Raw genomic sequence first — 72,089 nt, forward strand, 5'->3', positions numbered from 1 at the left:
ATTATCCTAATTATTGTTATACAGCATTAAATATAAACATACATAGCAATCCGAAAGTAATCAGTCCTTCAATGGAGAGCTAAATTATGGTGGGCACGGATCTTTTCCCGTTTCCGAAGTGGTGTCTGGTGCAGTATGTTTATACTCCACCTCCGGTGTTTCCTCCGGATGATGCAACTTGCACCTTGTAGCGTGTACCCAATCAGGTTTTTCTTTCAATTTGAGAGCTGTTCGAGTTGCAAGCAGCACCAAATATGTTCCTTTCCACCTAGGAGAAAAAGATTCTTTATTTAGCGCTTTCACATAAACTTGATCTCCGGGTTTAAAGGGGTGCATGTTTCCTTCTGTGGGGCGCGTCTGGGCCTGTCTCACTTTCTCATGTATTCTTCCTGCTGTTTCAAACATGGACTGAGCATATTTTAATGATTTTTCATCATTCCAAATTAATGCCACCTTCTCTGGAGTCATGGGTGGGCGTGTGCCTGTTGTCATAAGCTGGCCCATCAAGATCTCATGTGGTGTCAGACCTGTGTTTCTATTTTTCTGATTTCTCAGGGCATACATTACTACTGGCACAGCATCCGACCATTGCAACCCATTTTGCTGGCATACTTTGGTTAGGGCGGCCTTGATTTTCCCATTCAGTCTTTCCACTATTCCTGAGGATTGTGGCTGGTAAGGTATGTGCATTTTCCATTGAAATCCAAGGGCCTCATTTAAGTTTTTAATCTGTTTGCTGGTGAAATGAGTTCCTCTGTCACTGTTTATTCCCATAGGTATTCCAAATCTAGGTATTATTTCTTTTAGCAGATTGCGTACTACTGTTGTGGCATCATCCCTCCTAGTGGGGTATGCCTCTACCCATCTGGAGAACATATCTACTATTACCAGTATATATTTAAATTATTTTACTGCGGGCATATGTACAAAATCTATCTGTAGATTCTCAAAGGGCAGCTCTGGTTGGGGTAGGTGATCAAAATTTGTGGGCGATTTCCCTCTATTGTTCTGCTGACATACTAAACACGTTCTGGCAACTTTTTCAATTGTTCCCGTTATTCCTGGTGCATACCATTGTTGGGAAAATGCATGTGCCATCCCTCCTTTGCCCATGTGAGCCTGTCCATGTGCCAGGCGAGACAGAGGCAAAAACAAGCTTCGTGGGCAAACCACTCGGCCATCAGGATGCATCTATATATCATGATCTTGATAGCAACCAGCCTTACTCCAAGTACGTTTTTCTTTGACTGTTGCTTGACTTTGGGCCTGTCGTAGTAGATCAGCATCAATGCTACTAGGAAGTTCTGCTGGAAAGTTACTAACGGTATTTTTGGCGGCTTGAAGCTGTGGGGCCTGCCTCAGTGCGAACTCTTTAGCCGCACTATCAGCAAACCTATTTCCACACGCGACTTCATCATCTGCCATGGTGTGGGCCTCACATTTTAGTACTGCAATTTTACTTGGCAACTGAATAGCCTCCAACAAATTTAACACCATTTGCGCATGCTTAATAGATTTTCCTGAGGATGTAATAAAACCTCTGTTTTTCCATAATTGTCCAAAATCATGCACTACCCCAAATGCATAACGGGATTCAGTATAGATATTGATGCTTTGATCTTTAGCCAAAATACAGACTCTGGTTAATGCATATAGTTCAGCTGCTTGTGCAGATGTGCCAGGTGGCAACGCTTAAGCTTCCAATAATTCATGAGGAGTCACCACCGCATAACCTGCTAATAGTTCATCATCACTAGGTCGATGCGAAGAACCATCTTTGAAGAGGATCAAGTCAGGATTATCAATAGGATCACTTAGCAAATCTGGCCTGGGTGTAGTGGTGGCTTCAACAGTTAACAAGCAGTCCTGTTCTGGTTCACCTGGATGTTCTGTTGTTATTGGCACAAAGGTCACCGGGTTGACAGCTGGTGATCTCTGGTAGATATAATTAGAGTGTGACAAGAGGATTATCTCATACCCAGTCCTTCTTGCCGCCGTAAAGTGCTGAGTAGCTGCGAATTTAACAATAGCAGCACTGCGTGGGGAACAATTACCACACAAGGGTGATCAAGCACAATAAGGATGCATTTTTCCACTATTGTGGCGGTTGCAGCAACGGCTCGTAAGCAGGCTGGCATGCCTCTCACTACGGCTGGTAAGGCTACAGAGTAATATGCTACAGGCCTTTTTCCTCCACCATGTTCTTGTGCCAATACTTCTGTTGCAAAGCCTTCTCTTTCATTGACGTATAACTGAAAAGGCTTATTATACTTAGGTAGTCCTAACGCGGGAGCACAGACCATAGCTTTTTTAAGATCACTGAATGCCTTATCTCGTTCTGGCGTCCATTCAACTATGGGGGGCTCTGTCTGCAGCGTAGCTGATCATAAGGCCGCATCCATTTCTCTGTAGTCATATATCCATTGTCGACAAAAACCCACCATTCCCAGAAACGACAAAATGTCCTTCTTTGTTCACGGGATCAGCACTTTATCCACTGCTCTTATCCTTTCCAGTCCCAATCTTCGCTGTCCATACTCCAACTGAAAACCCAAATACTGGACAGATGTTTGGCAAAACTGCTACTTCTCAGAGGACACCCTGTGTCCCCTGCTAGCCAGATGCTGGAGCAATTTTATAGTATCATCTTTGCAGTCTGGCGCCGTTCGGGAGGCAACCAAAAGGTCATCTGCGTACTGGATTAAGGTGGACTGATCCGATAACTGACATTCCTCCAAGTCATTTTTAACCGCTGCCACATACACCACAGGACTTTCAGTATACCTCTGTGGCAACGTGGTCCAGGTATATTGCTGATTTTTATAAGTAAAGGCAAACAGATATTGACTGCCCTTATGCAGTGGTATGGAGAAGAAAGCAGAACACAAATCGATAACCGAAAAGGTAGTTGCATCAGCTGGTATAGAGGAGAGGATGCTGTTGGTATCTGGCACCAAGGAAGCAATGGGAATGACTATTTTATTGATCGCCCGGAGATCTTGCACAAAACGCCAGTCATTTGGTCTTCCTACTTTCGGGATGGGCACAATAGGAGTATTGCAGGGGCTCTGTGTTTTGACTAAAACCCCTTGCTGCAGTAAAGAATGTATAACCGCTGCTATTCCTTCCTCGGCCTCTGGGGCCAACCGGTACTGCTTTAGACAGCGCAAAACAGCATCCTTCTGCAGCTGGACCCTATGTTCAGGTGCCGAATGCACCTTTCCCACATGATTCTTGTGCTTTGCCCTTAATTCAGAAGGTACTTTAGTCAATGCCCATGGTAACAATTGTGGGTTTTCCTTAGGGGGCTGCTGTCTTTCAAAAATAGTATCCCATTCTTTTCTTAACCAGCGAATTTTTCCCTCTGTTTCATTAAAGAATTCTATCTCCACCTTTTCAGCTTGGATTGGCAACGTGATGGAATAGACTGGCTTGTGGTGTTGTATTCTTTTTATCATCTCCCCCACTTCCTTCGCCTTAACTGGGGCTCTGACTGCTATATTCAGGTGGGGTTCGGATGTGTGATGCATCCTAAATCTTTCTTTTTGTTCGTGTGTAAGGTGAAACAACATTCCCAGGCCTTTATCTCCAAAGAATAAATAAGGTGAAATCTGCAGCAATTGTGGCTGGTTTAGGTATGAGCAACCCAATTCTTGATAATTGGATGTTTCTTTATGCGTGTACCATGCCGTACAATGGGTCCGTTTCTTTTCTCTACTGGTTTCAATTAGATATTGTAAATACTGCCCCTGAGGATCTTCCAATTCCTGCAAGGATTGGAATACATTTTTTACCAATTGGCCATAAGGATTGCTATTCAGCTGCCAACACTACAAAATGGGGGCTCCTTCTACTTGCTTTTCCTCTATCATTAAATTAATTAGCTGATGAGTTTGTATTTGAGGCAGTTCCATGAACATGCCGTCTCGAGTGCAGTATATAACTGCTCCCAATTTACATAAAGCCTGTCTTCCCAACATAGGGAGAGGGGCGGTCTGAGAAATTATGAGGGTGTCTGTGACGGCTTGCCCGTGCACTTGAATTTCGGTAGGTTTGGAGAGGGGTTCTAACATAGGGATACCGGCTACTCCCATGCTTACAATGTTAAATTGACTGGCGGGTATACACACGGAGGTGGTTACAGAGGACATTGTTGCACCGGTATCGACCAGAAGGTCCAAATGGCTATTTCCTATTTTAACTGTAGCCATAGGCTGTTCTTTCATGGATTTGGACAATCTGATCACAGCCGCCTGTACCACCGCTTCTCCGTGGCACCCCTATGCGGATGGATTAGGGTTACTGAAAGAAATGGAAGTTCCTTCTGCCCCTGGAGCTGGATACCCTCCTTGTTGGGCGTATTCCTGCTGTGGCCTTGTGGGGCATCGGCAATCTCTAGCCCAATGTCCTCTTTTCCCACATTTCCGACATTCATCCTGTGATCTATCTCTCATTTGCCATTGTCCTCTTCCCCTTCCTCTGCCTCTACCATAACCTCCTCTTCGTGCAAATCCTCTTCTATTCTGCTGGAAATATTGTCCCGCTGTTTTTGGCTTTTGCTCTTTCGACTGAGTAAAGAGTCCTTCCCTATCCATATTTACCAGAGCAGTAACTACGTCCACCCAGCGCTGAGTCTGCCAATTTAGATTAATCATTTTAAAGGCTTGAGCTTGAAAGGGTAACATGCAATTTAGCAGTGTTTGTACTGCCAAAGGTCCATTGTCTGCTAACGGAACTCCCGCATGTTCCTCCCACTTGCTTTTAAATCGAGCTACAAAATCAGGAATTGTCTCCTCCTTTCGTTGCAGACATCGAGTAACTTCTCCTATGTCACTAGGCTTCTTGGCTCCTCTCATTATAGCCTCTTTACCTCTATGTTCTAACCAGTGAGCAACAGACTCTTTTCCCTGGCCCAGTTGTGCATCATCTTGTCGCCAATCTCCATTTTCTCCCGGGGGAACAGAAAATCCGTCCCTTAGGGTCGACCATGAGGACCCATACGCACATTTTAGCAGCATTAGCACATCCCCAGGAAGAGGGCTGTAAATGGTACATATTTGTTCTAGCCAATTATGAAAGGCAGTGGGCTTCTTTAAGGGGACTGGTGCCTCGGCTATCATAGCTCTAGCTTCCGCTGGGGACCATGGATTTAACACTGGCACCTCTCCTATCATGACTCGAGGAAGTTGATGGGTAGTAGTGTCAGGTTGTGTTTGTGACCTAGTTGTAGGTCCGTTACGTGAGGTTAGGTCCTGTACATTACTACGAGGCAGTGCAGCAGCTCCTGCTCCGAGTGCCTCTGCTGGAGAAGGAGTTTCAATTACGGGTTCATCTGCGGTTGGGGGTGGATTGTATGGAGGCAGCGCCGGAAATCGTGCCGGTTGCTGTCTTAGAGCAGCCGCTATCATTAGTAAATTATTTAACTCTTCCCCCATCTCAACCGGATCTCCTGCTGGGGTTCGGGGATACATTCCCACAACAGGAGCCTTAGGCAGCACCTCTTCCTTTTTCTCACTACCCTCTGCCTCTTCCTGTTTCCCCTTCTTCTTTGGGGTTGGTGTCTTTTTGCTACTTCCATCCACCTAGCAAAGCACCATAACATATAGGGGGTATCCCACTCAGGATCCCCTCCTTCATTTCTAGTAATTTCTTCCCATTCTTTTATTAAAGGTATTTTAAAACTTCCCCCAAAAGACCAATCTCCACCCGACCATACATACAGATCACTACTAAAAGTTACCGCATACCGATCATCTCCTGTTCCTTTTTTTACATTTTCGGCTGGCGAACCCGGTGGAACGATGGGATCTCCTACCTTTTTTCGATGTTGCACGAGCTTTTTTATTCTGTCATTCGTTCTTTTACATATCTTGATTTTACCATTTGCAGCCTCCTGTTCTAGCTTGCCTCGGGCTCCTTTCTTGGCAGGCTTGGATGAATCAGCTCGACTGCCGTTATTTCCCATCTTCTCCTTACTCCTGTAACTTAGTTTTAAACTTACTGGTTATACAACCGTGGGTTATTTTCTATACACAAAATACAATGAGCGCTCACCGGTTTTTTCCGTGAGTCTCGAAGTCAACCCTTTATTTTCTTTGTACCGACTTAATTCGGTGCCATAGTCTTTTCTCTCTTCTCAGCAGTCTTGCCTCAGCCTGACGGGCTTCTTGGCTCAGCATGAGTCACCGGCCGGATAACTGGGCAACCGTGCGCCCTCCCCCTTTCAGCTGGGACGCGCTAGGTGCTCTCCCCCTTGCAGCTGGGAGGCACCGGGCATTTTCCTTTTATTTTTAGGAGAGTCCCTTTTTAAACTTCCTTTGTCTAATTGGAGCCTAAAGGTGGGCCAAGTGATATATAAGGTCGACGCTATACCCAACTAAGACCTTCTTAGTTCTTTTGGATCCCGTTGTTAGGGACCCTGCCTGACTACGCCAAATTCTGTCGAGGAAATTAATTATTAGATGGAGACTTCGAGGTTCGCTTTAGGAATTTATTACATGATATTACGGAGAGTCTGCAGCAGTCCCTACTGCCCACCAGCACTCTAAATTACTAATGTACAGCGCTCATAGTTATACAGCAAGTTAAACAGCTTCAGGTGATTAGCTTACATTACATTTCAACATAAGGTTTCATAGGTTCCCTTGCTCTCAAGAAACAGATTAACATGTTCACATTTTATCACCAGATGCCCTAAGCCGAAAGGTCAGCTTGACTTCATTATGGCAGTCAGCAGTTCTTTTAGTTTTAACTAGTTTAGTGTCCTTTGTTCAATTAGTAAAGTGGTTAAGTATCCCAGCATGTCTTAATGTTTAATAGGTTTTTCCCACACTGTTGAGGCACAAGCAACGGTGTGGAAAGTTGATGAGGTGCAAGCGTTGTTTCGCGCGGGTGCTTTGATTGCTGGCATTTCAAACAGCCAGAAAACGCACTGGTTCTCTAACCAAGCATCGAACACAGACAACGGTGGTGAAAGCGTTGAATCCTAACCACTAGACCACCAGGAAAGCTATCGGAAACATCCTGCCAGCAAGCAGAACAATGCAGTCTTTTCTTCTTGCTGCTTTGAAATTCATATCACTTTCACGCCAGGCAAACTTTTCGTACAAGATGACATTTTTTATGCGAGATCACATAGGACATGTTCAGGAAACCACAGCATTAAGTGTGGGTAGGCGTCCACCTGAAAACTATTTGCTTCTGCGCTTTTCTCAGAGATACACAGTCAGAGAAAAGCCGTTGGGATATTGAATAATCAGCACCAAATATTAAGGACAATACAGAGGAAATAGTAATGCACTGCTTGAGACAAAGACTCAAACACATACACGAACACAGATGTGTGCTCACTTTGTGTGGGTATGTCTCAGATATCCATATGTTTCATGGAGGCTTGCAGCACAGTTTGAGGCCATTCGGCCAATCGTGCCAGTGCTGTCCGCTTAAAAGTTCAGACGTGCTTTCTCCCGCTGTTATCTGCATTTCCCTGTCCTCTCTCGTTCTGCAGGGCCCCGCACAAAGGACAAACAGAAGGAGAACACTATGCTAACGAGGAATTGATGCAGGAGGTTTTTATGCAGTTCCTCACCGTTTAAAATTATTTTAGGTTCAATTTTTCGCTGTTGATCTTTTCCAAGGAGCGCATTAAGGTGCTGCCCAAAGGTTTAAAATTGGGGATGTTAAAATACCTCCCCGTCGGGGAATTTCACCCCGGTCTCCCGCGTGACAGGCGGGGATACTCACAACTATACTAACGAGGAAGTGAGCAATGTAATGTCTGTCAGAGTAAGAATCGAGCCTCTTACACAGGAACAGGATGCCATTCAGCCCCTCAAAGCTGTTGCACAGGAACAGGAGCAGAACATTCATACCCTTGATCCAGTTGCAAAGGTACAGCTAATATATTATTTATGCTCATATGATGTGTTTGCTGTGAAATGAATTGTTAAAAAAATTAACCTGCCTTGCCCGGGAATAGAACCCAGGTACCCCGCGTGGCAGGTGAGAATTCTACCCCTGAACCACCAATGCACGCCGAGATCGCAGATTCCATTTCCTGTTAGCTACAACTCATTTTTGACTTTTGTTAATACAAGCGGGGACACTGCGTTAACATAAAAAGCAAAATGCAGCAGATACTGCATCTGGAATTGTTGATTAAATGCTGGAAACACTTAGAATGTCCTGAAAGATCTGTGGACAGAGAAATAAAGGGTTAACCTCTCAGGTGCATGAGCTCTCGGCAGAGCTAAGATTTTGCACTTTTCTAGGTCCCGTGGGAGTTTCCTTCCAACGTTGTTTAGCTGCTCAAAAATTACATAATTAAGAAACTAACCTTCCCCAAAAGAATAAATAGGAGCAGGATTGGGCCATTCGGCCCCTCGAGCCCCGCCATTTAATGAGTTCGTGGCTGATGAGAACTTCGACACAACGCAACTTTGCCGCCCTTTTCCCATAACCTTTGACTCCCCTGTAGCTGAAATATATGTCTATCAGACATACAGAACCCGTTTGACGTCATACAGTGTGGCCCGAGGGATAGTGTGGAGAAGCTGGGATTGCTTTCCTCTGGAGGCTAAGAGGAAATTTAATAGAGGCTTGCAAAATTACAATGGGTTTTGATAGAGGAAATAAATACAAACGCTTTCCAATGGCAGGAGGGATGGTAACCAGAGTTGGAATTGTCTTATGCAGCGAATGTTAAGGCCTCATGAATATCAGGATAAGTTATCACGGCCCAGTTACTCTGTCATTCGAGTCTTGCACACGTTGCTAATGTGGCATTTTCCACACTGGCAATGAGTTGACTGATAGCCGTGCTGTGATCACCTAAGTTTGTTCGGGAGATGCAGTCGGCAAAATAATACATGGAAGACGGATAATAACCGTAACTGTTCTGACACTGTGAGGTACACATTGTGGAAAACCACTGTTATTGTTATTCACTGTTGTTGTTGTTGCACACTGTTGTACCTATGCATGCCTCAGCATGTCTCGGCTGGCTCCACCCACAGGCCCAGGTATAAAGGTGATTGACCTGCAGCCCCCTGCCTTCTTGGAACCCAGTCAACCACGAGAGGCATGCTCTTTTCTTTGCTAATAAAAGCCTTTAGTTACTCTCCTAACTCTCCGTCTTTTATGAGTAATTGATAGCGCATCAATTTTATTAGCAAAAACAAAATGTCGACAAACGCTGAACAGCAGGCTGCTGCACCACACGCTGAACAGCAGGCTGCAGCACCAAACGCTGAGCAGCAGGAGCTGCTGCGAGCCCTCAGACCAAATTGCCTGGACCTAGACCCCCAAGAAGCGGGTTCGGCTACCAAATTTGCGCATTGGCTGCGTTGCTTCGAGGCCTACCTGCAAGCCTCAACTGTGGCCCTGGACGAAAACAAGTTGGAAATCCTGGCCTCAAAGTTGAGCCACCAAGTTTATACAATAATCCAAACGCGACGACCTACGCGGTGGCTATCGATCTGCTAAAAGGGCAATACGCACGCCCGGTAAATACGGTCTATTCCAGGCACCTCTTAAGATCCTGCAGACAGCAGCCCGGGGAATCGGTGGAGGCCTTCCTACGGGCACAACGGATACTCGGCCGAGACTGCGATTGCAAAGAAGTATCAGCCGCAGCACACACAGAGGGACTGATCCGAGATGCTTTTGTTGCGGGTCTAAGGTCCGACTACTCCCGGCAGAGACTGTTGGAAAAGGGAGAAATGGACCTGAGAAAGGCAGTGTCCCTCGCGCTCTCGCTCGACGCGGCCCACAGGAATATGGACGCCTTCTCCCCTAACCGCTCCGCAACGTGGATGCCACAACCTTGGGTCATGGGACCGCCACATTCAACTGCTGCTGCGATGTCCAAGGCACAGAAATGTTATTTTTGTGGCCAGGCAAAACACCCCAGAGCACGCTACCCGGCGAGAAACGCTACCTGCTCCGGCTGCGGGAAGAACAGACACTATGTCAGCGCCTGCAAAGGAAAAACCACTAACGCCAGCAGCGCCACGTGCGAACCGAGGGGGCAGCCATCTTGTCCGCCATCTTGGGCTCCCCCAGCCGCGTGGGGATCGGGACCATGGGCGCCGCCATTTTGTTTGCCATCTCGGACGTCTCCAACTTCAACCACGGGGGACCCGGACTCAACCACCACCTCATCTGACGACCACATCGACTCGCTCGACCATACGCTGGCCTCCGTGATGCTGGGCCAATCTCTCCCTCATCAACTGTCCAGGTCCATGATGGACTTTACGGTAAACGGCCGCGCCACTACCTGCCTTTTTGACAGCGGGAGCACGGAAAGCTTTATCCACCCCGACACGGTGCTCAGTTACTCTCTCCCAGTCCTGCCGTCGCGACATCGGATCTCTTTGGCTTCCAAAGCCCAGTCAGCGGATGTCGGTGGCTACTGTGTAGTGACCCTTTCAGTAAGGGGCACAGAATACAAAAATTTTAAACTCCTGGTCCTGCCCCATCTTTGCGCTGCCGTTCTACTGGGGTTGGATTTTCACTGCCACCTTAAGAGTGTCACATTAGCGTACGATGGACCCCTCCCTCCACTCACAGTCTGCAGCCAGCAGCTTTTAAATTGCTCACCAAGCACCATTTGCAGCCTCTCCACCCTGAAAGACCCCCCCTCCTTGTTCGCTAACCTCACCCGCGACTGTAAGCCCATCGCTACCAAAAGCAGGCGTTACAGTGCCGGGGATAGGAGCTTCATTAAATACGAGGTAGCAAGACTCCTGAAGGAAGGGATTATTGAAAGTAGCACCAGCCCATGGCGAGCACAAGTGGTGGTAGTGAAGACTGGCGAAAAACAGCGCCTAGTTATTGACTACAGCCGGACGATCAATCGCTACACCCAGCTAGATGCATACCCACTCCCCCGCATATCTGACATGGTCAATCAGATAGCACAATACCGGGTGTTCTCGACGATTGATCTGAAGTCGGCATACCACCAGCTCCCCATCAGGGCTGAGGACCACCAGTACACAGCTTTTGAAGCTGACGGTCATCTCTACCACTTCCTCAGAGTTCCCTTCGGCGTCACCAACGGGGTTTGAGTCTTCCAACGGGTGATGGAATGGATGGTTGACCAGAACGCGCTCCAGGCCACTTTCCCCTATCTAGACAACGTCACCATCTGCGGCCGCGAGCAGCAGGACCATGATGTTAATCTAGAGAAATTCCTCCGTACGGCCCAGCGGCTGAACCTAACATACAACAACGACAAATGTATGTTTTGTACCAAGCGCCTTGCCATTCTTGGCTGTGTAGTGGAGAACGGAGTCATCGGCCCCGACCCCGACAGGATGCGCCCCCTTATGGAGCTCCCCCTCCCCCACTGCCAAAAAGCACTGAAGAGATGCCTAGGGTTTTTCTCGTACTATGCTCAGTGGGTGCCCAACTATGCGGACAAAGCCAGGCCCCTCATCAAGTCCACCTCCTTCCCCCTGACAGCAGAGGCCTGTGCAGCCTTCACTCTCATAAAAGGAGATATTGCGAAGGCCACAATGCACGCAGTGGATGAGTCCATCCCTTTCCAAGTGGAGAGCGATGCATCCGACTTTGCCCTAGCTGCAACCATTAACCAGGCGGGGAGACCCGTGGCCTTTTTCTCAAGGACCCCCCAGGGACCCGAGATTCGACACTCCTCTGTCGAAAAGGAGGCCCAGGCCATTGTGGAAGCTGTGCGACATTGGAGGCATTACCTGGCCGGAAAACGATTTACCCTGCTCACAGACCAGCGTTCAGTAGCTTTTATGTTTAATAATAAGCAGAGGGGCAAAATCAAGAACGACAAGATCTTGAGGTGGAGAATCGAACTCTCCACCTACAATTACGATATCTTGTACCGGCCCGGGAAACTCAATGAGCCCCCATATGCCCTATCACGTGGTACATTCGCCAACGCGCAGGTCGATAGACTGATGACCCTCCACAATGACCTCTGCCACCCGGGGGTCACCAGGTTTTTCACTTCATCAAATCCCGTAACCTGCCCTACTCCATCGAGGAGGTCAGGACCATGACCAGGAACTGCCAAATCTGTGCCGAGTGCAAACCGCATTTTTATAGGCCAGACAGAGCAAGCCTGATCAAAGCCACGCGCCCCTTTGAAAGGCTGAGCGTCGATTTTATAGGGCACCTCCCCTCCTCCGACCGCAATGTGTACTTCCTCAACATAATTGATGAGTACTCCCGTTTCCCGTTTGCCATCCCTTGCTCAGACTTGACCAGTACCACGGTCATTAAATGTCTGAATGACCTCTTCACATTGTTCGCTTTCCCTAGCTGTATTCATAGCGACAGGGGCTCATCCTTTATGAGCGACGAACTCCGGCAGTACCTGCTCTCGAGAGGTATCGCTACAAGCAGGACCACCAGCTACAACCCCCGGGGGAATGGCCAGGTAGAAAGGAAGAATGCGACGGTCTGGAAGGCATTCCTTTTAAACTTGAAATCTAAGGGCCTTCCGACCTCTCGCTGGCAGGAAGTCCTCCCTGCGGTGCTCCATTCCATTCGGTCACTGCTCTGTACAGCCACCAATGCTACCCCTCACGAGAGAATGTTCTCCTTCCCCAGGAATTCCACATCGGTGATCTCGTTACCGACATGGCTGACTTCTCCAGGACCCGTCCTACTGTGGAAGCACGTGAGGTCCCATAAGATGGACCCCCTGGTCGAGAGGGTGAGCCTCCTCCATGCCAACCCTCAGTATGCTTACGTGGTGTACCCGGACGGGCGGGAGGACACAGTCTGCATACGAGACCTCGCACCTTCGGGTGCCCCTGAAACACTACCATTGCCATCCACCACTACCCACAACCCAACCCCGCTACACGGCATGCCGCAGCCCTAGGACCCGTCATTGACCACCCAACCACTCAATGAGACGCCAGATTCAACGTTGGATGCTGCACCATCACCGCCGCCACCACGACGTTCAGGACAGCATACAAGGCCACCTGATAGACTTACTTACACGAACCTTTAGTACACTTCACCCCGCCGGACTCAATTTTAAACAAGGGGTGAATGTGGTAAACCACCGTTATTGTTATTCACTGTTGTTGTTGTTGTTCCTATGCATGCCTCAACATGTCTCGGCTGGCTCCACCCACAGGCCCAGGTATAAAGGTGATTGACCTGCATCCCCCTGTCTTCTTGGAACCCAGTCAACCACGAGAGGCATGCTTTGTTCTTTGCGAATAAAAGCCTTTAGTTACTCTCCTAACTCTCCGTCTTTTATGAGTAATTGATAGCGCATCACACATAAATGTGGGCATTTAAAGTGTCTTGTTCCCAATGTCATTTCCTGCTGACTTTGAAAGAGCAGGCATTTTACAGAAGGCAAGGAAGCGAATGCTGCACCTCGGTACCGAATGATGCGCTGCTGACTGTTGAGGCAACAGCAGCGATGTGGAAAATTGAAAGGTTGATGAGGTGCAAGCATTGTTTCGCGCGGCTGCTTTGATTGGTGGCATTTCAAACAGCCAGAAAACGCACTGGTTTCTTGGACCGGGAATCGAACCCAGGCCGCGGCGGTAAAAGCGCCGAATCCTAACCACTAGACCACCAGGGAAGCTGCGGGAAGTGTCCTGCCAGCAAGCAGAACAATGCAGTCTTTCCTCCTTGCTGCTTTGAAATTCAGGTCACTTTCACGCCAGGCAAACTTTTCGGACAAGATGACATTTTTTAGGCGAGATCACAAAGGACATGTTCAGCAAACCACAGCATCAAGTGCGTGTAGGGGTCCACCTGAAATCTATTTGCTTTTGTGCTTTTCTCAGTGATACACAGTCAGAGAAAAGCCGTCGGGATATTGAATACTCAGCACCAAAATATCAAGGACAATACAGAGGAAACAGTAATCCACTATGCTAACGACGAATTGATGCAGGAGGTTTTTATACAGTTCCTGACCGTTTAAAATTATTTTAGGTTCAATTTTTCGCTATTGATCTTTTCCAAGGAGCGCTTTAAGGTGCTGCCCAAAGGTTTAAATTGGGGATGTTAAAATTCCTCCCCGTCGGGGAATTTCACCCCGGTCTCCCGCGTGACAGGCGGGGATACTCACACCTATACTAAGGAGGAAGTGAGCAATGTAATGTCTGTCAGAGTACGAATCGAGCCTGTTACACAGAAACAGGATGCTATTGCAGCCCCTCAAAGCTGTTGCACAGGAATAGGAGCAGAACATTCATACCCTTGATCCAGTTGCACAGGTACAGCTAATATATTATTTATGCTCATGTGATGTGTTTGCTATGAAATGAATTGTTAAAAAAATTAGCCTGCATTGGCCGGGAATCGAACCCGGGTCTCCCGCGTGGCAGGCGAGAATTCTACTCCTGAACCACCAATGCACGCCGACTTAATCGTTTCTATTTTCTGGTAGGGACAATTTATTTTTGACTTTTGTTAATACAAGCGGTGACACTGCGTTAACATAAAAAGCAATGTGCTGCAGATGCTGCATCTGGAATTGTTGATTAAATGCTGGAAACACTTCGAAGGTCCTGGAAGATCTGTGGACAGAGAAACATAGGGTTAACCTCTCAGGTGCATGAGCTCTCGGCAGAGATTAGATTTTGCTCTTTTCTAGGTCCCGTGGGAGTTTCCTTCGAACGTTGTTTAGCTGCTCAAAAATTACATAATTAAGAAACTAACCTTCCACAAAAGAATAAATAGGCGCAGGATTGGACCATTCGGCCCCTCGAGCACCGCCATTTAATACGTTCGTGGCTGATGAGATCTTCGACACAACGCAACTTTGCCGCCCGTTCCCCATAACCCTTGACTCCCCTCTAGCTGAAATATATGTCTATCAGACATACAGAACCCGTTTGACGGCTTACAGTGTGGCCCGAGGGACAAGCGACTTCAGTTATGTTGATAGTGTGGAGAAGCTGGGATTGCTTTCCTCTGGAGGCTAAGAGGAAACTTAATAGAGGCTTGCAAAATTACAATGGGTTTTGATAGAGGAAATAAAGACAAACGCTTTCCAATGGCAGGAGGGATGGTAACCAGAGGTAAAATTGTCTTAAGCAGCGAATGTTAAGGCCTCATGAATATCAGGATAAGTTATCACGGCCCAGTTACTCTGTCATTCGAGTCTTGCACACGTTGCTAATGTGGCATTTTTCACACTGGCAATGAGTTGACTGATAGCCGTGCTGTGATCAGCTAAGTTTGTTAGGGAGATGCAGTCGGCAAAATAATACATGGAAGAAGGATAATAACCGCGACTGTTCTGAAACTGTGTGGTACACATAAATGTGGGCATTTAAAGTGTCTTGTTCCCAACGTCATTTCCTGCTGGCTTTGAAACAGCAGGCATTTTATAGAAGGCAAGGAAGCGAATTCTGCACCTCGGTACCGAATGATGCTCTGCTCACTGTTGAGGCAACAGCAGCGGTGTGGAAAATTGAAAGATTGAGAAGGTGCAAGCATTGTTTCGCGGTGGTGCTTTGATTGCTGGCATTTCAAACAGCCACAAAACGCACTAGTTCCACTGACCGGGAATCGAACCGCGGCCGGGGCAGTGAAAGCACCGAATCCTAACCACTAGACCACCAGGGAACCTGTGGAAAGTATCCTGCCAGCAAGCAGAACAATGCAGTCTTTCCTCCTTGCTGCTTTGAAATTCAGGTCACTTTCACGCCAGGCAAACTTTTCGTACAAGATGACATTTTTTAGGCGAGATCACAAAGGACATGTTCAGGAAACCACAGCATCAAGTGCGTGTAGGAGTCCACCTGAAATCTATTTGCTTCTGTGCTTTTCTCAGAGATACACAGTCAGAGAAAAGCCGTCGGGATATTGAATAATCAGCACCTAAATATCAAGGACAATACAGAGGAAACAATAATGCACTGCTTGAGACAAAGACTCAAACACATGCACGAACACAGATGTGTGCTCACTTTGTGTGGGTATGTCTCAGATATGCATATGATTCATGGAGGCGTGCAGTACAGTGTGAGGCCATTCGACCAATCGTGCCAGTGCTGTCCCCTTGAAAGATCAGACGTGCTTTCTCCCGCTGTTATCTGCATTTCCCTGTCCTCTCTCGTTCCGCAGTGCCCCGCACAAAAGACAAACAGAAGGAGAACACTATGCTAACGAGGAATTGATGCAGGAGGTTTTTATACAGTTCCTCACCGTTTAAAATTATTTTAGGTCCAATCTTTCGCTTATGATCTTTTCCAAGGAGCGCTTTAAGGTGCTGCCAAAACGTTTAAAATTGTGGATGTTAAAATTCCTTCCCGTCGGGAAATTTCACCCCGGTCTCCCGCGTGACAGGCGGGGATACTCACAACGAGACTAACGAGGAAGTGAGCAATGCAATGTCTGTCAGAGTAAGAATCGAGCCTGTTACACAGGAACAGGATGCCATTCAGCCCCTCAAAGCTGTTGCACAAGAAGAGGAGCAGAACATTCATACCCTTGATCCAGTTGCACAGGTACAGCTAATAAATTATTTATGCTCATGTGATGTGTTTGCTAAGAAATGAATTGTTAAAAAAATTAGCCTGCATTGGCCGGGAATCGAACCCGGGTCGCCCGCGTGAATTCTACCCCTGAATCACCAATGTACGCCGACTTAATAGATTCTATTTTCTGGTAGCTACAATTTATTTTTGACTTTTGTTAATACAAGCGGGGACACTGCGTTAACATAAAAAGCAATATGCAGCAGATACTGCATCTGGAATTATTGATTAAATGCTGGAAACACTTCGAAGGTCCTGGAAGATCTGTGGACAGAGAAACACAGGGTTAACCTCTCAGGTGCATGAGCTCCCGGCAGAGCTAAGATTTTGCACTTTTCTAGGTCCCGTGGGAGTTTCCTTCCGACGTTGTTTAGCTGCTCAAAAATTACATAATTAAGAAACTAACCTTCCCCAAAAGAATAAATAGGAGCAGGATTGGGCCATTCGGCCCCTCGAGCCCGCCATTTAATAAGTTCGTGGCTGATGAGATATTTGACACAACGCAACTTTGCCGCCCGTTCCCCATAACTTTTGACTCCTCTGTAGCTGAAATATATGTCTATCAGGCACACAAAACCCGTTTGACGTCTTACAGTCTGGCCCGAGGGATAGTGTGGAGAAGCTGGGATTGCTTTCCTCTGGAGGCTAAGAGGAAATGTAATAGAGGCTTGCAAAATTACAATGGGTTTTGATAGAGGAAATAAAGACAAACGCTTTCCAATGGCAGGAGGGATGGTAACCAGAGGTAGAATTGTCTTATGCAGCGAATGTTAAGGCCTCATGAATATCAGGATAAGTTATCACAACCCAGTTACTCTGTCATTCGAGTCTTGCACACGTTGCTAATGTGGCATTTTTCACACTGGCAATGAGTTGACTGATAGCCGTGCTGTGATCAGCTAAGTTTGTTAGGGAGATGCAGTCGGCAAAATAATACATGGAAGGCGGATAATAACCGTGACTGTTCTGACACTGTGAGGTACACATAAATGTGGGCATTTAATGTGTCTTGGTCCCAATGTCATTTCCTGCTGACTTTGAAACAGCAGGCATTTTAAAGAAGGCAAGGAAGTGAATGTTGCACCTCGGTACCGAATGTTGCGCTGCTGACTGTTGAGGCAACAGCAGCGGTGTGGAAAATTGAAAGATTGAGAAGGTGCAAGCATTGTTTCGCGGTGGTGCTTTGATTGCTGGCATTTCAAACAGCCACAAAACGCACTAGTTCCACTGACCGGGAATCGAACCCCGGCCGGGGCAATGAAAGCACCGAATCCTAACCACTAGACCACCAGGGAACCTGTGGAAAGTATCCTGCCAGCAAGCAGAACAATGCAGTCTTTCCTCCTTGCTGCTTTGAAATTCAGGTCACTTTCGCGCCAGGCAAACTTTTCGTACAAGATGACATTTTTTAGGCGAGATCACAAACGACATGTTCAAGAAACCACAGCATCAATTGCGGGTAGGCGTCCACATGAAATCTATTTGCTTCTGTGCTTTTCTCAGTGATACACAGTCAGAGAAAATATCAAGGACAACACAGAGGAAATAGTAATGCACTGCTTGAGACAAAGACTCAATCACATACACGAACACAGATGTGTGCTCACTTTGTGTGGGTATGTCTCAGATATCCATATGATTCATGGAAGCTTGCAGTACAGTGTGAGGCCATTCGGCCAATCGTGACAGTGCTGTCCCCTTGAAAGATCAGACGTGCTTTCTCCCGCTGTTATCTGCATTTCCCTGTCCTCCCTCGTTCCGCAGTGCCCCGCACAAAAGACAACCAGAAGGAGAACACTAGGCTAACGAGGAATTGATGCAGGAGGTTTTTATACAGTTCCTCACCGTTTAAAATTATTTTAGGTTCAATTTTTCGCTGTTGATCTTTTCCAAGGAGCACGTCAAGGTGCTGCCCAAAGGTTTAAAATTGGGGATGTTAAAATTCCTCCCCGTCGGGGAATTTCACCCCGGTCTCCCGCGTGACAGGTGGGGATACTCACAACGACACTAATGAGGAAGTGAGCAATGTAATGTCTGTCAGAGTAAGAATCGAGCCTGTTACACAGGAACAGGATGCCATTCAGCCCCTGAAAACTGATGCACAAGAACAGGAGCAGAACATTCATACCCTTGATCCAGTTGCACAGACACAGCTAATATATTATTTATGCTCAAGTGATGTGTTTGCTATGAAATGAATTGTTTAAAAGGTTAACCTGCATTGGCCGGGAATCGAACCCGGGTCGCCCGCGTGGCAGGCGAGAATTCTACCCCTAAACCACCAATGCACGCCGAGTTAACAAATTCCATTTTCTGGTAGCTACAATTTATTTGTGGCTTTTGTAAATACAAGCGGGGACACTGCGTTAACATAAAAAGCAAAATGCAGCAGATACTGCATCTGGAATTGTTGACTAAATGCTGGAAACACTTCGAAGGTCCTGGAAAATCTGTGGACAGAGAATCACAGGGTTAACCTCTCAGGTGCATGAGCTCACGGCAGAGCTAAGATTTAGCACTTTTCTAGGTGACGTGGGAGTTTCCTTCCAACGTTGTTTAGCTGCTCAAAAATTACATAATTAAGAAACTAACCTTCCCCAAAAGAATAAATAGGAGCAGGATTGGGCCATTCGGCCCCTCGAGCCCCGCCATTTAATAAGTTCGTGGCTGATGAGATCTTCGACACAACGCAACTTTTCCGCCCGCTCCCCATAACCCTTGACTCCCCGACATACGGAACTCGTTTGACGTCTTACAGTGTGGCCCGAGCGACAAGCGGCTTCAGTTATGTTGATGGTGTGGACAAGCTGGAATTGCTTTCCTCTGGAGGCTAAGAGGAAATTTAATAAAGGCTTGCAAAATTACAATGGCTTTATATAGAGGAAATAAAGACAAACGCTTTCCAATGGCAGAAGGGATGGTAACCAGAGGTAGAATTGTCCTATGCAGCGAATGTTAAGGCCTCCTGAATATCAGGATAAGTTATCACGGCCCAGGTACTCTGTCATTCGAGTCTTGCACACGTAGCTAATGTGGCATTTTTCACACTGGCAATGAGTTGACTGATAGCCGTGCTGTGATCAGCTAAGTTTGTTAGGGAGATGCAGTCGGCAAAATAATACATGGAAGGCGGATAACAACCGTGACTGTTCTGACACTGTGAGGGACACATAAATGTGGGCATTTAACGTGTCTTGGTCCCAATGTCATTTCCTGCTGACTTTGAAACAGCAGGCATTTTAAAGAAGGCAAGGAAGTGAATGTTGCACCTCGGTACCGAATTTTGCGCTGCTGACTGTTGAGGCAACAGCAGCGTGGAAAGTTGAAAGGTTGATGAGGTGCAAGCATTGTTTCGCGCTGGTGCTTTGATTGCTGTCATTTCAAACAGCCAGAAAAAGCACTGGTTTTCTGACCGGGAATCGAACCCGGGCCGCGGCGGTGAAAGCGCCGAATCCTAACCACTAGAGCACCAGGGAAGCTGTGGAAAGCATCCTGCCAGCAAGCAGAACAATGCAGTCTTTCCTCCTTGCTGCTTTGAAAATCAGGTCACTTTCACGCCAGGCAAACTTTTCGTACAAGATGACATTTTTTAGGCGAGATCACAAACGACATGTTCAAGAAACCACAGCATCAATTGCGGGTAGGCGTCCACATGAAATCTATTTGCTTCTGTGCTTTTCTCAGTGATACACAGTCAGAGAAAATATCAAGGACAACACAGAGGAAATAGTAATGCACTGCTTGAGACAAAGACTCAATCACATACACGAACACAGATGTGTGCTCACTTTGTGTGGGTATGTCTCAGATATCCATATGATTCATGGAAGCTTGCAGTACAGTGTGAGGCCATTCGGCCAATCGTGACAGTGCTGTCCCCTTGAAAGATCAGACGTGCTTTCTCCCGCTGTTACCTGCATTTCCCTGTCCTCTCTCGTTCCGCAGTGCCCCGCACAAAAGACAACCAGAAGGAGAACACTATGCTAACGAGGAATTGATGCAGGAGGTTTTTATACAGTTCCTCACCGTTTAAAATTACTTTAGGTTCAATTTTTCGCTGTTGATCTTTTCCAAGGAGCACGTTAAAGTGCTGCCCAAAGGTTTAAAATTGGGGATGTTAAAATTCCTCCCCGTCGGGGAATTTCACCCCGGTCTCCCACGTGACAGGTGGGGATACTCACAACTGCACTAACGAGGAAGTGAGCAATGTAATGTCTGTCAGAGTAAGAGTGAGAATCGAGCCTGTTACACAGGAACAGGATGCCATTCAGCCCCTGAAAACTGTTGCACATGAACAGGAGCAGAACATTCATTCCCTTGATCCAGTTGCACAGATACAGCTAATATATTATTTATGCTCAAGTGATGTGTTTGCTATGAAATGAATTGTTTAAAAGGTTAACCTGCATTGGCCGGGAATCGAACCCGGGTCCCTCGCGTGGCAGGCGAGAATTCTACCCCTGAACCACCAATGCACGCCGAGTTAACAAATTCCATTTTCTGGTAGCTACAATTTATTTTTGGCTTTTGTTAATACAAGCGGGGACACTGCGTTCACATAAAAAGCAAAATGCAGCAGATACTGCATCTGGAATTGTTGACTAAATGCTGGAAACACTTCGAAGGTCCTGGAAGATCTGTGGACAGAGAATCACAGGGTTAACCTCTCAGGTGCATGAGCTCATGGCAGAGCTAAGATTTAGCACTTTTCTAGGTGCCGTGGGAGTTTCCTTCCAACGTTGTTAAGCTGCTCAAAAATTACATAATTAAGAAACTAACCTTCCCCAAAAGAATAAATAGGAGCAGGATTGGGCCATTCGGCCCCTCGAGCCCCGCCATTTAATAAGTTCGTGGCTGATGAGATCTTCGACACAACGCATCTTTTCCGCCCGCTCCCCATAACCTTTGACTCCCCGACATACAGAACTCGTTTGACCTCTTACAATGTGGCCCGAGCGACTTCGGTTATGTTGATGGTGTGGACAAGCTGGAATTGCTTTCCTCTGGAGCCTAAGAGGAAATTTAATAAAGGCTTGCAAAATTACAATGGCTTTTGATAGAGTAAATAAAGACAAACGCTTTCCAATGGCAGAAGGGATGGTAACCAGAGGTAGAATTGTCTTATGCAGCGAATGTTAAGGCCTCCTGAATATCAGGATAAGTTATCACGGCCCAGGTACTCTGTCATTCGAGTCTTGCACACGTAGCTAATGTGGCATTTTTCACACTGGCAATGAGTTGACTGATAGCCGTGCTGTGATCAGCTAAGTTTGTTAGGGAGATGCAGTCGGCAAAATAATACATGGAAGGCGGATAATAACCGTGACTGTTCTGACACTGTGAGGTACATATAAATGTGGGCATTTAAGGTGTCTTGGTCCCAATGTCATTTCCTGCTGACTTTGAAACAGCAGGCATTTTAAAGAAGGCAAGGAAGTGAATGTTGCACCTCGGTACCGAATGTTGCGCTGCTGACTGTTGAGGCAACAGCAGCGTGGAAAGTTGAAAGGTTGATGAAGTGCAAGCATTGTTTCGCGCGGGTGCTTTGATTGCTTGCATTTCAAACAGCCAGAAAAAGCACTGGTTCTCTGACCGGGAATCGAACCTTGGCCGCGGCGGTGAAAGCGTCGAATCCTAACCACTAGACCACCAGGGAAGCTATGAAAAACAACCTGCCAGCAAGCAGAACAATGCAGTCTTTCCTCCTTGCTGCTTTGAAATTCAGGTCACTTTCGCGCCAGGCAAACTTTTCGTACAAGATGACATTTTTTAGGCGAGATCACAAACGACATGTTCAAGAAACCATAGCATCAATTGCGGGTAGGCGTCCACATGAAATCTATTTGCTTCTGTGCTTTTCTCAGTGATACACAGTCAGAGAAAAGCCGTCGGGATATTGAATAATCAGCACCAAAATATCAAGGACAACACAGAGGAAATAGTAATGCACTGCTTGAGACAAAGACTCAAACACATACACGAACAGAGATGTGTGCTCACTTTGTGTGGGTATGTCTCAGATATCCATAAGATTCATGGAAGCTTGCAGTTCAGTGTGAGGCCATTCGGCCAATCGTGACAGTGCTGTCCCCTTGAAAGATCAGACGTGCTTTCTCCCGCTGTTATCTGCATTTCCCTGTCCTCTCTCGTTCCGCAGTGCCCCGCACAAAAGACAACCAGAAGGAGAAGACTATGCTAACGAGGAATTGATGCAGGAGGTTTTTATACAGTTCCTCACCGTTTAAAATTATTTTAGGTTCAATTTTTCGCTGTTGATCTTTTGCAAGGAGCACGTTAAGGTGCTGCCCAAAGGTTTAAAATTGGGGATGTTAAAATTCCTCCCCGTCGGGGAATTTCACCCCGGTCTCCCGCGTGACAGGTGGGGATACTCACAACTACACTAACGAGGAAGTGAGCAATGTAATGTCTGTCAGAGTAAGAATCGGGCCTGTTACACAGGAACAGGATGCCATTCAGCCCCTGAAAACTGTTGCACAGGAACAGGAGCAGAACATTCATACCCTTGATCCAGTTGCACAGATACAGCTAATATATTATTTATGCTCAAGTGATGTGTTTGCTATGAAATGAATTGTTTAAAAGGTTAACCTGCATTGGCCGGGAATCGAACCCGGGTCCCCCCGTGGCAGGCGAGAATTCTACCCCTGAACCACCAATGCACGCCGAGTTAACAAATTCCATTTTCTGGTAGCTACAATTTATTTTTGGCTTTTGTTAATACAAGCGGGGACAGTGCGTTAACATAAAAAGCAAAATGCAGCAGATACTGCATCTGGAATTGTTGACTAAATGCTGGAAACACTTCGATGGTCCTGGAAAATCTGTGGACAGAGAATCACAGGGTTAACCTCTCAGGTGCCTGAGCTCACGGCAGAGCTAAGATTTAGCACTTTTCTAGGTGCCGTGGGAGTTTCCTTCCAACGTTGTTTAGCTGCTCAAAAATTACATAATTAAGAAACTAACCTCCCCCAAAAGAATAAATAGGAGCAGGATTGGGCTATTCGGCCCCTCGAGCCCCACCATTTAATAAGTTCGTGGCTGATGAGATCTTCGACACAACGCAACTTTTCCGCCCGCTCCCCATAACCCTTGACTCCCCGACATACAGTACTCGTTTGACGTCTTACAGTGTGGCCCGAGCGACAAGCGACTTCAGTTATGTTGATGGTGTGGACAAGCTGGAATTGCTTTCCTCTGGAGGCTAAGAGGAAATTTAATAAAGGCTTGCAAAACTACAATGGCTTTATATAGAGGAAATAAAGACAAACGCTTTCCAATGGCAGAAGGGATGGTAACCAGAGGTAGAATTGTCTTATGCAGCGAATGTTAAGGCCTCCTGAATATCAGGATAAGTTATCACGTCCCAGGTACTCTGTCATTCGAGTCTTGCACACGTAGCTAATGTGGCATTTTTCACACTGGCAATGAGTTGACTGATAGCCGTGCTGTGATCAGCTAAGTTTGTTAGGGAGATGCAGTCGGCAAAATAATACATGGAAGGCGGATAATAACCGTGACTGTTCTGTACACATAAATATGGGCATTTAAGGTGTCTTGGTCCCAATGTCATTTCCTGCTGACTTTGAAACAGCAGGCATTTTAAAGAAGGCAAGGAAGTGAATGTTGCACCTCGGTACCGAATGTTGCGCTGCTGACTGTTGAGGCAACAGCAGCGTGGAAAGTTGAAAGGTTGATGAGGTGCAAGCATTGTTTCGCGCGAGTGCTTTGATTGCTGGCATTTCAAACAGCCAGAAAAAGCATTGGTTCCCTGACCGGGAATCGAACCCGAGCCGCGGCGGTGAAAGCGCCGAATCCTAACCACTAGACCACCAGGGAAGCTGTAGAAAGCATCCTGCCAGCAAGCAGAACAATGCAGTCTTTCCTCCTTGCTGCTTTGAAATTCAGGTCACTTTCGCGCCAGGCAAACTTTTCGTACAAGATGACATTTTTTAGGCGAGATCACAAACGACATGTTCAAGAAACCACAGCATCAATTGCGGGTAGCCGTCCACATGAAATCTATTTGCTTCTGTGCTTTTCTCAGTGATACAGAGTCAGAGAAAAGCCGTCGGGATATTGAATAATCAGCACCAAAATATCAAGGACAACACAGAGGAAATAGTAATGCACTGCTTGAGACAAAGACTCAAACACGAACACAGATGTGTGCTCACTTTGTGTGGGTATGTCTCAGATATCCATAAGATTCATGGAAGCTTGCAGTACAGTGTGAGGCCATTCGGCCAATCGTGACAGTGCTGTCCCCTTGAAAGATCAGACGTGCTTTCTCCCGCTGTTATCTGCATTTCCCTGTCCTCTCTCGTTCCACAGTGCCCCGCACAAAAGACAACCAGAAGGAGAACACTATGCTAACGAGGAATTGATGCAGGAGGTTTTTATACAGTTCCTCACCGTTTAAAATTATTTTAGGTTCAATTTTTCGCTGTTGATCTTTTCCAAGGAGCACTTTAAGGTGCTGCCCAAAGGTTTAAAATTGGGGATGTTAAAATTCCTCCCCGTCGGGGAATTTCACCCCGGTCTCCCGCGTGACAGGTGGGGATACTCACAACTACACTAACGAGGAAGTGAGCAATGTAATGTCTGTCAGAGTAAGAATCGAGCCTGTTACACAGGAACAGGATGCCATTCAGCCCCTGAAAACTGTTGCACAGGAACAGAACATTCATACCCTTGACCCAGTTGCACAGATACAGCTAATATATTATTTATGCTCAAGTGATGTGTTTGCTATGGAATGAATTGTTTAAAAGGTTAACCTGCATTGGCCGGAAATCGAACCCGGGTCACCCGCGTGGGAGGCGAGAATTCTACCCCTGAACCACCAATGCACGCCGAGTTAACAAATTCCATTTTCTGGTAGCTACAATTTATTTTTGGCTTTTGTTAATACAAGCGGGGACACTGCGTTAACATAAAAAGCAAAATGCAGCAGATACTGCATCTGGAATTGTTGACTAAATGCTGGAAACACTTCGAAGGTCCTGGAAGATCTGTGGACAGAGAATCACAGGGTTAACCTCTCAGGTGCATGAGCTCACGGCTAAATTTAGCACTTTTCTAGGTGCCGTGGGAGTTTCCTTCCAACGTTGTTTAGCTGCTCAAAAATTACATAATTAAGAAACTAACCTCCCCCAAAAGAATAAATAGGAGCAGGATTGGGCCATTCGGCCCCTCGAGCCCCGCCATTTAATAAGTTCGTGGCTGATGAGATCTTCGACACAACGCAACTTTTCCGCCCGCTCCCCATAACCCTTGACTCCCCGACATACAGTACTCGTTTGACGTCTTACAGTGTGGCCCGAGCGACAAGCGACTTCAGTTATGTTGATGGTGTGGACAAGCTGGAATTGCTTTCCTCTGGAGGCTAAGAGGAAATTTAATAAAGGCTTGCAAAATTACAATGGCTTTATATAGAGGAAATAAAGACAAACGCTTTCCAATGGCAGAAGGGATGGTAACCAGAGGTAGAATTGTCTTATGCAGCGAATGTTAAGGCCTCCTGAATATCAGGATAAGTTATCACGGCCAGGTACTCTGTCATTCGAGTCTTGCACACGTAGCTAATGTGGCATTTTTCACACTGGCAATGAGTTGACTGATAGCCGTGCTGTGATCAGCTAAGTTTGTTGGGGAGATGCAGTCGGCAAAATAATACATGGAAGGCGGATAATAACCGTGACTGTTCTGACACTGTGAGGTACACATAAATGTGGGCATTTAAGGTGTCTTGGTCCCAATGTCATTTCCTGCTGACTTTGAAACAGCAGGCATTTTAAAGAAGGCAAGGAAGTGAATGTTGCACCTCGGTACCGAATGTTGCGCTGCTGACTGTTGAGGCAACAGCAGCGTGGAAAGTTGAAAGGTTGATGAGGTGCAAGCATTGTTTCGCGCGGGTGCTTTGATTGCTGGCATTTCAAACAGCCAGAAAAAGCACTGGTTCCACTGACCGGGAATCGAACCCAGGCCGCGGCCGTGAAAGCGCCGAATCCTAACCACTAGACCACCAGGGAAGCTGTGGAAAGCATTCTGCCAGCAAGCAGAACAATGCAGTCTTTCCTCCTTGCTGCTTTGAAATTCAGGTCACTTTCGCGCCAGGCAAACTTTTCGTACAAGATGACATTTTTTAGGCGAGATCACAAACGACATGTTCAAGAAACCACAGCATCAATTGCGGGTAGGCGTCCACATAAAATCTATTTGCTTCTGTGCTTTTCTCAGTGATACACAGTCAGAGAAAAGCCGTCGGGATATTGAATAATCAGCACCAAAATATCAAGGACAACACAGAGGAAATAGTAATGCACTGCTTGAGACAAAGACTCATACACGAACACAGATGTGTGCTCACTTTGTGTGGGTATGTCTCAGATATCCATAAGATTCATGGAAGCTTGCAGTACAGTGTGAGGCCATTCGGCCAATCGTGACAGTGCTGTCCCCTTGAAAGATCAGACGTGCTTTCTCCCGCTGTTATCTGCATTTCCCTGTCCTCTCTCGTTCCGCAGTGCCCCGCACAAAAGACAACCAGAAGGAGAACACTATGCTAACGAGGAATTGATGCAGGAGGTTTTTATACAGTTCCTCACCGTTTAAAATTATTTTAGGTTCAATTTTTCGCTGTTGATCTTTTCCAAGGAGCACGTTAAGGTGCTGCCCAAAGGTTTAAAATTGGGGATGTTAAAATTCCTCCCCGTCGGGGAATTTCACTCCGGTCTCCCGCGTGACAGGTGGGGATACTCACAACTACACTAACGAGGAAGTGAGCAATGTAATGTCTGTCAGAGTAAGAATCGAGCTTGTTACACAGGAACAGGATGCCATTCAGCCCCTGAAAACTGTTGCACAGGAACAGGAGCAGAACATTCATACCCTTGATCCAGTTGCACAGATACAGTTAATATATTATATATGCTCAAGTGATGTGTTTGCTATGAATTGTTTAAAAGGTTAACCTGCATTGGCCGGAAATCGAACCCGGGTCCCCCGCGTGGCAGGCGAGAATTCTACCCCTGAACCACCAATGCACGCCGAGTTAGCAAATTCCATTTTCTGGTAGCTACAATTTATTTTTGGCTTTTGTTAATACAAGCGGGGACACTGCGTTAACATAAAAAGCAAAATGCAGCAGATACTGCATCTGGAATTGTTGACTAAATGCTGGAAACACTTCGAAGGTCCTGGAAGATCTGTGGACAGAGAATCACAGGGTTAACCTCTCAGGTGCATGAGCTCACGGCAGAGCTAAGATTTAGCACTTTTCTAGGTGCCGTGGGAGTTTCCTTCCAACGTTGTTTAGCTGCTCAAAAATTACATAATTAAGAAACTAACCTCCCCCAAAAGAATAAATAGGAGCAGGATTGGGCCATTCGGCCCCTCGAGCCCCGCCATTTAATAAGTTCGTGGCTGATGAGATCTTCGACACAACGCAACTTTTCCGCCCGCTCCCCATAACCCTTGACTCCCCGACATACAGTACTCGTTTGACGTCTTACAGTGTGGCCCGAGCGACAAGCGACTTCAGTTATGTTGATGGTGTGGACAAGCTGGAATTGCTTTCCTCTGGAGGCTAAGAGGAAATTTAATAAAGGCTTGCAAAATTACAATGGCTTTATATAGAGGAAATAAAGACAAACGCTTTCCAATGGCAGAAGGGATGGTAACCAGAGGTAGAATTGTCTTATGCAGCGAATGTTAAGGCCTCCTGAATATCAGGATAAGTTATCACGGCCAGGTACTCTGTCATTCGAGTCTTGCACACGTAGCTAATGTGGCATTTTTCACACTGGCAATGAGTTGACTGATAGCCGTGCTGTGATCAGCTAAGTTTGTTGGGGAGATGCAGTCGGCAAAATAATACATGGAAGGCGGATAATAACCGTGACTGTTCTGACACTGTGAGGTACACATAAATGTGGGCATTTAAGGTGTCTTGGTCCCAATGTCATTTCCTGCTGACTTTGAAACAGCAGGCATTTTAAAGAAGGCAAGGAAGTGAATGTTGCACCTCGGTACCGAATGTTGCGCTGCTGACTGTTGAGGCAACAGCAGCGTGGAAAGTTGAAAGGTTGATGAGGTGCAAGCATTGTTTCGCGCGGGTGCTTTGATTGCTGGCATTTCAAACAGCCAGAAAAAGCACTGGTTCCACTGACCGGGAATCGAACCCAGGCCGCGGCCGTGAAAGCGCCGAATCCTAACCACTAGACCACCAGGGAAGCTGTGGAAAGCATTCTGCCAGCAAGCAGAACAATGCAGTCTTTCCTCCTTGCTGCTTTGAAATTCAGGTCACTTTCGCGCCAGGCAAACTTTTCGTACAAGATGACATTTTTTAGGCGAGATCACAAACGACATGTTCAAGAAACCACAGCATCAATTGCGGGTAGGCGTCCACATAAAATCTATTTGCTTCTGTGCTTTTCTCAGTGATACACAGTCAGAGAAAAGCCGTCGGGATATTGAATAATCAGCACCAAAATATCAAGGACAACACAGAGGAAATAGTAATGCACTGCTTGAGACAAAGACTCATACACGAACACAGATGTGTGCTCACTTTGTGTGGGTATGTCTCAGATATCCATAAGATTCATGGAAGCTTGCAGTACAGTGTGAGGCCATTCGGCCAATCGTGACAGTGCTGTCCCCTTGAAAGATCAGACGTGCTTTCTCCCGCTGTTATCTGCATTTCCCTGTCCTCTCTCGTTCCGCAGTGCCCCGCACAAAAGACAACCAGAAGGAGAACACTATGCTAACGAGGAATTGATGCAGGAGGTTTTTATACAGTTCCTCACCGTTTAAAATTATTTTAGGTTCAATTTTTCGCTGTTGATCTTTTCCAAGGAGCACGTTAAGGTGCTGCCCAAAGGTTTAAAATTGGGGATGTTAAAATTCCTCCCCGTCGGGGAATTTCACTCCGGTCTCCCGCGTGACAGGTGGGGATACTCACAACTACACTAACGAGGAAGTGAGAAATGTAATGTCTGTCAGAGTAAGAATCGAGCTTGTTACACAGGAACAGGATGCCATTCAGCCCCTGAAAACTGTTGCACAGGAACAGGAGCAGAACATTCATACCCTTGATCCAGTTGCACAGATACAGTTAATATATTATATATGCTCAAGTGATGTGTTTGCTATGAATTGTTTAAAAGGTTAACCTGCATTGGCCGGAAATCGAACCCGGGTCCCCCGCGTGGCAGGCGAGAATTCTACCCCTGAACCACCAATGCACGCCGAGTTAGCAAATTCCATTTTCTGGTAGCTACAATTTATTTTTGGCTTTTGTTAATACAAGCGGGGACACTGCGTTAACATAAAAAGCAAAATGCAGCAGATACTGCATCTGGAATTGTTGACTAAATGCTGGAAACACTTCGAAGGTCCTGGAAGATCTGTGGACAGAGAATCACAGGGTTAACCTCTCAGGTGCATGAGCTCACGGCAGAGCTAAGATTTAGCACTTTTCTAGGTGCCGTGGGAGTTTCCTTCCAACGTTGTTTAGCTGCTCAAAAATTACATAATTAAGAAACTAACCTCCCCCAAAAGAATAAATAGGAGCAGGATTGGGCCATTCGGCCCCTCGAGCCCCGCCATTTAATAAGTTCGTGGCTGATGAGATCTTCGACACAACGCAACTTTTCCGCCCGCTCCCCATAACCCTTGACTCCCCGACATACAGTACTCGTTTGACGTCTTACAGTGTGGCCCGAGCGACTTCAGTTATGTTGATGGTGTGGACAAGCTGGAATTGCTTTCCTCTGGAGGCTAAGAGGAAATTTAATAAAGGCTTGCAAAATTACAATGGCTTTATATAGAGGAAATAAAGACAAACGCTTTCCAATGGCAGAAGGGATGGTAACCAGAGGTAGAATTGTTTTATGCAGCGAATGTTAAGGCCTCCTGAATATCAGGATAAGTTATCACGGCCCAGGTACTCTGTCATTCGAGTCTTGCACACGTAGCTAATGTGGCATTTTTCACACTGGCAATGAGTTGACTGATAGCCGTGCTGTGATCAGCTAAGTTTGTTAGGGAGATGCAGTCGGCAAAATAATACATGGAAGGCGGATAATAACCGTGAATGTTCTGACACTGTGAGGTACACATAAATGTGGGCATTTAAGGTGTCTTGGTCCCAATGTCATTTCCTGCTGACTTTGAAACAGCAGGCATTTTAAAGAAGGCAAGGAAGTGAATGTTGCACCTCGGTACCGAATGTTGCGCTGCTGACTGTTGAGGCAACAGCAGCGTGGAAAGTTGAAAGGTTGATGAGGTGCAAGCATTGTTTCGCGCGGGTGCTTTGATTGCTGGCATTTCAAACAGCCAGAAAAAGCACTGGTTCCCTGACCGGGAATCGAACCCGGGCCGCGGCGGTGAAAGCGCCGAATCCTAACCACTAGACCACCAGGGAAGCTGTAGAAAGCATCCTGCCAGCAAGCAGAACAATGCAGTCTTTCCTCCTTGCTGCTTTGAAATTCAGGTCACTTTCGCGCCAGGCAAACTTTTCGTACAAGATGACATTTTTTAGGCGAGATCACAAACGACATGTTCAAGAAACCACAGCATCAATTGCGGGTAGGCGTCCACATGAAATCTATTTGCTTCTGTGCTTTTCTCAGTGATACACAGTCAGAGAAAAGCCGTCGGGATATTGAATAATCAGCACCAAAATATCAAGGACAACACAGAGGAAATAGTAATGCACTGCTTGAGACAAAGACTCAAACACATACACGAACACAGATGTGTGCTCACTTTGTGTGGGTATGTCTCAGATATCCATATGATTCATGGAAGCTTGCAGTACAGTGTGAGGCCATTCGGCCAATCGTGACAGTGCTGTCCCCTTGAAAGATCAGACGTGCTTTCTCCCGCTGTTATCTGCATTTCCCTGTCCTCTCTCGTTCCGCAGTGCCCCGCACAAAAGACAAACAGAAGGAGAACACTATGCTAACGAGGAATTGATGCAGGAGGTTTTTATACAGTTCCTCACCGTTTAAAATTATTTTAGGTTCAATTTTTCGCTGTTGATCTTTTCCAAGGAGCACGTTAAGGTGCTGCACAAAGGTTTAAAATTGGGGATGTTAAAATTTCTCCCCGTCGGGGAATTTCACCCCGGTCTCCCGCGTGACAGGTGGGGATACTCACAACTACACTAATGAGGAAGTGAGCAATGTAATGTCTGTCAGAGTAAGAATCGAGCCTGTTACACAGGAACAGGATGCCATTCAGCCCCTGAAAACTGTTGCACAGGAACAGAACATTCATACACTTTACCCAGTTGCACAGATACAGCTAATATATTATTTATGCTCAAGTGATGTGTTTGCTATGGAATGAATTGTTTAAAAGGTTAACCTGCATTGGCCGGGAATCGAACCCGGGTTCCCCGCGTGGCAGGCGAGAATTCTACCCCTGAAACACCAATGCACGCCGAGTTAACAAATTCCATTTTCTGGTAGCTACAATTTATTTTTGGCTTTTGTTAATACAAGCGGGGACACTGCGTTAACATAAAAAGCAAAATGCAGCAGATACTGCATCTGGAATTGTTGACTAAATGCTGGAAACACTTCGAAGGTCCTGGAAGATCTGTGGACAGAGAATCACAGAGTTAACCTCTCAGGTGCATGAGCTCACGGCTAAGATTTAGCACTTTTCTAGGTGCCGTGGGAGTTTCCTTCCAACGTTGTTTAGCTGCTCAAAAATGACATAATTAAGAAACTAACCTCCCCCAAAAGAATAAATAGGAGCAGGATTGGGCCATTCGGCCCCTCGAGCCCCACCATTTAATAAGTTCGTGGCTGATGAGATCTTCGACACAACGCAACTTTTCCGCCCGCTCCCCATAACCCTTGACTCCCCGACATACAGTACTCGTTTGACGTCTTACAGTGTGGCCCGAGCGACTTCAGTTATGTTGATGGTGTGGACAAGCTGGAATTGCTTTCCTCTGGAGGCTAAGAGGAAATTTAATAAAGGCTTGCAAAATTACAATGGCTTTATATAGAGGAAATAAAGACAAACGCTTTCCAATGGCAGAAGGGATGGTAACCAGAGGTAGAATTGTCTTATGCAGCGAATGTTAAGGCCTCCTGAATATCAGGATAAGTTATCACGGCCCAGGTACTCTGTCATTCGAGTCTTGCACACGTAGCTAATGTGGCATTTTTCACACTGGCAATGAGTTGACTGATAGCCGTGCTGTGATCAGCTAAGTTTGTTAGGGAGATGCAGTCGGCAAAATAATACATGGAAGGCGGATAATAACCGTGACTGTTCTGACACTGTGAGGTACACATAAATGTGGGCATTTAAGGTGTCTTGGACCCAATGTCATTTCCTGCTGACTTTGAAACAGCAGGCATTTTAAAGAAGGCAAGGAAGTGAATGTTGCACCTCGGTACCGAATGTTGCGCTGCTGACTGTTGAGGCAACAGCAGCGTGGAAAGTTGAAAGGTTGATGAGGTGCAAGCATTGTTTCGCGCGGGTGCTTTGATTGCTGGCATTTCAAACAGCCAGAAAAAGCATTGGTTCCCTGACCGGGAATCGAACCCGAGCCGCGGCGGTGAAAGCGCCGAATCCTAACCACTAGACCACCAGGGAAGCTGTAGAAAGCATCCTGCCAGCAAGCAGAACAATGCAGTCTTTCCTCCTTGCTGCTTTGAAATTCAGGTCACTTTCGCGCCAGGCAAACTTTTCGTACAAGATGACATTTTTTAGGCAAGATCACAAACGACATGTTCAAGAAACCACAGCATCAATTGCGGGTAGGCGTCCACATGAAATCTATTTGCTTCTGTGCTTTTCTCAGTGATACACAGTCAGAGAAAAGCCGTCGGGATATTGAATAATCAGCACCAAAATATCAAGGACAACACAGAGGAAATAGTAATGCACTGCTTGAGACAAAGACTCAAACACATACACGAACACAGATGTGTGCTCACTTTGTGTGGGTATGTCTCAGATATCCATATGATTCATGGAAGCTTGCAGTACAGTGTGAGGCCATTCGGCCAATCGTGACAGTGCTGTCCCCTTGAAAGATCAGACGTGCTTTCTCCCGCTGTTATCTGCATTTCCCTGTCCTCTCTCGTTCCGCAGTGCCCCGCACAAAAGACAACCAGAAGGAGAACACTATGCTAACGAGGAATTGATGCAGGAGGTTTTTATACAGTTCCTCACCGTTTAAAATTATTTTAGGTTCAATTTTTCGCTGTTGATCTTTTCCAAGGAGCACGTTAAGGTGCTGCCCAAAGGTTTAAAATTGGGGATGTTAAAATTCCTCCCCGTCGGGGAATTTCACCCCGGTCTCCCGCGTGACAGGTGGGGATACTCACAACTACACTAATGAGGAAGTGAGCAATGTAATGTCTGTCAGAGTAAGAATCGGGCCTGTTACACAGGAACAGGATGCCATTCAGCCCCTGAAAACTGTTGCACAGGAACAGAACATTCATACACTTGACCCAGTTGCACAGATACAGCTAATATATTATTTATGCTCAAGTGATGTGTTTGCTATGGAATGAATTGTTTAAAAGGTTAACCTGCATTGGCCGGGAATCGAACCCGGGTTCCCCGCGTGGCAGGCGAGAATTCTACCCCTGAACCACCAATGCACGCCGAGTTAACAAATTCCATTTTCTGGTAGCTACAATTTATTTTTGGCTTTTGTTAATACAAGCGGGGACACTGCGTTAACATAAAAAGCAAAATGCAGCAGATACTGCATCTGGAATTGTTGACTAAATGCTGGAAAAACTTCGAAGGTCCTGGAAGATCTGTGGACAGAGAATCACAGGGTTAACCTCTCAGGTGCATGAGCTCACGGCTAAGATTTAGCACTTTTCTAGGTGCCGTGGGAGTTTCCTTCCAACGTTGTTTAGCTGCTCAAAAATTACATAATTAAGAAACTAACCTCCCCCAAAAGAATAAATAGGAGCAGGATTGGGCCATTCGGCCCCTCGAGCCCCGCCATTTAATAAGTTCGTGGCTGATGAGATCTTCGACACAACGCAACTTTTCCGCCCGCTCCCCATAACCCTTGACTCCCCGACATACAGTACTCGTTTGACGTCTTACAGTGTGGCCCGAGCGACTTCAGTTATGTTGATGGTGTGGACAAGCTGGAATTGCTTTCCTCTGGAGGCTAAGAGGAAATTTAATAAAGGCTTGCAAAATTACAATGGCTTTATATAGAGGAAATAAAGACAAACGCTTTCCAATGGCAGAAGGGATGGTAACCAGAGGTAGAATTGTCTTATGCAGCGAATGTTAAGGCCTCCTGAATATCAGGATAAGTTATCACGGCCCAGGTACTCTGTCATTCGAGTCTTGCACACGTAGCTAATGTGGCATTTTTCACACTGGCAATGAGTTGACTGATAGCCGTGCTGTGATCAGCTAAGTTTGTTAGGGAGATGCAGTCGGCAAAATAATACATGGAAGGCGGATAATAACCGTGACTGTTCTGACACTGTGAGGTACACATAAATGTGGGCATTTAAGGTGTCTTGGTCCCAATGTCATTTCCTGCTGACTTTGAAACAGCAGGCATTTTAATGAAGGCAAGGAAGTGAATGTTGCACCTCGGTACCGAATGTTGCGCTGCTGACTGTTGAGGCAACAGCAGCGTGGAAATTTGAAAGGTTGATGAGGTGCAAGCATTGTTTCGCGCGGGTGCTTTGATTGCTGGCATTTCAAACAGCCAGAAAAAGCATTGGTTCCCTGACCGGGAATCGAACCCAAGCCGCGGCGGTGAAAGCGCCGAATCCTAACCACTAGACCACCAGGGAAGCTGTAGAAAGCATCCTGCCAGCAAGCAGAACAATGCAGTCTTTCCTCCTTGCTGCTTTGAAATTAAGGTCACTTTCGCGCCAGGCAAACTTTTCGTACAAGATGACATTTTTTAGGCGAGATCACAAACGACATGTTCAAGAAACCACAGCATCAATTGCGGGTAGGCGTCCACATGAAATCTATTTGCTTCTGTGCTTTTCTCAGTGATACACAGTCAGAGAAAAGCCGTCGGGATATTGAATAATCAGCACCAAAATATCAAGGACAACACAGAGGAAATAGTAATGCACTGCTTGAGACAAAGACTCAGACACATACACGAACAAGATATGTGCTCACTTTGTGTGGGTATGTCTCAGATATCCATATGATTCATGGAAGCTTGCAGTACAGTGTGAGGCCATTCGGCCAATCGTGACAGTGCTGTCCCCTTGAAAGATCAGACGTGCTTTCTCCCGCTGTTATCTGCATTTCCCTGTCCTCTCTCGTTCCGCAGTGCTCCGCACAAAAGACAACCAGAAGGAGAACACTATGCTAACGAGGAATTGATGCAGGAGGTTTTTATACAGTTCCTCACCGTTTAAAATTATTTTAGGTTCAATTTTTCGCTGTTGATCTTTTCCAAGGAGCACGTTAAGGTGCTGCCCAAAGGTTTAAAATTGGGGATGTTAAAATTCCTCCCCGTCGGGGAATTTCACCCCGGTCTCCCGCGTGACAGGTGGGGATACTCACAACTACACTAATGAGGAAGTGAGCAATGTAATGTCTGTCAGAGTAAGAATCGAGCCTGTTACACAGGAACAGGATGCCATTCAGCCCCTGAAAACTGTTGCACAGGAACAGAACATTCATACCCTTGACCCAGTTGCACAGATACAGCTAATATATTATTTATGCTCAAGTGATGTGTTTGCTGTGGAATGAATTGTTTAAAAGGTTAACCTGCATTGGCCGGGAATCGAACCCGGGTCCCCCGCGTGGCAGGCGAGAATTCTACCCCTGAACCACCAATGCACGCCGAGTTAGCAAATTTTCTGGTAGCTACAATTTATTTTTGGCTTTTGTTAATACAAGCGGGGAAACTGCGTTAACATAAAAAGCAAAATGCAGCAGATACTGCATCTGGAATTGTTGACTAAATGCTGGAAACACTTCGAAGGTCCTGGAAGATCTGTGGACAGAGAATCACAGGGTTAACCTCTCAGGTGCATGAGCTCACGGCAGAGCTAAGATTTAGCACTTTTCTAGGTGCCGTGGGAGTTTCCTTCCAACGTTGTTTAGCTGCTCAAAAATTACATAATTAAGAAACTAACCTCCCCCAAAAGAATAAATAGGAGCAGGATTGGGCCATTCGGCCCCTCGAGCCCCGCCATTTAATAAGTTCGTGGCTGATGAGATCTTCGACACAACGCAACTCTTCCGCCCGCTCCCCATAACCCAAGACTCCCCGACATACAGTACTCGTTTGACGTCTTACAGTGTGGCCCGAGCGACTTCAGTTATGTTGATGGTGTGGACAAGCTGGAATTGCTTTCCTCTGGAGGCTAAGAGGAAATTTAATAAAGGCTTGCAAAATTACAATGGCTTTATATAGAGGAAATAAAGACAAACGCATTCCAATGGCAGAAGGGATGGTAACCAGAGGTATAATTGTCTTATGCAGCGAATGTTAAGGCCTCCTGAATATCAGGATAAGTTATCACGGCCCAGGTACTCTGTCTTTCGAGTCTTGCACACGTAGCTAATGTGGCATTTTTCACACTGGCAATGAGTTGACTGATAGCCGTGCTGTGATCAGCTAAGTTTGTTAGGGAGATGCAGTCGGCAAAATAATACATGGAAGGCGGATAATAACCGTGACTGTTCTGACACTGTGAGGTACACATAAATGTGGGCATTTAAGGTGTCTTGGTCCCAATGTCATTTCCTGCTGACTTTGAAACAGCAGGCATTTTAAAGAAGGCAAGGAAGTGAATGTTGCACCTCGGTACCGAATGTTGCGCTGCTGACTTTTGAGGCAACAGCAGCGTGGAAAGTTGAAAGGTTGATGAGGTGCAAGCATTGTTTCGCGCGGGTGCTTTGATTGCTGGCATTTCAAACAGCCAGAAAAAGCATTGCTTCCCTAACCGGGAATCGAACCCGGGCCCCGGCGGTGAAAGCGCCGAATCCTAACCACTAGACCACCAGGGAAGCTGTAAAAAAGCATCCTGCCAGCAAGCAGAACAATGCAGTCTTTCCTCCTTGCTGCTTTGAAATTCAGGTCACTTTCGCGCCAGGCAAACTTTTCGTACAAGATGACATTTTTTAGGCGAGATCACAAACGACATGTTCAAGAAACCACAGCATCAATTGCGGGTAGGCGTCCACATGAAATCTATTTGCTTCTGTGCTTTTCTCAGTGATACACAGTCAGAGTAAAGCCGTCGGGATATTGAATAATCAGCACCAAAATATCAAGGACAACACAGAGGAAATAGTAATGCACTGCTTGAGACAAAGACTCAAACACATACACGAACACAGATGTGTGCTCACTTTGTGTGGGTATGTCTCAGATATCCATATAATTCATGGAAGCTTGCAGTACAGTGTGAGGCCATTCGGCCAATCGTGACAGTGCTGTCCCCTTGAAAGATCAGACGTGCTTTCTCCCGCTGTTATCTGCATTTCCCTGTCCTCTCTCGTTCCGCAGTGCCCCGCACAAAAGACAACCAGAAGGAGAACACGATGCTAACGAGGAATTGATGCAGGAGGTTTTTATACAGTTCCTCACCGTTTAAAATTATTTTAGGTTCAATTTTTCGCAGTTGATCTTTTCCAAGGAGCACGTTAAGGTGCTGCCCAAAGGTTTAAAATTGGGGATGTTAAAATTCCTCCCCGTCGGGGAATTTCACCCCGGTCTCCCGCGTGACAGGCGGGGATACTCACAACTACACTAATGAGGAAGTGAGCAATGTAATGTCTGTCAGAGTAAGAATCGAGCCTGTTACACAGGAACAGGATGCCATTCAGCCCCTGAAAACTGCTGCACAGGAACAGAACATTCATACCCTTGACCCAGTTGCACAGATACAGCTAATATATTATTTATGCTCAAGTGATGTGTTTGCTATGGAATGAATTGTTTAAAAGGTTAACCTGCATTGGCCGGGAATCGAACCCGGGTCCCCCGCGTGGCAGGCGAGAATTCTACCCCTGAACCACCAATGCACGCCGAGTTAGCAAATTTTCTGGTAGCTACAATTTATTTTTGGCTTTTGTTAATACAAGCGGGGAAACTGCGTTAACATAAAAAGCAAAATGCAGCAGATACTGCATCTGGAATTGTTGACTAAATGCTGGAAACACTTCGAAGGTCCTGGAAGATCTGTGGACAGAGAATCACAGGGTTAACCTCTCAGGTGCATGAGCTCACGGCAGAGCTAAGATTTAGCACTTTTCTAGGTGCCGTGGGAGTTTCCTTCCAACGTTGTTTAGCTGCTCAAAAATTACATAATTAACAAACTAACCTCCCCCAAAAGAATAAATAGGAGCAGGATTGGGCCATTCGGCCCCTCGAGCCCCGCCATTTAATAAGTTCGTGGCTGATGAGAACTTCGACACAACGCAACTTTTCCGCCCGCTCCCCATAACCCAAGACTCCCCGACATACAGTACTCGTTTGACGTCTTACAGTGTGGCCCGAGCGACTTCAGTTATGTTGATGGTGTGGACAAGCTGGAATTGCTTTCCTCTGGAGGCTAAGAGGAAATTTAATAAAGGCTTGCAAAATTACAATGGCTTTATATAGAGGAAATAAAGACAAACGCTTTCCAATGGCAGAAGGGATGGTAACCAGAGGTATAATTGTCTTATGCAGCGAATGTTAAGGCCTCCTGAATATCAGGATGAGTTATCACGGCCCAGGTACTCTGTCTTTCGAGTCTTGCACACGTAGCTAATGTGGCATTTTTCACACTGGCAATGAGTTGACTGATAGCCGTGCTGTGATCAGCTAAGTTTGTTAGGGAGATGCAGTCGGCAAAATAATACATGGAAGGCGGATAATAACCGTGACTGTTCTGACACTGTGAGGTACACATAAATGTGGGCATTTAAGGTGTCTTGGTCCCAATGTCATTTCCTGCTGACTTTGAAACAGCAGGCATTTTAAAGAAGGCAAGGAAGTGAATGTTGCACCTCGGTACCGAATGTTGCGCTGCTGACTGTTGAGGCAACAGCAGCGTGGAAAGTTGAAAGGTTGATGAGGTGCAAGCATTGTTTCGCGCGGCTGCTTTGATTGCTGGCATTTCAAACAGCCAGAAAAAGCATTGGTTCCCTAACCGGGAATCGAACCCGGGCCGCGGCGGTGAAAGCGCCGAATCCTAACCACTAGACCACCAGGGAAGCTGTAAAAAAGCATCCTGCCAGCAAGCAGAACAATGCAGTCTTTCCTCCTTGCTGCTTTGAAATTCAGGTCACTTTCGCGCCAGGCAAACTTTTCGTACAAGATGACATTTTTTAGGCGAGATTACAAACGACATGTTCAAGAAACCACAGCATCAATTGCGGGTAGGCGTCCACATGAAATCTATTTGCTTCTGTGCTTTTCTCAGTGATACACAGTCAGAGAAAAGCCGTCGGGATATTGAATAATCAGCACCAAAATATCAAGGACAACACAGAGGAAATAGTAATGCACTGCTTGAGACAAAGACTCAAACACATACACGAACACAGATGTGTGCTCACTTTGTGTGGGTATGTCTCAGATATCCATATGATTCATGGAAGCTTGCAGTACAGTGTGAGGCCATTCGGCCAATCGTGACAGTGCTGTCCCCTTGAAAGATCAGACGTGCTTTCTCCCGCTGTTATCTGCATTTCCCTGTCCTCTCTCGTTCCGCAGTGCCCCGCACAAAAGACAACCAGAAGGAGAACACTATTCTAACGAGGAATTGATGCAGGAGGTTTTTATACAGTTCCTCACCGTTTAAAATTATTTTAGGTTCAATTTTTCGCTGTTGATCTTTTCCAAGGAGCACGTTAAGGTGCTGCCCAAAGGTTTAAAATTGGGGATGTTAAAATTCCTCCCCGTCGGGGAATTTCACCCCGGTCTCCCGCGTGACAGGTGGGGATACTCACAACTACACTAATGAGGAAGTGAGCAATGTAATGTCTGTCAGAGTAAGAATCGAGCCTGTTACACAGGAACAGGATGCCATTCAGCCCCTGAAAACTGTTGCACAGGAACAGAACATTCATACCCTTGACCCAGTTGCACAGATACAGCTAATATATTATTTATGCTCAAGTGATGTGTTTGCTATGGAATGAATTGTTTAAAAGGTTAACCTGCATTGGCCGGGAATCGAACCCGGGTCCCCCGCGTGGCAGGCGAGAATTCTACCCCTGAACCACCAATGCACGCCGAGTTAGCAAATTTTCTGGTAGCTACAATTTATTTTTGGCTTTTGTTAATACAAGCGGGGACACTGCGTTAACATAAAAAGCAAAATGCAGCAGATACTGCATCTGGAATTGTTGACTAAATGCTGGAAACACTTCGAAGGTCCTGGAAGATCTGTGGACAGAGAATCACAGGGTTAACCTCTCAGGTGCATGAGCTCACGGCAGAGCTAAGATTTAGCACTTTTCTAGGTGCCGTGGGAGTTTCCTTCCAACGTTGTTTAGCTGCTCAAAAATTACATAATTAACAAACTAACCTCCCCCAAAAGAATAAATAGGAGCAGGATTGGGCCATTCGGCCCCTCGAGCCCCGCCATTTAATAAGTTCGTGGCTGATGAGATCTTCGACACAACGCAACTTTTCCGCCCGCTCCCCATAACCCTTGACTCCCCGAGATACAGTACTCGTTTGACGTCTTACAGTGTGGCCCGAGCGACTTCAGATATGTTGATGGTGTGGACAAGCTGGAATTGCTTTCCTCTGGAGGCTAAGAGGAAATTTAATAAAGGCTTGCAAAATTACAATGGCTTTATATAGAGGAAATAAAGACAAACGCTTTCCAATGGCAGAAGGGATGGTAACCAGAGGTAGAATTGTCTTATGCAGCAAATGTTAAGGCCTCCTGAATATCAGGATAAGTTATCACGGCCCAGTTACTCTGTCATTCGAGTCTTGCACACGTAGCTAATGTGGCATTTTTCACACTGGCAATGAGTTGACTGATAGCCGTGCTGTGATCAGCTAAGTTTGTTAGGGAGATGCAGTCGGCAAAATAATACATGGAAGGCGGATAATAACCGTGACTGTTCTGACACTGTGAGGTACACATAAATGTGGGCATTTAAGGTGTCTTGGTCCCAATGTCATTTCCTGCTGACTTTGAAACAGCAGGCATTTTAAAGAAGGCAAGGAAGTGAATGTTGCACCTCGGTACCGAATGTTGCGCTGCTGACTGTTGAGGCAACAGCAGCGTGGAAAGTTGAAAGGTTGATGAGGTGCAAGCATTGTTTCGCGCGGGTGCTTTGATTGCTGGCATTTCAAACAGCCAGAAAAAGCATTGGTTCCCTAACCGGGAATCGAACCCGGGCCGCGGCGGTGAAAGCGCCGAATCCTAACCACTAGACCACCAGGGAAGCTGTAAAAAAGCATCCTGCCAGCAAGCAGAACAATGCAGTCTTTCCTCCTTGCTGCTTTGAAATTCAGGTCACTTTCGCGCCAGGCAAACTTTTCGTACAAGAAGACATTTTTTAGGCGAGATCACAAACGACATGTTCAAGAAACCACAGCATCAATTGCGGGTAGGCGTCCACATGAAATCTATTTGCTTCTGTGCTTTTCTCAGTGATACACAGTCAGAGTAAAGCCGTCGGGATATTGAATAATCAGCACCAAAATATCAAGGACAACACAGAGGAAATAGTAATGCACTGCTTGAGACAAAGACTCAAACACATACACGAACACAGATGTGTGCTCACTTTGTGTGGGTATGTCTCAGATATCCATATAATTCATGGAAGCTTGCAGTACAGTGTGAGGCCATTCGGCCAATCGTGACAGTGCTGTCCCCTTGAAAGATCAGACGTGCTTTCTCCCGCTGTTATCTGCATTTCCCTGTCCTCTCTCGTTCCGCAGTGCCCCGCACAAAAGACAACCAGAAGGAGAACACGATGCTAACGAGGAATTGATGCAGGAGGTTTTTATACAGTTCCTCACCGTTTAAAATTATTTTAGGTTCAATTTTTCGCTGTTGATCTTTTCCAAGGAGCACGTTAAGGTGCTGCCCAAAGGTTTAAAATTGGGGATGTTAAAATTCCTCCCCGTCGGGGAATTTCACCCCGGTCTCCCGCGTGACAGGTGGGGATACTCACAACTACACTAATGAGGAAGTGAGCAATGTAATGTCTGTCAGAGTAAGAATCGAGCCTGTTACACAGGAACAGGATGCCATTCAGCCCCTGAAAACTGCTGCACAGGAACAGAACATTCATACCCTTGACCCAGTTGCACAGATACAGCTAATATATTATTTATGCTCAAGTGATGTGTTTGCTATGGAATGAATTGTTTAAAAGGTTAACCTGCATTGGCCGGGAATCGAACCCGGGTCCCCCGCGTGGCAGGCGAGAATTCTACCCCTGAACCACCAATGCACGCCGAGTTAGCAAATTTTCTGGTAGCTACAATTTATTTTTGGCTTTTGTTAATACAAGCGGGGAAACTGCGTTAACATAAAAAGCAAAATGCAGCAGATACTGCATCTGGAATTGTTGACTAAATGCTGGAAACACTTCGAAGGTCCTGGAAGATCTGTGGACAGAGAATCACAGGGTTAACCTCTCAGGTGCATGAGCTCACGGCAGAGCTAAGATTTAGCACTTTTCTAGGTGCCGTGGGAGTTTCCTTCCAACGTTGTTTAGCTGCTCAAAAATTACATAATTAACAAACTAACCTCCCCCAAAAGAATAAATAGGAGCAGGATTGGGCCATTCGGCCCCTCGAGCCCCGCCATTTAATAAGTTCGTGGCTGATGAGAACTTCGACACAACGCAACTTTTCCGCCCGCTCCCCATAACCCAAGACTCCCCGACATACAGTACTCGTTTGACGTCTTACAGTGTGGCCCGAGCGACTTCAGTTATGTTGATGGTGTGGACAAGCTGGAATTGCTTTCCTCTGGAGGCTAAGAGGAAATTTAATAAAGGCTTGCAAAATTACAATGGCTTTATATAGAGGAAATAAAGACAAACGCTTTCCAATGGCAGAAGGGATGGTAACCAGAGGTATAATTGTCTTATGCAGCGAATGTTAAGGCCTCCTGAATATCAGGATGAGTTATCACGGCCCAGGTACTCTGTCTTTCGAGTCTTGCACACGTAGCTAATGTGGCATTTTTCACACTGGCAATGAGTTGACTGATAGCCGTGCTGTGATCAGCTAAGTTTGTTAGGGAGATGCAGTCGGCAAAATAATACATGGAAGGCGGATAATAACCGTGACTGTTCTGACACTGTGAGGTACACATAAATGTGGGCATTTAAGGTGTCTTGGTCCCAATGTCATTTCCTGCTGACTTTGAAACAGCAGGCATTTTAAAGAAGGCAAGGAAGTGAATGTTGCACCTCGGTACCGAATGTTGCGCTGCTGACTGTTGAGGCAACAGCAGCGTGGAAAGTTGAAAGGTTGATGAGGTGCAAGCATTGTTTCGCGCGGCTGCTTTGATTGCTGGCATTTCAAACAGCCAGAAAAAGCATTGGTTCCCTAACCGGGAATCGAACCCGGGCCGCGGCGGTGAAAGCGCCGAATCCTAACCACTAGACCACCAGGGAAGCTGTAAAAAAGCATCCTGCCAGCAAGCAGAACAATGCAGTCTTTCCTCCTTGCTGCTTTGAAATTCAGGTCACTTTCGCGCCAGGCAAACTTTTCGTACAAGATGACATTTTTTAGGCGAGATTACAAACGACATGTTCAAGAAACCACAGCATCAATTGCGGGTAGGCGTCCACATGAAATCTATTTGCTTCTGTGCTTTTCTCAGTGATACACAGTCAGAGAAAAGCCGTCGGGATATTGAATAATCAGCACCAAAATATCAAGGACAACACAGAGGAAATAGTAATGCACTGCTTGAGACAAAGACTCAAACACATACACGAACACAGATGTGTGCTCACTTTGTGTGGGTATGTCTCAGATATCCATATGATTCATGGAAGCTTGCAGTACAGTGTGAGGCCATTCGGCCAATCGTGACAGTGCTGTCCCCTTGAAAGATCAGACGTGCTTTCTCCCGCTGTTATCTGCATTTCCCTGTCCTCTCTCGTTCCGCAGTGCCCCGCACAAAAGACAACCAGAAGGAGAACACTATGCTAACGAGGAATTGATGCAGGAGGTTTTTATACAGTTCCTCACCGTTTAAAATTATTTTAGGTTCAATTTTTCGCTGTTGATCTTTTCCAAGGAGCACGTTAAGGTGCTGCCCAAAGGTTTAAAATTGGGGATGTTAAAATTCCTCCCCGTCGGGGAATTTCACCCCGGTCTCCCGCGTGACAGGTGGGGATACTCACAACTACACTAATGAGGAAGTGAGCAATGTAATGTCTGTCAGAGTAAGAATCGAGCCTGTTACACAGGAACAGGATGCCATTCAGCCCCTGAAAACTGTTGCACAGGAACAGAACATTCATACCCTTGACCCAGTTGCACAGATACAGCTAATATATTATTTATGCTCAAGTGATGTGTTTGCTATGGAATGAATTGTTTAAAAGGTTAACCTGCATTGGCCGGGAATCGAACCCGGGTCCCCCGCGTGGCAGGCGAGAATTCTACCCCTGAACCACCAATGCACGCCGAGTTAGCAAATTTTCTGGTAGCTACAATTTATTTTTGGCTTTTGTTAATACAAGCGGGGACACTGCGTTAACATAAAAAGCAAAATGCAGCAGATACTGCATCTGGAATTGTTGACTAAATGCTGGAAACACTTCGAAGGTCCTGGAAGATCTGTGGACAGAGAATCACAGGGTTAACCTCTCAGGTGCATGAGCTCACGGCAGAGCTAAGATTTAGCACTTTTCTAGGTGCCGTGGGAGTTTCCTTCCAACGTTGTTTAGCTGCTCAAAAATTACATAATTAACAAACTAACCTCCCCCAAAAGAATAAATAGGAGCAGGATTGGGCCATTCGGCCCCTCGAGCCCCGCCATTTAATAAGTTCGTGGCTGATGAGATCTTCGACACAACGCAACTTTTCCGCCCGCTCCCCATAACCCTTGACTCCCCGAGATACAGTACTCGTTTGACGTCTTACAGTGTGGCCCGAGCGACTTCAGATATGTTGATGGTGTGGACAAGCTGGAATTGCTTTCCTCTGGAGGCTAAGAGGAAATTTAATAAAGGCTTGCAAAATTACAATGGCTTTATATAGAGGAAATAAAGACAAACGCTTTCCAATGGCAGAAGGGATGGTAACCAGAGGTAGAATTGTCTTATGCAGCAAATGTTAAGGCCTCCTGAATATCAGGATAAGTTATCACGGCCCAGTTACTCTGTCATTCGAGTCTTGCACACGTAGCTAATGTGGCATTTTTCACACTGGCAATGAGTTGACTGATAGCCGTGCTGTGATCAGCTAAGTTTGTTAGGGAGATGCAGTCGGCAAAATAATACATGGAAGGCGGATAATAACCGTGACTGTTCTGACACTGTGAGGTACACATAAATGTGGGCATTTAAGGTGTCTTGGTCCCAATGTCATTTCCTGCTGACTTTGAAACAGCAGGCATTTTAAAGAAGGCAAGGAAGTGAATGTTGCACCTCGGTACCGAATGTTGCGCTGCTGACTGTTGAGGCAACAGCAGCGTGGAAAGTTGAAAGGTTGATGAGGTGCAAGCATTGTTTCGCGCGGGTGCTTTGATTGCTGGCATTTCAAACAGCCAGAAAAAGCATTGGTTCCCTAACCGGGAATCGAACCCGGGCCGCGGCGGTGAAAGCGCCGAATCCTAACCACTAGACCACCAGGGAAGCTGTAAAAAAGCATCCTGCCAGCAAGCAGAACAATGCAGTCTTTCCTCCTTGCTGCTTTGAAATTCAGGTCACTTTCGCGCCAGGCAAACTTTTCGTACAAGAAGACATTTTTTAGGCGAGATCACAAACGACATGTTCAAGAAACCATAGCATCAATTGCGGGTAGGCGTCCACATGAAATCTATTTGCTTCTGTGCTTTTCTCAGTGATACACAGTCAGAGAAAAGCCGTCGGGATATTGAATAATCAGCACCAAAATATCAAGGACAACACAGAGGAAATAGTAATGCACTGCTTGAGACAAAGACTCAAACACATACACGAACACAGATGTGTGCTCACTTTGTGTGGGTATGTCTCAGATATCCATATGATTCATGGAAGCTTGCAGTACAGTGTGAGGCCATTCGGCCAATCGTGACAGTGCTGTCCCCTTGAAAGATCAGACGTGCTTTCTCCCGCTGTTATCTGCATTTCCCTGTCCTCTCTCGTTCCGCAGTGCCCCGCACAAAAGACAACCAGAAGGAGAACACTATGCTAACGAGGAATTGATGCAGGAGGTTTTTATACAGTTCCTCACCGTTTAAAATTATTTTAGGTTCAATTTTTCGCTGTTGATCTTTTCCAAGGAGCACGTTAAGGTGCTGCCCAAAGGTTTAAAATTGGGGATGTTAAAATTCCTCCCCGTCGGGGAATTTCACCCCGGTCTCCCGCGTGACAGGTGGGGATACTCACAACTACACTAATGAGGAAGTGAGCAATGTAATGTCTGTCAGAGTAAGAATCGAGCCTGTTACACAGGAACAGGATGCCATTCAGCCCCTGAAAACTGTTGCACAGGAACAGAACATTCATACCCTTGACCCAGTTGCAGCTAATATATTATTTATGCTCAAGTGATGTGTTTGCTATGGAATGAATTGTTTAAAAGGTTAACCTGCATTGGCCGGGAATCGAACCCGGGTCCCCCGCGTGGCAGGCGAGAATTCTACCCCTGAACCACCAATGCACACCGAGTTAACAAATTCCATTTTCTGGTAGCTACAATTTATTTTTGGCTTTTGTTAATACAAGCGGGGACACTGCGTTAACATAAAAAGCAAAATGCAGCAGATACTGCATCTGGAATTGTTGACTAAATGCTGGAAACACTTCGAAGGTCCTGGAAGATCTGTGGACAGAGAATCACAGGGTTAACCTATCAGGTGCATGAGCTCACGGCTAAGATTTAGCACTTTTCTAGGTGCCGTGGGAGTTTCCTTCCAACGTTGTTTAGCTGCTCAAAAATTACATAATTAAGAAACTAACCTCCCCCAAAAGAATATATAGGAGCAGGATTGGGCCATTCGGCCCCTCGAGCCCCGCCATTTAATAAGTTCGTGGCTGATGAGATCTTCGACACAACGCAACTTTTCCGCCCGCTCCCCATAACCCTTGACTCCCCGACATACAGTACTCGTTTGACGTCTTACAGTGTGGCCCGAGCGACTTCAGTTATGTTGATGGTGTGGACAAGCTGGAATTGCTTTCCTCTGGAGGCTAAGAGGAAATTTAATAAAGGCTTGCAAAATTACAATGGCTTTATATAGAGGAAATAAAGACAAACGCTTTCCAATGGCAGAAGGGATGGTAACCAGAGGTAGAATTGTCTTATGCAGCGAATGTTAAGGCCTCCTGAATATCAGGATAAGTTATCAAGGCCCAGGTACTCTGTCATTCGAGTCTTGCACACGTAGCTAATGTGGCATTTTTCACACTGGCAATGAGTTGACTGATAGCCGTGCTGTGATCAGCTAAGTTTGTTAGGGAGATGCAGTCGGCAAAATAATACATGGAAGGCGGATAATAACCGTGACTGTTCTGACACTGTGAGGTACACATAAATGTGGGCATTTAAGGTGTCTTGTTCCCAATGTCATTTCCTGCTGACTTTGAAACAGCAGGCATTTTACAGAAGGCAAGGAAGTGAATGTTGCACCTCGGTACCGAATGTTGCGCTGCTGACTGTTGAGGCAACAGCAGCGTGGAAAGTTGAAAGGTTGATGAGGTGCAAGCATTGTTTCGCGCGGGTGCTTTGATTGCTGGCATTTCAAACAGCCAGAAAAAGCATTGATTCCCTAACCGGGAATCGAACCCGGGCCGCGGCGGTGAAAGCGCCGAATCCTAACCACTAGACCACCAGGGAAGCTGTGGAACGCATCCTGCCAGCAAGCAGAACAATGCAGTCTTTCCTCCTTGCTGCTTTGAAATTCAGGTCACTTTCGCGCCAGGCAAACTTTTCGTACAAGATGACATTTTTTAGGCGAGATCACAAACGACATGTTCAAGAAACCACAGCATCAATTGCGGGTAGGCGTCCACATGAAATCTATTTGCTTCTGTGCTTTTCTCAGTGATACACAGTCAGAGAAAAGCCGTCGGGATATTGAATAATCAGCACCAAAATATCAAGGACAACACAGAGGAAATAGTAATGCACTGCTTGAGACAAAGACTCAAACACGAACACAGATGTGTGCTCACTTTGTGTGGGTATGTCTCAGATATCCATATAATTCATGGAAGCTTGCAGTACAGTGTGAGGCCATTCGGCCAATCGTGACAGTGCTGTCCCCTTGAAAGATCAGACGTGCTTTCTCCCGCTGTTATCTGCATTTCCCTGTCCTCTCTCGTTCCGCAGTGCCCCGCACAAAAGACAACCAGAAGGAGAACACTATGCTAACGAGGAATTGATGCAGGAGGTTTTTATACAGTTCCTCACCGTTTAAAATTATTTTAGGTTCAATTTTTCGCTGTTGATCTTTTCCAAGGAGCACGTTAAGGTGCTGCCCAAAGGTTTAAAATTGGGGATGTTAAAATTCCTCCCCGTCGGGGAATTTCACCCCGGTCTCCCGCGTGACAGGTGGGGATACTCACAACTACACTAATGAGGAAGTGAGCAATGTAATGTCTGTCAGAGTAAGAATCGAGCCTGTTACACAGGAACAGGATGCCATTCAGCCCCTGAAAACTGTTGCACAGGAACAGAACATTCATACCCTTGACCCAGTTGCACAGATACAGCTAATATATTATTTATGCTCAAGTGATGTGTTTGCTATGGAATGAATTGTTTAAAAGGTTAACCTGCATTGGCCGGGAATCGAACCCGGATCCCCCGCGTGGCAGGCGAGAATTCTACCCCTGAACCATCAATGCACGCCGAGTTAACAAATTCCATTTTCTGTTAGCTACAATTTATTTTTGGCTTTTGTTAATACAAGCGGGGACACTGCGTTAACATAAAAAGCAAAATGCAGCAGATACTGCATCTGGAATTGTTGATTAAATGCTGGAAACACTTCGAAGGTCCTGGAAGATCTGTGGATAGAGAATCACAGGGTTAACCTCTCAGGTGCATGAGCTCACGGCAGAGCTAAGATTTAGCACTTTTCTAGGTGCCGTGGGAGTTTCCTTCCAACGTTGTTTAGCTGCTCAAAAATTAAAAAGTTAAGAAACTAACCTCCCCCAAAAGAATAAATAGGAGTAGGATTGGGCCATTCGGCCCCTCGAGCCCCGCCATTTAATAAGTTCGTGGCTGATGAGATCTTCGACACAACGCAACTTTTCTGCCCGCTCCCCATAACCCTTGACTCCCCGAGATACAGTACTCGTTTGACGTCTTACAGTGTGGCCCGAGCGACTTCAGATATGTTGATGGTGTGGACAAGCTGGAATTGCTTTCCTCTGGAGGCTAAGAGGAAATTTAATAAAGGCTTGCAAAATTACAATGGCTTTATATAGAGGAAATAAAGACAAACGCTTTCCAATGGCAGAAGGGATGGTAACCAGAGGTAGAATTGTCTTATGCAGCAAATGTTAAGGCCTCCTGAATATCAGGATAAGTTATCACGGCCCAGTTACTCTGTCATTCGAGTCTTGCACACGTAGCTAATGTGGCATTTTTCACACTGGCAATGAGTTGACTGATAGCCGTGCTGTGATCAGCTAAGTTTGTTAGGGAGATGCAGTCGGCAAAATAATACATGGAAGGCGGATAATAACCGTGACTGTTCTGACACTGTGAGGTACACATAAATGTGGGCATTTAAGGTGTCTTGGTCCCAATGTCATTTCCTGCTGACTTTGAAACAGCAGGCATTTTAAAGAAGGCAAGGAAGTGAATGTTGCACCTCGGTACCGAATGTTGCGCTGCTGACTGTTGAGGCAACAGCAGCGTGGAAAGTTGAAAGGTTGATGAGGTGCAAGCATTGTTTCGCGCGGGTGCTTTGATTGCTGGCATTTCAAACAGCCAGAAAAAGCACTGTTCTCTGACCGGGAATCGAACTCGGGCTGCGGTGGTGAAAGCGCCGAATCCTAATCACTAGACCACCAGGGAAGCTGTGGAAAGCATCCTGTCAGCAAGCAGAACAATGCAGTCTTTCCTCCTTGCTGCTTTGAAATTCAGCTCGGCTTTCGCGCCAGGCAAACTTTTCGGACAAGATGACATTTTTTAGGCGAGATCACAAACGACATGTTCAAGAAACCACAGCATCAATTGCGGGTAGGCGTCCACATGAAATCTATTTGCTTCTGTGCTTTTCTCAGTGATACACAGTCAGAGAAAAGCCGTCGGGATATTGAATAATTAGCACCAAAATATCAAGGACAACACAGAGGAAATAGTAATGCACTGCTTGAGACAAAGACTCAAACACGAACACAGATGTGTGCTCACTTTGTGTGGGTATGTCTCAGATATCCATATGATTCATGGAAGCTTGCAGTACAGTGTGTGTCCATTCGGCCAATCGTGCCAGTGCTGTCCCCTTGAAAGATCAGACGTGCTTTCTCCCGCTGTTATTTGCATTTCCCTGTCCTCTCTCGTTCCGCAGTGCCCCGCACAAAAGACAACCAGAAGGAGAACACTATGCTAACGAGGAATTGATGCAGCAAGTTTTTATACAGTTCCTCACCGTTTAAAATTATTTTAGTTTCAATTTTTCGCTGTTGATCTTTTCCAAAGACCACGTTAAGGTGCTGCCCAAATGTTTCAAATTGGGGATGTTACAATTCCTCCCCGTCGGGGAATTTCACCCCGGCCTCCCGCGGGACAGGTGGGGATACTCACAACTACACTAACGATGGAAGTGAGCAATGTAATGTCTGATCAGAGTAAGAATCGAGCCTGTTACACAGGAACAGGATGCCATTTCAGCCCCTGAAAGCTGTTGCACAGGAACAGGAGCCGAACATTCATACCCTTGATCCAGTTGCACAGATACAGCTAATATATTATTTATGCTCAAGTGATGTGTTTGCTATGAAATGAATTGTTTAAAATGTTAACCTGCATTGGCCGGGAATCGAACCCGGGTCCCCCGCGTGGCAGGCGAGAATTCTACCCCTGAACCACCAATGCACGCTAAGTTAACATATTCCATTTTCTGGTAGCTACAATTTATTTTTGGCTTTTGTTAATACAAGCGGGGACACTGCGTTAACATAAAAAGCAAAATGCAGCAGATACTGCATTTGGAATTGTTGACTAAATGCTGGAAACACTTCGAAGGTCCTGGAAGATCTGTGGACAGAGAATCACAGGGTTAACCTCTCAGGTGCATGAGCTCACGGCAGAGCTAAGATTTTGCACTTTTCTAGGTGCCGTGGGAGTTTCCTTCCAACGTTGTTTAGCTGCTCAAAAATTACATAATTAAGAAACTAACCTTCCCCAAAAGAATAAATAGGAGCAGGATTGGGCCATTCGGCCCCTCGAGCCCCGCCATTTAATAAGTTCGTGGCTGACGAGATCTTCGACACAACGCAACCTTTCCGCCCGCTCCCCATAACCCTTGACTCCCCGACATACAGAACTCGTTTGACGTCTTACAGTGTGGCCCGAGGGACAAGCGACTTCAGTTATGTTGATGGTGTGGACAAGCTGAAATTGCTTTCCTCTGGAGGCTAAGAGGAAATTTAATAAAGGCTTGCCAAATTACAATGGGTTTTGATATACAATGACAAACGCTTTCCAATGGCAGAAGGGATGGTAATCAGAGGTAGAATTGTCTTATGCAGCGAATGTTAACGCCTCATGAATATCAGGGTAAGTTATCACGGCCCAGGTACTCTGTCATTCGAGTCTTGCACACGTTGCTAATGTCGCATTTTTCACACTGGCAATGAGTTGACTGATAGTCGTGCTGTGATCAGCTAAGTTTGTTCGGGAGATGAATTCGGCAAAATAATACATGGAAGGCGGATAATAACCGTGACTGTTCTGACACTGTGAGGTACACATAAATGTTGGCATTTCAAGTGTCTTGTTCCCAATGTCATTTCCTGCTGACTTTCAAACAGCAGGCATTTTACAGAAGGCAAGGCAAGTGAATGTTGCACCTCGGTACCGAATGATGCGCTGCTGACTGTTGAGGCAACAGCAGCGGTGTGGAAAGTTGAAGCATTGTTTCGCGTGGGGGCTTTGATTGCTGGCATTTTAAAGTGCCAGAAAACGCACTATTTTCCTGACCAGGTAATCGAATTCGGGTCGCGGTGGTGAAAGCGCCGAAACCGAACCACTATACCACCAGGGAAACTGCGAAAAGCGTCCTGCCAGCAAGCAGAACAATGCCGTCTTTCCTCCTTGCTTCTTTGAAATTCAGGTCACTTCCACGCCAGGCAAACTTTTCGTACAAGATGACATTTTTTAGGCGGGATCACAGAGGACATGTTCAGGAACCCACAGCATCAAGTGCGGGTAGGAGTCCACCTGAAATCTATTTGCTTCTGACCCACTGACCACAAGCTGACCGATCACAAAGAAAGTGACCAAATGATCACAATCTGAAAGAACACACAGAAACTGACCCATTGACCAAAACCTGATGGAACAAACACTGAAACTCTCACACTGACCACAAACTGACCTAAGACACCGAAAGTGACCCATTGACCACAACCTGGACAAACACACAGAAAGTGACCAACTGAACAAATCATGACTGAAGAAACAGAAACTGACCCACTGACAACAACTTAACCGAACACACAGAAACTGTACCACTGATCAAACACTGATGGAACTGACAGAAAATGATCCACTGACCACAAACTGACCGAAAACAAAGAAACAAACCCACTGACCACAAACTGACCGAGCACACAAAGCCTGGCACAATGAGCTCAACCTGAACAAACTCACAGAAACTGACCCACCGGACAAAACATGACCGAACTCACAGAATCTGACAGAATGACAACAACCTTACTGAGCACACAGGACTGACCCACTGACCAAAACTTGAACAAACACAAAGAAACTGAACCACTGAAGACAACCAGACGTAACACACATAAATTGGCTCACTTACCACAAACTGACCGAACACAAAGTAACTGACACACTGACCACAACCTGATCGAACATACTGATTCTGATACACTAACCACAACGTGACTGAACACACATAAACTGACATACTGACCACAAAGTGACCGAACACACAGAAACGAACCCACTGACCACAACCAGACCGAAAGCACAGAAACTGACCCACTGACCTCAACCTGGCTGATCACACATAAACTGACACAGTGACCAAGTCCTGACTGAACACACAGAAACTGACCCACTGACCACAACCTGACAAAACACACAGAAACTGGCCCACTAACCACAACATGACCAAACACACAGAAACAAAACCACTGACCACAACATGTCCGATCACACATAAACTGACCCACTGACCACAAATTGACCGAACACACAGAAACTGACCCACTGACCACAACCTGACAGACCACACAGCAACTGACACACTGATGGGAACCTGTACGATCACACAGAAACTGACCCACTAACCACCACCTTTCCAAACAAACAGAAACTGATCCACTGACCACATACTGACCAAAGTCAACCAAACTGAACCACTGATCACAGCCTGCCCAAAACTCAGAAACTGACCTTCTGATGATAACCTGGCCGGACATGCAGAAACTGGCCAACTGAACACAACCTGACCGAACACACAGAAACTGACCAATGGACCAGAACATGATCAAAAACACAGAAACTGACACTCTGACCACAGCCGTACCAAACACAAAGAAACTGACCCACTGACCACAACCTGACTGAACACACAAAAACTGTCCCACTGACCACAACCTGACTAAAGACACTGAAACTGACACACTGACCACAAATTGAACGAGCACACAGAAATTGAGCAACTGACCACATCCTGACCAATCACATAGAAACTGACCCACTGACCACAATCGGACTGAACACACAGAAACTGCCCCAGAGCAGAACCTGACTGAACACACAGAAACTGACCCACTGACAACACATGACAGAACAAATAGAAACTGGCCCATTGACCACAACCTGACCGAACTGAACCAGACTGAGCCACTGACCACAACCTGACAAAACATGCAGAAACTGACCTTCTGACCATGACCTGAGCGAAGACACAGAAACTGACCGACTGACCACAACATGACCAAACACAAAGTGCCTGACCCACTGTCAACAACCTGGCTGAACACACAGAAACTGACCCACTGACCACAACCTGACAGAAAACACGGAACCTGACACAATGACCACAACCTGAACGAGCACACAGAAACTGACACACTGAACAAATACTGAACGAACACAGTGAAACTGACCCACTGAGCACAACCTGAGAGAGCACGCAGTAACTGAGCAACTGGCCACAAACTGACCAATCACACAGAAACTGACCCACTGACCACAACCTGATCGAACAAACAGAAACTGGCCCACTGACCACATACTGACCGAACTCAACCAGACTGAGCAACTGACCACAACCTGACCGAACATGCAGAGTGTCACACACTGACATATCCAGACCGAAAACACAGGATATGATCCACTGACCACAACCTGACCGAACACACAGAAACTGACCCATTGACCACAACCTGACCGAACAATCAATGAAACTGACCCACTGACCAAAACATGAGAGAGCACACAGAAACTGACCTTCCAACCACAACCTGAGTGAACACAAAGCAACCGATCCATTGACCACAACCTGTACAAGCACACAGAAACTGACCAACTGAACAAATCCTGACAACTTGGCTGAACACACAGAAATTGATCCACGGACCACACACTGACGGAACTGACAGAAAATTATCCACTGACCACAACCTGACCGAACACACATAAACAAACCCACTGGGCACAAACTGACCGAGCACACAGAAACTGACCCACTGACCACAACCTGACCAAACACACAGAATCTGACAAACTGCTGACAACCTGACCGAACAAACAGAAACTGACACATTGACCACAACCTGACCGAAAAAACACTGAAACTGACCCACTGACCATAACATGACCAAGCACACAGAAACTGACCTACCTACCACAAGCTGACCGAACACACAGAAACCGACCCATTCACCGAAACCTGGCCAAACAAACAGCAACTGACCAAATGAACAAATCCTGACAGAACACACAGAAAATGAACATCTGACAGCAACTTGACAGAACAGACAGAAACTGACCCACTGACCACACAATGACGGAACCCGCAGAAACTGATCCGCTGACCACAAACTGACTGAACACACAGAAACTGACTAACTGACCATATTTGGACCAAACACAGAGAAATTGACAAACTGACCACAATTTGTCCGAACAGAGAAACACTGACCCATTGACCACAATCTGACCCAATACATTCACAGTGACCAAATGACCACAAACTGACCGAGTACACCAAAACTGAACCACTGATACAACCTGACGGTGCACAGAGAAACTGACTCACTGACCAGAACATGACCGAACACACAGAAACTGACCCATTGACCACAACCTGGCCGAACAAACACTGAAACTGACCCACTGATCAAAACATGATAGAGCACACAAAAGCTGACCTTCAAACCACAACCTGAGCAAACACAGAGTAACCGACCCATTGACCACAACCTCTACAAACACACAGAAACTGACCAACTGATAAAATCCTGACAACTTGACTGAACACACAGAAACTGATCCACGGACCACACACTGACGAAACTGACAGAAATATATCCACTGACCACAACCTGACCGAACACACATAAACAAACCCACTGGGCACAACCTGACCGAGAACACAGAAACAGACCCACTGACCACAACCTGACCAAACACACAGAATGTGACAAACTGACGACAACCTGACCGAACAAACAGAAACTGACACATTGACCACAACCTGACCGAAAAAACACTGAAACGGAACCACTGACCATAACATGACCAAGCACACAAAAACTGACCTTCCTAGCACAACCTGACCGAACACAAAAACCGACCCATTGACCGCAACCTGGCCAAACGCACAGCAACTGACCAAATGAACAAATCCTGACAGAACACACAGAAACTGAACATCTGACAACAACTTGACGGAACAGACAGAAACTGACCTACTGACCACACAATGACGGAACCCACAGAAACTGATCCGCTGACCACAAATTGACTGAACACACAGAAACTGACCAACTGACCATATTTGGACCAAACACATGGAAATTGACACACTAAAAACAACTTGTCCGAACAGACAAACACTGACCCATTGACCACAATCTGACCCAATACACTCAAAGTGACCAAGTGACCACAACCTCACCGAGTACACCAAAACTGAACCACTGACAACAACCTGACGGTGCACAGAGAAACTGACGCACTGACCAGATCCTGTCCGAACACACAGAAAGTGACCAAATGACCACAACCTGAGCAAACACACAGATAATGATTCACTGACCACAACCTGACAGAACACACAGAAACTGACTTACTGATCACCGCCTCTCCGAACACACAGAACCTGACCCACTGACCACCACCTGTCCAAGCACACAGTAAGTGACCCACTGATAACAGTTTGACCACACACACAGAAAGTTACGCATGGAACACATCCTGACCGATCAGACAGAAACTGAAACACAGACCAAATCCTGACTCACAATACAGAAACTGACCCATTGACCACAGCCTGTCCCAACACAGAGAAACTAACCCACTGACAGCAACCTGACTGAACACACCGAAACTGACAAAATAACCACAACCTGAGTGAACAAACAGAAACTGACCCATTGACCACAACCTGACCGAACACACAGAAACTGATACAATGACCAACTCCTGACTGAGCACACAGAAACTGACACACTGACCACAACTTGAATGAACACACAGGAATTGACCCACTGGCGACAACCTGACCAAACACGCAGAAAGTGATCCATAGACCAGCACCTGTCAAAACACACGGATGCTGACCCACTGACAACAACCTGGCTGAAGACACAGAAACTCACTCATGAACACAACCTGGCCGAACACACACAAACTGACCAATGACCACAAACTGACCGAACAAACAGAAACTGACCCACTAACCACAACCTGATGGAACACAGATAAACTGGCCCACATACCACAGCCAGACTGAGCACACAGAAACTGTCCCACTGACCAGAACCTGACAGAACACATAGAATCTGACCCACTGAACAAATCCTGGCCGAACACACAGAAACTGACCCACTGACAACGTTTTGACGATACACACAGAAACTGACCCACTGACCAGATCCTCTCCGAACAGACAGAAATTGACCCATTGAACACAACCTGACCGAGTACATAGGAACTGACACACTGAGCAAATCCTGACCACTCACACAGAAACTGGAACACTAACAAAAACTTGACTGAACACACAGAAACTGACCCACTGACCACAAACTGAAGGAATCGACAGAAATTGTTCCACTGACCACAACCTGACTGAACACACAGAAACTGACCCACTTAACACATTCTGAACGAACTCACAGAATATGACCCACTGACAAAAATCTGACCGAGCACACAGTAACTGACCCAGTGACCACAACCTGACCAAACACACACAAACTCACCCACTGACCACAACCTTACCGAACACACAGATCCTGACTCACTGACCACAACCTGACCAAACACACATAAACGGACCCACTGACCACAACCTGATCGACCACACAGAAACTGAGCAACTGACCACAAACTGACCGAACACACAGAAACTGACACACTGACCACAACTTGAATGAACACACAGGAATTGACCCACTGACGACAACCTGACCAAACATGCAAAAAGTGACCCGTAGACCAGCACCTGTCAGTACACACAGAAACTGACCCACTGACATAAACCTGGCTGAAGACACAGAAACTGACTCATGAACACAACCTGGCCGAACACACACAAACTGACCAATGACCACAAACTGACCGAACACACATAAACTGATCCACTAACCCCAACCTGATGGAACACAGAGAAACTGGCCCACATACCACAGCCAGACTGAGCACACAGAAACTATCCCACTGACCAGAACCTGGCAGAACACATAGAATCTGACCCACTGAACAAATCCTGGCTGAACACACAGAAACTGACCCACTGACAACATTCTGAAGATACACACAGAAACGGAGCCACTGACCACAACCTGACCGAACACACAGAAACTGACACACTGTGCACAACCTGACCGAAAACACAGAAACTTTCAACCTGACCTCACCCTGACTGAACACGCAAAAACTGACACAGTGACCAAGTCCTGACTGAACAGACAGAAAATGACCCACTGACCACATCCTGACAAAAGACACATAAACTGACACAATGACCACAACCTAAACAAACACACAGAAAGGGACCCACTGACGACAATCTTATCCAGCACGCCAAAACTGACCCACTGAACACATCCTGACCTAATACATAGAAACTGACCCACTGACCACAACTGACCGATCACACAGAAACTGCCACGCTGTCTACTACCTGAACGAACACACAGAAACTGACGCAGTGAACAAATCCTGACTGAACACACATAAACTGACCCACTGACTACATCTTGGCCAAACACACAGAAACAGACCCACTGACCAAATCCTGACCGAACACACAGAAGCTGACCCACTGACCACAACCGGACCGAGCATACATAACCGGACCACAGACCACAAACTGACCGAACACACAGAAGCTGACCCACTGAACACAACCAGATCGATCACGCAGGAAATGACCCACTGACCACAACCTGACCGAATGCACTGATAATGTCACACTGAGCACAAACTGACCGAACACACAGAAACTGACCAATGGAACACAACGTGACTGAACAAACACTGAAACTGACCCACTGACCACAAACTGAATGAACAAAAACTGTAAATAACCCACTGACCACAACCTGACCGAGCTCACAGAAAAGGTCCTTCCTACCAAAACCTGACCCAACACAACGAAACTTACCCATTGACGACAACCTGGCCGAAAACACAGAAACTGACCAACTGAACACATCCTGACCGAACAAACAGAAACTGAACCACAGAAACAACTTTACCAAACAAACAGAAACTGACCCACTGACCACACACTGATGGAACCCACAGAAGCGTATCCACTGACCATAAACTGACTGAACACACTGAAACTGACTAACTGACCACAACCTGACCGAGCAAACAAAAATTGACCCACTGGCGACAACCTGACCGAACACAAAGAAACTTCCCCATTGACCACAACATGAACGAACACACAGAAACTAACCAACTGAAATTAACATGAATGCACACACAGGAACTGACCCACTGAACACAACCTGACTGTACACAACAAAACTGAACCGTTGACCACAACCTGGCCAAACACTCAGAAAGTGGACAGCTGAACAAATACGGACCGAACACACAGAAACTGACCCAATGACAATAACTTGAATGAGCATACAGAAACTGTCTGACTGACCACACACTGACGGAACCCACAGAAACTGGTCCACTGACAACATCATGACTGAACAGACAGAAACTGACCCACTGTTCACCTACTGCCCGAAAACACAGAAACTGACCCACTGATCACCACCTTTCCGAGCACACATAAACTGACCCACGGTCCACATACTTACTGAGAACCAGAAGTTGACCCACGGACCAAATCCTGACCAAACACATAGAAACTGACCCACAGAACTCAAAATGCCCAAGCACACAGACACTGACCCGTTGACCACAACCTGACTGAACAAACACTGAATCTCACAAACTGACCACTATCTCACCGAGCACACTGAAACTGACCCATTGGCCACAACGTGGCCAAACACACAGAAAGTGATCAACTGAACAAATCCTGACAGAACACACATGACCTGGAACACTGACAATTACATGACTGAACACACAGAATCTGTCCCACTGACCACAAACGGAAGGAATCGACAGAAATTGATCCACTGACCACAACCTGACTGAACACACAGAAACTGACCCACTGAACACCTCCTGAACGAACTCATAGAATCTGACACACTAACCAAAACCTGACTGAGCACACAGTAACTGACCCACTGACCACAACCTGACCAAACACTCACAAACTCACCCACTGACCACAACCTGACCGAACACACAGAACCTGACTCGCTGACCACAACCTGATGAAACACACAGAAAATGACACACTGCCAACAACCTGACCGAACATGCAGAAACTGTCACACTGATCTTAACCTGACTGAACACACAAAAATTGACTCAGTGACCTAGACCTGAGTGAACACATAGAAAATGACGACTGACCACAACCTGACAAAACACACAGACACTGACACAATGACCACAACCTGAACAAACACACAGAAAGAAACCCACTGACCACAACCTGATCTAGCACACAGAAATGGACCCACTGAACAGATCCTGACGAACCACAAAGAAACTGATCCACTGACCACAACTGACCGATCACACAGAAACTGGCACACTGACCACAACCTGAACGAACACACAGAAACTGACCCACTGACCACAACCTGACCGAAGACTCAGAAATTGACCCACTGACCAAATCCTTACCGAACACACATAAACTTAACCACTGACCACAACCAGTCCGAGCAAACAGAATCGGACCCACTGAACACAAGCTGACCGATCACACAGAAGCTGACCCACTGACATAACCTGACCGAAAGCACTGATAATGTCCCACTGAGCACAATCTGACCCAACACAAATAAACTGACCCATGGACCACAACCTGACTGAACAAACACTGAAACTGACCCACTGACCACAACCTGAATGAAAAAAACTGAAACTGAATCACTGACCAGAACTTGTCCGAGCTCACAGAAAAGGGACTTCATATCAAAGCCTGACCCAACACACCGAAACTGACCCATTGACCACAACCTGGCCAAACACAGATAAACTGACGAACTGAACAAATCCTGACCGAACACACAGACACTGAACCACTGAAACAACTTGACCGAATGAACAAAAACTGACCCACTGACCACACACTGATGGAACCCACAGAAACTTGAACACTGACCGTAAACTTACTGAAAACACTGAATCTGACTTACTGATCACCACCTGACAGAGCAACCAAAAATTGACCCTCTGGTGAAAACCTGACCGAACACACAGAAACTGACACAGAGACCAACACCCGTCCTAACACACAGAAACTGACCCATTGACCACAACCTGGCTGTTTATTAGTATTCTACTGTTTAGTATTTAGCATTCTAGTTTTATTATTAATAGTTTAGTTGTTTTTAAAAAAATGTTCTACTGTTTAAACGACCTGTATGGTTCATGAGGGTAGCCGCTGTTTTACGAACTCATCCACAATTTTCCACTTTATTAATTATTTTATTGTTATTATTAAACAATTCTGTCAGTACTGTTTCTTCACTTATCTGCTACGACAATCAATCACTTCTGGATATAAGATCGTCCGGAGATATAGGACTTACCCCCGATTTTTCGAACTGTGATTCTGCTGCTACTACCATCAACCCTCCCACCTGCTTACCTGACTTCATTCCTGTGATCAGGACGCGACGACGGCGCAAGCGGGGCAGACGAGCAGGTGCATTAGTGAAGCTAATGCGAGGTGAACACCACCCACCCCCTCCGATTATTCTGCTGGCGAATGTGCAGTCACTGGACAATAAGCTGGACGAAGAAGGGAGGATCACCTTACAGCGAGACATTAAGAACTGCAATGTCTTGATTTTTACTGAGACTTGGCTTGATCCATCGACACCAGCTTCGGCCATTCAACCAGAGGGATTCAACATTCACCGGCTAGACCAAACAAAAGACTCGGGGAGGAATAGAGGGGGTGGAGTATGCTTTATGATCAACAATTCTTGGTGTTCCAACGTGGAACTACTTACATCTTCTTGTTCACCCGATCTTGAACACCTGATGATCAAATGCCGAACATTCTACCTCCCGAGAGAGTTCTCATCCGTGATAATTACAGTGGTGTATATTCCACCACTAGGCCAACGCAAATAGGGTACTAAACGAGCTGTATGGGTTCATTAGCAGGCTTGAAAGTTCCCATCCAGAGGCTGCATTCAGCGTGGCTGGCGATTTCAACAAAGCCAAGCTGAGGAAAGTACTGCCTAAATACCATCAGCATATCACCTGCCCAACTCGAGCCAAGAACACACTAGATCACATTTACACTCCATTCCGGGATGGATACAAGGCCCTCCCCCGCCCTCCCTTCGGCAAATCAAATCACAACTCCATCCTGCTGCTACCCAACTATAGGCAGAAACTGAAACAGGAAAAGCCTGTGATGAGATCTCTACAACGCTGGTCGTATCAATCAGACGCTATGTTACAAGACTGCTTTGATTCCACTGACTGGGATATGTTCCGGAATGCCTTGGACAATGACATCAACACATATACAGATTCAGTCATTAGTTTCATAAACAAGTGCATAGACGACGTTGTTCCGAGGATTGTTGTACGAACATTTCCCCACCAGAAACCATGGGTAAATGGCAATATCCGTGCTATGCTAAAAGCACGGTCCATCACATTCAACTCTGGGGACATGGACGAGTACAAGAAATCAAGGTACGACCTCAGAAAAACCATCAAAAATGCAAAAAGACAATACACGGACAAAGTGGAGTCACACTATCACAGCACAGGTTCGCATAGGATGTGGAGTGGACTACAATCTATTACAGACGACAAAGGGAAACCCAACTGTGTCATGCCCAGCAATGCCTCTCTCCCAGATGAGCTTAACACTTTTTACGCCCGGTTTCAGGCCAACAACAACTGGCCTGTTACAAGGGCGCCCGCGGCTCAGGACGACCGGGTCTTGTCAAACTCCGTGGCTGACGTGAGCAAGACCTTTGAGAGAGTGAACACCCATAAAGCACCCGGTCCAGATGGAATCCCTGGGCGTGTCCTTAGAGCAGCCGCTGACCAGCTGGCAGCCGTGTTTAAGGATGTATTCATCCATTCACTGTACCAGTCTGTAGTCCCAACAACTTCAAGATGACATCGGTTATTCCAGTCCCCATAAAATCAAAAGTAACCTGTTTAAACGACTACCGCCCCATAGCACTCACTTCTGCCATCATGAAGTGCTTTGAAAGGCTGGTCAAAACCCACATCAACTCGTTACTACCTGACAAACTGGACCCACTCCAATTTGCCTACCGCCCAAACAGATCTAGCGATGATGCCATCGCCACTGTACTGCACACTGCCTTATCACCGCTGGATAAGAGGAACACCTATGTGTGAATGTTGTTCATTGATTATAGTTCAGCATTCAAGACCATTATCCCCTCCAATCTTGTCAATAAGCTCAGTGAGCTAGAACTTAACACCTCCCTATGCAACTGGATCCTGGACTTCCTGACAGGAAGGCCCCAGGTGGTGAAAATAGGCAGAAACACCTCCCCCACAATGATCCTGAACACGGAACTCCCCAGGGTTGTGTACTCCCTGTTTACTCACGATGGCGTGGCCACATACAACTTCAACTCCATCATCAAGTTTGCTGATGCCACTACCGTTGTAGACCTGATCACAGATGGAGACGAGACAGGCTACAGGGAGGAGGTAAGAGCCCTAGGGGAATGGTGCATGTACAGCAAACTCTCCCTTAACATCAGCAAAACAAAGGAGATTATCGTGGATTATAACAAGCGGCAGGGGGAGGGACACACCCCAATCTACATCGAAGGGGCTGAGGTGGAGAGGGTCAGCAGCTTCAAATTCCTGGGTGTATTCATTACGGAGGACTTAAGATGGTCCCATCACATCGACGTTGTAACCAAGAAGGCATGCCAACGCCTGTTCTTCCTCAGGAGACGGAAGAAATATGGAATGGCCCCCCAGATTCTCACCAACTTCTACCGGTGCACCATCGAGAGTATCCTGTCCAGTTTGCATCACTACCTGGTATGGCAACTGCACCGCCACAGACCGCGAGACTCTACAGATGGTAGTGAAAGCTGCACAACACACTATAGGAATTAAACTACCTGCTGTGCAGGATATCTACCCGAGAGGTGCCGGGGGAAGGCCCTGAGAATCATTAAAAACGTGAGTCACCCCAGCCACAACCTCTTCGTCCTGCTCCCGTCTGGTAAGAGATACTGAAGCATACGGTCTCGTAACAACAGGTTTCGAAACAGCTTCTACCCACAGGCCATAAGATACATGAACGATTAATTTATTATTACTTATTACTGTTGTTTTATTTATTATTACTGTCTTTCTATTAGTATTTCTATTAGTATTTTTATCATTGTATGCCATATTTATTCCAATGTTGAGAGAACTCGTAAAAATCAACATTTCATTGTGCAGTACACAAGTCTGCTGCATATATGACAAATAAAATTGAATTGAATTGAATTGAATTGAGCACACGGAAACTGACACAATGAAAACACACCTGACCGAATACACACACACTGACCCGCTGACCTCAAACTGACCAAACACACAGGAACTGACCCAGTGACCACAACCTCATGGAACACACAGAAACTGGCCCACCGAACACAACCTGACCGAGCACACAGAAACTGACCCACTGGCCAAAACCTGACCGAGCACACAGATACTGAACCACTGACCAAATCCTGACCAAACACACAGAAACCGACCCACTGGCAACAGTATGACGAAACAAAAAGAAACTGACCCACTGACCAGATCCTTTCCGAACAGACAAAAACTGACCCACTGATCACAACCTGACCGAACACAAAAAAAATGACTCAATGACCTCAACCTGACCGAACACACATAAACTGACCCACTGATCATAAATTTACCAAACACAAAGAAACTGACCCACTGACCACAACCTGACCGAACACAATAAAAATGACCCATTGACCAAAACCTGGCCAAAAACACATAAAGTGGCCAGCTGAACAAATACGAAAGGAACACACAGAAACTTACCCATTGACCACAAGCTGGCCAAAAACACAAAAGTGGTCAACTGAACAAACAGGGACCGAACACACTGAAACTGACCCAATGACAACTTGACCAAACACACAGCAACTGACCCACTGACCGCACACTGACGGAACCCACAGAAACTGATCCACTGACCACAACCTGACTGAACAGACAGAAATTAACCCACTGTCCACATCCTTACTGAGCACACAGAAACTAACCCGTGGGCCAAATCCTGACATAACACATAGAAACTGACTGATAGAACATAACCTGCCCAAGCACATGGAAACTGACCCATTGACCACAACCTGACCGAAAAAACACTGAAACTGACAAACAGATCACAGTCTGACTGAGCACACCGAAACTGACCCATTGATTACAAAGTGGCCAAACACACAGAAATTGACCAACAGAACAAATCCACAGCGAAAACACAGAAACTGTCCCACTGACCACAAACTGAAGTAAACGACAGAAACTGATCTACTGACAACAACCTGACCGAGCACAGACAGACTGACACAATGACCACAACATGACCGAACACAAAGAAACTGACCCACTGAACACATCCTGAACGAACTCACAGGATCTGACCCACTGACCAAAACCTGACCGAGCACACAGAAACTGACCCACTGACCACAAACTGACCAAACACACAGAAACTGACACACTGACCACAACCTGACAGAACACAAATAAACTGGCTCACACACAACAACCTGACAGACAGCACAGAAACTGACACAGTGATAAGTCTCGACTGAACACACAGAAACTGACCCACCGACCGCAAGCTGACAAAATGCACAGACACTGACACAATGAACAGAACCTGAACAAACACACAGAAAGTGACCCACTGACGACAACAGGACCTTGCACACAGAAAGTGACCCACTGACCACAACCTGAACAAACACACAGAAACTGACACAATGACCACAACCTGACCGTACACACATAAACTGGCTCACCCACAACCACCTGACCGACCACACAGGTACTGACACAGTGACCAAGACCTGACTGAACACACAGAAACTGACCCAAACACCACCACATTTCTGAACAAAAAGAACCTGATCTCCGCACTGCAACATGAACAAATACGCATAAACTGAACCACTGGACAAAAATTAACCGAACATACAGAAACTGAGACAAGGAACACAAGCTGACCAAACACTCAGTAACTGTCACACTGACCACAACCTGACAGCACACATATAAACTGAGAAACTGACCACCACCTGTCCGAGCACACAGAAACTCACACACTGACCACCACCTGTCCGAGCACACAGAAACTGACACGTTGACAACAGTCTGACCGATCACACAGAAATTGACACACTGACCACAACCTGACCGAACACACAGAAACTGACACATTGACAACAGTCTGACCGATCACACAGAAACTGACACAATGACCACAACCTGAACGAACACACAGGAACCAAAAGACTGACCACATCCTGTCCGAACACAAAGAAACTGCCCCACTGAACACAACCTGACCAATCGCTCCCAAACTGACCTACTGGCTACACCTGACCGAAGAAAGAGAAACTGGCCCACTGACCACATCCAGACCGAACACACAGAAATTAACACACTGACCACATCCTGACCGAATTCAACCAAACTGATGCACTGACGTAAACTGACCGAACAGACAGAAACAGACCCACTGACCACCACCTGACTGAACACACAGATACTGAACCTCTGACCACATAATGTTCGAACAAACATAAACTGATCCACAGACCACAAACTGACGGTGCACAAAGAAACTGACACACTGACCGCATCCTGACTGAACATACTGAAACATACCCACTGACCACAACCTGACAGAACACACATTAACTGACCCACTGACGACAACCTGATGGTGCACACATAAACTGTCCCACTGACCACAACCTGACAGAACACACAGAAACTTACCCACTGGCCACAACTGACTGAACACACAGAAACTGACCCACTGACATATTTCGTGTGTCTAATTCTGTTAGATTCAGGATATGGTTCTGGGATAGTGGATTGGCGGTTAGGATCAGATCAGCCATGATCTTATTGAATGGCGGAGCAGGCTCGAGGGGCCGATTGGCCTACTCCTGCTCCTATTTCTTATGTTCTTATGTAACATGACTGAAGACAAAATAACTGACCCACTGACCACAAGCTGACGGTGCACACAGAAACTGACCAACTGATCACAACGAGGACGAACACACAGAACCTAACCCACAGAACACAACCTGAATTAGCACACAGAAACTGTCCCACTGACCACAACCTGGCCTTGCACACAGAAATTGAACTAATGACAACAACCTGATGGTGCACTTGAAACCGACCCACTGACCTCAACCTGACCAAACACACAGAAACTGACCCATTGACCACAAGCTGACTGAACACAAAGAAAGTGACCAAATGATCACAATCTGACAGAACACACAGAAACTGACCCATTGACCATAACCTGACAGAACAAACACTGAAACTCACACACTGACCACAAACAGACCTAAGACACCGAGACTGACCCATTGACCACAACCTGGACAAACACACAGAAACTTACCCACTGGCCACAACTGACTGAACACACAGAAACTGACCCACTGACCTATTTCGTGTGTCTAATTCTGTTAGATTCAGGATATGGTTCTGGGATAGTGGATTGGCGGTTAGGATCAGATCAGCCATGATCTTATTGAATGGCGGAGCAGGCTCGAGGGGCCGATTGGCCTACTCCTGCTCCTATTTCTTATGTTCTTATGTAACATGACTGAAGACAAAATAACTGACCCACTGACCACAAGCTGATGGTGCACACAGAAACTGACCAACTGATCACAACGAGGACGAACACACAGAACCTAACCCACAGAACACAACCTGAATTAGCACACAGAAACTGTCCCACTGACCACAACCTGGCCTTGCACACAGAAATTGAACTAATGACCACAACCTGATGGTGCACATTGAAACCGACCCACTGACCTCAACCTGACCAAACACACAGAAACTGACCCATTGACCACAAGCTGACTGAACACAAAGAAAGTGACCAAATGATCACAATCTGACAGAACACACAGAAAATGACCCATTGACCATAACCTGACAGAACAAACACTGAAACTCACACACTGACCACAAACAGACCTAAGACACCGAGACTGACCCATTGACCACAACCTGGACAAACACACAGAAAGTGACCAACTGAACAAATCCTGACTGAACACACAGAAACTGACCCACTGACAACAACTTGACCAAACACACAGAAACTGTACCACTGATCATGCACTGATGGAACTGATAGAAAATGGTCCACTGACCACAACCTGACCGAACACACAGGAATAAACCCACTGACCACAACCTGACCGAACACACGAAGACTGACAAAAAGAGCTCAACCTGACCAAACTCACAGAAACTGACCCACTGGACACATCATGACTGAACTCACAGAATCTGACAAACTGACCACAACCTTATTGTGCACACCGAACTGACACACTGACCACAACCTGACCAAACACAAAGAAACTGACCCACTGACAGCAACCAGACGGAACACACATAAACTAGCTCACTGAGAGCAAAGTGACCGAACACAGAGAAACTAACCCACTGAACACATCCTGAACGAACTCACAGAATCTGACCCACTGACCAAAACCTGACCGAGCACACAGAAACTGACCCACTGACCACAAACTGACCAAACACACAGAAACTGACACACTGACCACAACCTGACCGAACACAAATAAACTGGTTCACCCACAACAACCTGACCGACAACAAAGAAACTGACACAGTGATAAGTCCCGATTGAACACACAGAAACTGACCCACTGACCACAAGCTGACAAAATACACAGACACTGACACAATGAACACAACCTGAACAAACACACAGAAGGTGACCCATTGACGACAAAAGCACCTAGCACACAGAAAATGACCCACTGACCACAACTTGAACAGACAGAAACTGACACAATGACCACAACCTGACCGAACACACATAAACTGGCTAACCCACAACAACCTGACCGACCACACAGGAACTGACATTGTGACCAAGACCTGACTGAACACACAGAAACTGACCCAAACACCACCACCTTTCTGAACACATAGAAACTGATCTCCGTACCGCAACATGAACAAATACGCATAAACTGATCCACTGAACAAAAACTGACCAAACACACAGAAACTGACCCACTGACCACAACCTGACAGCACACACATAAACTGAGAAACTGACCACCACCTCTCCGAGCACACAGAAACTGACACATTGACAACAGTCTGACCGAGCACACAGAAATTGACACATTGACCACAACCTGACCGAACACACAGAAACTGACCCACTGAGCACATCCTTACCGAAGCAACAGAAACTGACCCACTGACCACAACCTGACTAACAAACAGAAACTGACACAATGACGACAACCTGAACGAACACACAGGATCTGACAGACTGACCAAATCCTATCCGAACACAAAGAAACTGCCCCACTGAACACAACCTGACCAATCGCACCCAAACTCACCAACTGGCTACAACTGACCGAAGAAAGAGAAACTGGCCCACTGACCACTTCCAGACCAAACACACAGAATTGACACACTGACCACATCCTGACCGAATTCAACCAAACTGATCCACTGACCATATACTGACCGAACAGACAGAAACAGACCCACTGACCACCGCCTGACTGAACACACAGAAACTGAACCTCTGACCACATAATGTTCGAACAAAGATAAACTGACCCACAGACCACAAACTGACGGTGCACAAAGAAACTGACACACTGACCACATCCTGACTGAACACATTGAAACATACCCACTGACCACAACTTGACAGAACACAGAGAAACTGTCTCACTGACCACAACCTGACAGAGCACACAGAAACTGACCCACTGACCACAACCTGATGGTGCACACAGAAACTGACCCACTGACTACAACCTGACCGAACACACAGAAACTGACCCACTGACCACAACCTGACCAAACACACAGCAACTGACCCACTGACGACAACCTGATGGTGCACACATAAACTGTCCCACTGACCACAACCTGACAGAACACGCAGAAACTTACCCACTGGTCACAACTGACTGAACACACAGAAACTGACCCACTGACAACAACCTGACTGAAGACACAAAAACTGACCCACTGACCACAAGCTGACGGTGCACACAGAAACTGACCCACTGATCACAACGAGAACGAACACACAGAACCTGACCCACTGAACACAACCTGAACAAGCACACAGAAACTGTCCCACTGACCACAATTTGGCCTTGCACACAGAAACTGAACTACTGATCGCAACCTGATGGTGCATACTGAAACCGGCCCACTTATCTCAACCTGACCAAACACACAGAAACTGACCCATTGACCAAAAGCTGACCGAACACAAAGAAACTGACCAAATGATCACAATCTGACAGAACACACAGAAACTAACCCATTGACCATAACCTGACGGAACAAACACTGAAACCCAAACACTGACCACAACCTGTCTGATCATACATAAACTGATCCACTGACCACAACCTGACGTACCACACAGAAACTGACCCGCTGATGACAAACTGTACGATCACACAGAAACTGAGCCACTGACCACCATCTGCCCAAACAATCAGAAACTGACCCACTGACCACAACCTGACCGAACAAATGGAAACTGACCTACTGACCACAACCTGACAGAACACACAGAAACTGACACACCTGATCCAACAAACAGAAACTGGTCCACTGACCACATACTGAACAAAGTCAACCAAACTGAACCACTGATCCCAAACTGACCAATATGCAGAAACTGACCTTCAGACGATAACCTGACTGAACACACAGAAACTGACCCAGGGACCACAACCCGAGCATATACACAGTACGATCACACAGAAACTGACCCACTGACCACCACCTGCCCAAACAAACAGAAACTGATCCACTGACCACAACCATACTGGTTACATAGAAATTGACACACTGACCGAATCCTGACCGAACACATGTAAAGTTACCCACTGACCACAGCCTGACCAAACACAAATAAACTGACCCACAGACCACAACCTGATTGATCACACAGAAACTGACCCACTGACTACAACCTGAACGAGCACACAGAAACTGACACAGTGACGAAATACTGACCGAACACAGTGAAACTGACCCAGTGACCACAACCTGACTGAACATGCAGCAACGGACCCACTGACCAT

The 72,089-nt window shown here is 46.3% G+C and overlaps 9 non-coding genes across 9 annotated transcripts; all 9 read right to left on the reverse strand.

Annotated features, from left to right (window-relative positions):
* Nucleotides 1–20,912: 20,912 nt before the first annotated feature.
* trnag-gcc (transfer RNA glycine (anticodon GCC)) lies at nucleotides 20,913–20,983 on the reverse strand. Its single transcript has one exon. It is a non-coding gene; the product is annotated as a tRNA-Gly (tRNA).
* A 4,324-nt stretch (nucleotides 20,984–25,307) lies between these two features.
* trnag-ccc (transfer RNA glycine (anticodon CCC)) lies at nucleotides 25,308–25,378 on the reverse strand. The gene has a single exon. It is a non-coding gene; the product is annotated as a tRNA-Gly (tRNA).
* A 5,507-nt stretch (nucleotides 25,379–30,885) lies between these two features.
* trnae-uuc (transfer RNA glutamic acid (anticodon UUC)) lies at nucleotides 30,886–30,957 on the reverse strand. Its single transcript has one exon. It is a non-coding gene; the product is annotated as a tRNA-Glu (tRNA).
* A 6,512-nt stretch (nucleotides 30,958–37,469) lies between these two features.
* trnae-uuc (transfer RNA glutamic acid (anticodon UUC)) lies at nucleotides 37,470–37,541 on the reverse strand. Its single transcript has one exon. It is a non-coding gene; the product is annotated as a tRNA-Glu (tRNA).
* A 2,124-nt stretch (nucleotides 37,542–39,665) lies between these two features.
* Nucleotides 39,666–39,737, reverse strand: trnae-uuc (transfer RNA glutamic acid (anticodon UUC)). Its single transcript has one exon. It is a non-coding gene; the product is annotated as a tRNA-Glu (tRNA).
* A 2,124-nt stretch (nucleotides 39,738–41,861) lies between these two features.
* trnae-uuc (transfer RNA glutamic acid (anticodon UUC)) lies at nucleotides 41,862–41,933 on the reverse strand. Its single transcript has one exon. It is a non-coding gene; the product is annotated as a tRNA-Glu (tRNA).
* Nucleotides 41,934–44,057: 2,124 nt separating this feature from the next.
* On the reverse strand, nucleotides 44,058–44,129 carry trnae-uuc (transfer RNA glutamic acid (anticodon UUC)). Its single transcript has one exon. It is a non-coding gene; the product is annotated as a tRNA-Glu (tRNA).
* Nucleotides 44,130–46,253: 2,124 nt separating this feature from the next.
* trnae-uuc (transfer RNA glutamic acid (anticodon UUC)) lies at nucleotides 46,254–46,325 on the reverse strand. Its single transcript has one exon. It is a non-coding gene; the product is annotated as a tRNA-Glu (tRNA).
* A 2,116-nt stretch (nucleotides 46,326–48,441) lies between these two features.
* Nucleotides 48,442–48,513, reverse strand: trnae-uuc (transfer RNA glutamic acid (anticodon UUC)). Its single transcript has one exon. It is a non-coding gene; the product is annotated as a tRNA-Glu (tRNA).
* Nucleotides 48,514–72,089: the final 23,576 nt, after the last annotated feature.

Source organism: Somniosus microcephalus, unplaced genomic scaffold (genome assembly GCF_052327205.1).
Source record: "Somniosus microcephalus isolate GS21.2 unplaced genomic scaffold, FLI_Smic_1.0 unresolved_chr8, whole genome shotgun sequence".
NCBI classification, from domain to species: domain Eukaryota; kingdom Metazoa; phylum Chordata; class Chondrichthyes; order Squaliformes; family Somniosidae; genus Somniosus; species Somniosus microcephalus.